The following is a 63,035-nucleotide window of genomic DNA, read 5'->3' as shown; positions in this document are numbered from 1 at the left end:
TTGTGGCCGACTGACGTCATCAAGTCGGTTAGTTTTCGAAGGCTTCGCGGTAATTTGAATTGTTCACCCCACAATGTGCCAAGGTTCGGCGTGCGGGCAGTTCTTCGGAAGGGTCGCATAGTTACACCGTTAAAAATAGATAGTATATTTATTTTTTTTCGTGGGCGTCTCGGTACCCTCAACGTTATCGTTGATTATATTTTGTTTTCTGTATCACTTCACCACTTTCCTCAGCCAGGGGCAACGTACTTTACGGTTGGGGGTGGAGTGGAGGGGAGGGAAAATATCAGTTCCCCAAAGTTGGCAAAAACAAGTTACACGCTGCCGCTGCCGGCAGTTATCTTATCACGGGCGGCCAATAACACACAATACCTGCCCGAGCTGTGGTATCACTGGAAAACGGAAAAGAAGCGATGATGGCCAGAGATTGCCACCCGGGGTAGGCGTGAGACCGCGCGGACGGAAAGCCCACAGGTTACATGGAACTGCTTTCGCCCGAAAAACCAATTTGGTCGCCCGAACTGGATCGAACCGGGTTTGTTGCGTTTTTCGGGCCAACTCACGCGTCAGTCGTGGCGACAACACATGCACACGTCGGGGTTGCTAAAAGATAGCTTGAACCTTATACGGTTTCGAGGTATCACATTTCGGGGGTTGGAATTACCCGGCAGACATAAAATTGTACCTACAGACAAAAAATGTATAGAATATTTCGGCCAGCGTACTCTATAAACAACCCGAACTCTATAAACTATAAACTCTATAAACAACCGGAACATGTCAGTTTTCAAATCTAAAATTGGAAATTTGATTAAAATTACTTCCAAGCACTCAAACTGTTTTGAATGGTGCCTATTCTTGCACACAAATTTTGTTTCAAGCACACAGCTTAGATATGCATAATAATATCTCCACTTTGCTAATTACTATCCATAACTTGAGTATCCATAAAGAAACAAAAACCTACCACCTTCGTAATTTAGGCTACTTTATACAACACTTTATAACTGAAATCTATCGGTCAACCATAAGGTATTCGAACCCATAACCGTTGGCACAATTTTGAATATCTTGCCAACGACGGAGCCAACTACGATCCCAACTGCATCTCGAAAGCAGCAGAAGGACAAGCCAACGGTTAGTCATCGAAATGGTGCTCCGAATGTGAGGAAAACCGTTCAAAATCGATGCAGCATGGCACTTGACCGATCGACCGCCCGACCGGCGGCGATAAAATAATCGTTGCTTCATTTGCGTCAATGCCAATGTGGTCCATGTATCGGCCTCCTCCTTCCCCCGGCTATACCGTTTTGCCACTTTCCGAACGCCACCTTTTTGATGGCCACCTTTTTGATGGCCACCTTTGCGTGTTTCCAAGAAGTCCTACGACCGGTTAGAAACCTACGTTAGAACGCATGGCCAACGATGGCCGTCTTGCCAGACAGCAACAACGGCGCGCGAGAAAGATCGGAATATCGATTACGGGAGGAAAGCGATACCGTCTTTCACACTCCCAGCCCGCGTGTCACAGGACCAACGTTCTCTTTTTCTATACGCTGTGCTGCTTTCTTTTTTTCGCTTTTTTGTTTGTTCTGTCCCGGCACCGTTGGCAGCCAATTACGGTACGGCCAGAATAACAAACTGCGGCAATGACGTCGATGGCGGGTTGGGGTCGGCAGGCCTAGGCGGGTTGGGGGGGAATGTAGTGTACCGACAGATAACGAGAACACAAAAAGATGCCAAAAATAAATCCCTTCTTAATTTGGTCACTTTATCCCACTCACGGTTTTCGGTGGACATGACATTTGGCACGGCACCGGACCGTGCATTGTTGTGTCCCGTTTTTTTTTTCCTACTTTCGACGAGCAGCCAAGGATTGGGAAGGATGGTAGATGACCGAGAGGAAGTACGGCGAGAAGAAACGAGAACAACTCCCACACATGAGCATCGGCACGAACCAGCGTTATTTGTGACGCACCGCGGGATGACAGTTCTCCGGATAGCTTCGCAAAAGGACGAAAAGATGGCAACTGTATGTTCGAACTGTACCATAAATTACACCGTTACGCACGCACATTCGTACACCCACTCGAACAATTGATCACGCAATCGCTATATTCGGTTTGGTACACCAGATACCAAAAGTCACTGTACGCATCTAAGAAGGCTCCACTACAAGTATTCGGCTGGACACTGCCGTCGTCAAACGCTCCGTCAAGCGAAGCCGGCACTATGGAACGAATGCGGTTGAAATTTCAACACTCAACTCCACGGGGCGATCGTTCGGCGTGGATAGGGTTTTGTTTGCCGGCATCTCTTCGCGTCACACACTTCTCCGCGCAGCGCTCGTACAACAACACAACGACGTACCCCCCGCATCATCACGACGGTATACCACTCGAAGTACACATGATGTACACTGCACCATCATCACATCACAGCAAGCTGTGGTGGTGACTGGGAACCGGTGGAGGGGGGAGAGGGATATTAGCCGGCGCAAGATGGCGCGGGTTGCTGCGCGCGCACGCCACACTTACCGCTTAACCGCGTCGCCTCTCGATTACGTGCGCTTCCATACACCGATTGACGTACGTAAACGGTTTTAGCAGTCGCGGCACACTGCGTCACTGTATCCCCCGCACTACGGGTGTTGCACGCCATTCAAACACACACGCACACACGAGGAGGAGGGGCTACTGGTATGAGGGTGATGATGAGGTGCTTCTGCTGCCCCTCGACGAAACTAAACAAACCCGAAACCGAGATGGATGGAAACCGCGGAACGAGAACAAAAATGAAAAGAATATGGAGAGGTGGAGGGAAAAAAAGCTAAACACGAGAAGCCGGCAGTTGTGGATCCGCCGCTCGCTGCATGCACGTAAACATTCAATGCGCGATGGGAGATTAAATGTCCACCCGCGAAGGGTAGAGGGCGAGATGGGGCCGCTCACTCCACCCCATCGCCATCTTCATCGGGATGGCACGCAAAAAAAAAACGTAAAAAGCAAGATGGGGCAGAGTGTCAAGAAAGGTGTAAAAACGGCTCCGATTTGTAGGAGAAGGTGTTCCTCTATGGATTTTCCAAACAAAAACAAACTAAACCTTCCTTTCACGATTCGCCAGGCGACTTAACGCTGGAATCCAAATAGCAGCCATTATGACCGCAGCTCAATTTTCGATTTTTATACCTCGAAAACGGCAGAATATGTTTTCCAAAACAAAATCAAATCCCAAGTCAGTTTTAATCTAAAAAATATAAAATTATTTTTTAAAGCTAGCTTCAGATATTTGCTGAACTAAAAAGCATTCGAGCAAGATTGCAAAGCAATGTATTATACAGTTGACAAACCACTCCTTGGAGCAGTGCGAATCAATGATATTCTCTCATTAATAAAAATTCATCAAACATCAAAAATGTAAAAATAAACTTCATGTCCCGCTGAATAACGAACTTAACTTAAAGATGGTCCATATTTCGCACCTATCATAAGGTCGGTGTCTTCCCGCTCTATTTTCTCTGCCAAACGCGTCATTGCCTCGTTTTTGCCCCACCGAGGCATAGTGGACTAACCTCCCTTTCGTACAGTGTGGTTACGATTTGTTCAATTCAATTGACATTTCTCAGGTCAAAGTAAACGACGTTATTGTGCGACATGTGAGATGAATCTGGTTGGTTTTTTTATGTAGTGAAGCAAACGAGCTACGGAGCACGTGATCATCGCCACTTGCTATGCAGTTGGCTGCGTTGTCTATGGTACATTTTTTACAGATCGATACGTCGACTTTTCACTTAAACACAAACTCGACTTCGCCGGGAACATAATCTCGAAGCCCCGTTGTTGCTTCGAACTTTGTACACCGCACACGGTTGGTGAGGATTCCCGGCACATTTATTGGAGCTCACTTGGTAAGAGTAAGGCACTACGGCTTAAAAGGGGGAGCAAGGAAGGAATCTTCGAACGAATGTGTGTGTGTGTGTGATTGATTTTTTTTTATTTCGGGTTTGTTTTTGCAAGAGGCAACGGGCGTTGAAGAAGTACGAAAAAAAAAACCCCACGAAAAACAAGAAACGAAACTGACAGTGTACGGATGGGGGTAAGCCGAGCACGGGGGACGGCGCCGGAAACCGTTGGTTGGATTTCAAGCCTGGCCGCGATTTGACTCGCACGTCAATGTTTTTGGATCACGGGCCGAACATGTGCCCCACTGGCTGATGATGGGGCCCGAACCCGACAAAGAATAACTATCACCACTGGCGAGGCGGAAGAGAGGGCGAGAAGAGAGGCGGCAGAGGCAGAGAAGGAGCGAGAGAGGGAGGCAGAGATGTGAACGATGAACGTGACGGACATGGGGTGTTCTGTGTGCGCGGTTCCCATTTTTTTTTCATGCGAGACAACACACCGGTAGATTAAGTGCGCGGAGTTCCAGCGGCTTCACACGGGTTTGGTAATAAACATGATTACGTGCAGTAAGCGGCACCGGGGGAAGGAGTTTTACATTTGGCAAATTGCTTTGTGAAAGCAAATCTCCATCTTTTGAATGGCAAATGCAAAAGAAAGGGAATTATTGGAGCATGTTACTTAGAGTACGCTGTTCTGATACAGAAGGAATAGTATATGATGTGTGTTTATTCGCACTCCACTCCTGTTCCGAAGTCTATCCAACTTCCATTAGCACTCACGTGCCCAATTCACCCATCCACGACATTATATAATTTTCGCAAGAGGTTGAGTTGTGAAGGATACCTTCGCACAGTTGTTGGAATCGCGAAACCTACACCACTTCCAAACGTTTGAATCCTTAGATGCTCGGTCCGTGTAAAAAACATAAAAGCCATCGCCTACTAGGCACGCTTCTTCCTTCATCAAATCCCTACCTTAGCGTAATTTCTTAACATCAATCCTTTTTGCACAGCTACAGACTTGTTGAAGGCAAATGAGCAGTAAATAGCCGTGTGTGAATCATCGCGAAAAGCAAAGAGCTCTTCGGCGAGGAGTGAAGCACCAGGCACCTCCATGGGGGTGGTGCGAATGGGGGCGCATGGTACTAACCTTAAACAACTTCGCCAAGCAAGCATTCCAGCATTTCCTTTGGGGGGGTAAGTGGTTTGCCTGCGTAATGCCAAGCACGACGGTGGCACGATGTGAAGGAAACATTCAGGAGCGTGTTGGGAGATGCTGGTGAAGGGGTGTGTGGGGTGGATATTAATGCTGGGGAAAGGTTGCCAACCGTTCTCCCGGTGCTTTTCCCTCTTCACCTACGACAACAACATAACATGGCTTACTTTTCTTTTGCATTCGCCGGGATTTGCTTACCACCGAGTAAGAGTGAAGTATGTTGGTGGGAGGGTCTATGTGTGTGTGTGTGTGTGTGTTTTTGTTTGTACGTGTGTGGGTGGTATGTTCTATTGAAACTGTCAGAAAGGAAAACTCCGGACAGAAGTGAGTCAGATAGGCAAAAAAAAACTTTCGTCCCAGAAAGTGCAAAAAAGGAAACATGCCATGGGAAAAAAAACTATGAAACCTTCGCGGGTGAGTGAGAAAAAGCAACTTTTGCAAACATCACCAGTGAATGAGCGAGAAGCTGGCTGAATCCGAGTGTCAGAGCGAGACAAAAATGTAGGTGCAAAAAAAAGAAAACGATGGGAAAACATTGGGGGTGCGAAGGAAAGAGAAAAGAAGCTTAAAATGGACCGACTTGATACGCCGAACTAGTTGATGTACGCTCGGGGTGGGAGGGCACGGGAACGGAAAGAAAGGAAAATCGATTGCGTTTCGACGAGACGGTCGGTAATTCGTGCCATCGGGGCACCGGAAAAATGAAGCGATCGTCAACCGTGGGTGGGAGGGTGGGTTTTCGGAGACGGGTTCGCCAGGCCAGGCCATCCGGGCAGGGAAAGAAACATTCTACTCCCGAATGATGGAAAGTGATGATTCTGGGAAGTGTTAAGCATGGGGAATGATTTAAGGGAATGATTTTGTGCACGCCCCCGCTGCCAAAAAGAGCCCAGCGCGGAAAATTCCATCCCCATGCTGTGCAGCACAAAGCTCCAAAAGTGATTCTTTGAGGCTGAGGTTTTATAGATTTAGAAGAGAAGTTTGTACGCCATCTTTACCTAAGCTCTCATTCAAATTTGCAAAAATTGTGTTTACTGTGTTCCAATGTTGATCCATATTCATACGATAGTCACTAGCCCACAAAGAAACGGTGCTTTGCCTCATTGCAGACTTACAACAATAGCAAAAAATCTTACGACATAAACCTTCTCGTCACTGCTATTTCGTCTCGACACTTTTGTAAACGTCAACGTCACACTCCAGCTCACATTCCGAAAAATCACTGCCACTCACTGTCATGTCACCGTTTTGCCACGGACAGGTTCTGCCTTCGGACAATGAATGAAGATGATTTACCTTCTTGGTTTGCTGCTATCCAGAACGATCCTTCCTGAAGCTGCACGACGTTATTTCGAGGCGAACTGTGCAGCACGGCCTACTGCTGTTGAACGGAGTGATTGCAGACGTACGCCTATAGCACGTCGTACCAATTCCTCGAACGCCTGTACTCCAATTCCGTACCAAATTTTCACACACAAAATTGGAGAGAAAAACCCAACCACACACGTCACGGGACTGCACAAGTGCAGACCACAATCTGCGGACCAGACACTCCGAACCTCCGAGCTGTCTCGCTGGCGGACGATCCCTGGCCCTGGCACAACACAACACCGTGTAATCCTTGGTATCGTCCTCAGCACTGCACTAAGGGGTAGCTAATTGATGCTGGAGACCCCTGTACTTCACACACAAACACACAACCAAACCCACATACACACAGGCACACGCGAATTCGTTCTCTCTCACTCTGTGCGACACCCCCGTCACGTTAGCGGTGCGCGGTGGGGAGGAAGGCTGCCGGACGAGCTAACCGGTCTCTCTGCCAGCACAACCGATCTCCGCGAGACCCGACGGTCGAATGCTAACTGACACGGGCTGGAACTTGTAGGACTTGATGTGGGGCTGCTTCCCGGCGCCAACGGGACATAATACGGTGGCAGCGGATCTTGCTGGGGAACCCGCACGCGAGCGCGATTGTGTCTCTTCTGCTGCTGCTGCTGCTGCTGCTTGGCCGTCTGGTCACCGGAGTAGACAACAAAACGGTGTGCGGGTGTGTACTACACTACCGTATATTTACTACATCTACCGTACATGGAGCTACACGTGAGCGCGATAAAGCGACGGTTGGGTGCGGGGAGCAAGATCTTGAGAGCGCGAGATGCTCCTCGAACTCACATTGAAATCTCTTGCGCGTTCGTAGTAATCCGCCATCACTCTCACACAGCGCGGCTGCAGCTCTCCTTCCGTGTTTTGTTCTCTTTACTCGCATAATCCCCCCATGCTGTTGCTACCTATGCTTTTGGGTGGATTGAATAATTCCGTTACATAATTGGAAGAAATCGAGAAACATTAATTGATAAATAGATAAATAAATAAAATAAAAAAAATAATCATAAAGGGACTTACCATGAATAACAACTAGAACTTATCTTCACTTAGGTCCCTTTCTTAAAACATTTTTGATATGGCGAACAACATTTCTTCGTTCGAAAAAAGAGTTCCCTAATAATGACATTTAAGCGAAAAATTGAATAGCACATTTCCATTTAAACTTTGCTACGCTTAAACTTACATTTCAATATTTCCCTTTTTGGAAATTTTATCTATAACAACTCAAGAAAATATCAAATCACAATGGCTTCCACACACTTTTAAATCCACCCGCCGCCTTCACCGGCATCTGTTGGCATTTACTCGCGGTTAGTACGGGGTCCGCCAGGCGGTTGTTGTTCGGTTCGCTCCGGGGAGATATGTCCTCTTCCGCCCAATCCATCCGCACCCCACCCCAACCCCTACTCTGTCTCCCACAATACAAAATGCTTCTCTTGCTTTCTCCGCTACAGCAAGACCACCAACTAAAAGCGAGCTCTCAAATTTCACCGAACACGATGGAGACGCATGGTTCCTCTCTCTAACCTTGCGCGTCTGCCAGCCCATTGGGGAGGGGCTCGCCTCCACGCGGTCCATATCATCCCCCGCAAAACGGCCGGCGTTGACGTAAAAGGTAGAATTAAATCCCGCTCGTGTAAGAGTGCGAGAGAGAGGGTGGCTTTGATGTTGCAGGAAAGAGAGCCTCAACCAATTCCTAATGACGTCAGAGCAACCCCCGACCATCTCCTTGGATCGACCGGCGGCTGGCTCTTGCGTGCGGCTAAACTAACCAACGCCATCCCGCGAAACCGCGGCTAAGTGGTGGCGGCAAGCTGGTCCACTCCCTGCCTCCCCCCGTCTTGTTTCGGTTCCTTCCGTGCCCAATGCAAACGTTACCGGAGACGCACACACGCCGCACACGCGTTGCAGCATGCGCACTGAGGTCGTCCGAGGAATGCTGCGCCGCTTCTGATGTTGCTACCCTTCTCCGTGATCTCCCTCGAGCGTACGTACTTCGTTGACTCGTTTGCTTACTTAACGCCCCGCCGTGCTGCCCTCCGTCAAGTTCCGTTCCCCGGTGGAGCCGGTGGTTGACGTAAACGCGTCAACGTCGGTGTAAGCGTAAAAACATACAAAGAGAAACAAATTCCGCACCCACCGCGACCTTCCTTCTGATTATACGCCACGACTTGGGGTACCATCGGTCTCGGGGAGGACTTGGGTTGCAACACGGTGACAGTTTACGCTCGGAAGGGCAAACATGATAACAGTGGCTTTTTTAATGCTAATAACACCAACAGCAATAATAAACATTGGGAGACGGGTAGGGTACTCGACGAGGGTCATCACCTCTACCATCACCACCAGGGGATAATGTCTTTATGACTATCGCCATCGGCGCCCATCGGACTGGGTCTATACATGGCAAACGGTCCCCGCTGCTGTATGCGCCTGTGTTTGCATTCCGTTGTTTTAGGCTTTGTCTCGCGTGCAGCGCTCGTTCAGTTCCATGTGGGCTACGAGGTGACCAGTCGCTTCTCGCCAGTAAAAATAAACATTCGGAAGCTAACGCTGTTTAAATATAAATAAGGAAAAGAAAGAAGCATCCACTTTACATCTATATATATATAATGCACCACCGTCACGGCGTGTACTGGGGGGCATCCCAGCCTGTTGAGACACTTCACGGGCGAGTACGATGTGTGACAAGATGAGTAAAAATGGCACGGACATGTCCTGAAAAGGCACGGACGTGTTAGCCACCCCACATCTTTGTGTCGCCTCCAGCGGCTAGTTCTTCTTAGCGGCTCAAATACCCTCTTACTCCACCGCCGTCTGGCACACGATGGGAGAGGAGCAGGAGCAGGAAAAACATCATTAAACAAATATTTTTAGAGTTCATTCAACTGGTGAGAGATGGAAAGCGGAAGTACGATTTTGTAATTTTAGCCCCGGTTGGAGAGCGCGGTGGAAGTTTCTCGTACTGATTCGGTTAACCGCGCGTCTATGAGGCGGAACGTGCCATCCGGACCAATTTAGGCGTACAGTTGGTACGGTTATAGAAATTCTGGCGAAAGATAGTTTTTTTGCCTTGAAAAATTGAACTTTTTTATATTTCTAAAATCCTGGTATGATACGACCCTTTTTGGCCAGCTTTTGTAGCTTCTTGTTTTTCTTCTGAGACGCGCGCTCTTTAATATTGGTCGTTCGTTGCTTCTGTCGCTGGATCTTCTGCTGTTCGACCTTCTCATTACGTTCCTTCCACGCCTCTTTGGACTTTTTAATTTGCTTCTTGCGCAGCTCTACTTTCTTCGCCAGCAGCGCCGGATCGTCGCGCACCTGAGAAGTAAACAAAAATCAACCGTGAATGCAGGTACACATTTGCAAACGAGAACGGGGAAAAGTACCTTCTGTCCTTCAGTTTTAGCCATGGCCTTTTCCCATGCCTGTTTCTTCTTCACTTCGGCGTACTTTTCAATATCGCCGGATTCTTTGAGCTCGGTCAGATGTTTCTTGTTTTGAATAACTTTTTTCAGCAGTTTCTTCTTATCCGTTTCGATACCTGCAATTGGGAAAGTAGGCGTTAATATGAGGCGCATGCAACACGGTTTGTACCATAATCATCTTACCCTTCTTGGGCTTGTCATTCTCGTCGAGCTGGAATTTGGAGAACACTATTTTACCCTCGGGATTGAAGGTTGGGTCTAGTTTTTTCTCCTGCTTCACAACGAGCGGCTTGTGATCCAGCATCTTGGAACGCTGTTCCTCCTTCTTCGCGGTCATCATGCCAATCTTTAGCAGCTTGCGTTTAAGGGTTTGCTCCTTTTTTAGCTTTTTACGTTCCAACTTCCCACTATCGGTGATTTGTTTGCCTTTGCGAGCCAGTGATTTGGCAGTGATCTTGTTCTTCATAACATCTACCCGGGCCGCCAGTTCCTCGGCCGTATTGGCTGGTTTGTTCGCACCAAACTGGAGAGGTTTCACTTCCTTGTCTGTGTCCAACAAAAATTCCTCGAGGTCGCTATCATCTGCAATGCAAACGGGGTGTAATATATACAATTCTGTTGGCCATTCGCACAAACAAGCATGGCCGGCACATGGGTGTAGGTGGCGTGTATGTTTACCTTTCTTAGATTCCGGTATTCGGAATAGCTCCAGATAGAACTCGATGTCATCATTGATTTGCTGCAAATGTGTTTGCAGTTCTGATTCTTCCTTTCTACCCATATTCAGATGATTACGATACGACGAAATTTAACAAAAAACCACTTCAATTTAACACCAATTTCGCGAACCTCATGCCCGCGTGTTGTCAATAAAATTGTTTTGCCTGTTGCGAGCAGTGACAGATGTCATCGATGCCAACCGGCCGCGAAACACTAGCAGCACAAGAGCTGTACAAATGACATTTGAGAGACGACGTAACGAAATAAAATGCCTGTAAAATGTTCTAATAAATCGTTTTGTACGAATTAAAATCCTCAAATTGTATCCATTCTTGTCCAACTGTTAATTCCAGATCATAAATCTTTTCTAATTGTGCTTTGTGTTGACAAGCACGAAGCAGGCTCGCAAAAATGACTTTTCGATCGCCGCGCGAGCATAGAACATGACATTTGTATGATGCTTCAAGCATCGACTGTTTGTCAAAAATCATCCGAGTCATTGCAGTGCTGGTTCCCTTGTCTTCGTAGTGTACATTCAACAAATCCACGAAATTAGTGAAAATGATCGACACTGAGCTGGTAATTCCCGATAAGGTGAGTTGCAAAAGCATCTTAGCTCGCCAATTCCACTGTGTCATTGTTATCTTTGCATCGCTTGTTTGAACAGGACGAATCCGACACCAGAGCAATGAAGGATGCCGCCAACCCCTTGGAAGAGCCTACGGAGGAGGATCTTTACATTAAATATAAGGTAAACAGTGCCTCAATCAATAGTGAGAGAAGTGGTTAATAATTTGCATTTGCTTCTTGTTGAATTCTGTAGAAACTGCAAAAGATGCTCGAATTCCTAGAGGTGCAGGAAGAGTACATCAAGGATGAACAGCGTAACCTGAAGAAAGAGTATCTCCATGCACAAGAGGAAGTGAAACGTATCCAGTCGGTACCGCTCGTCATCGGGCAGTTCCTGGAGGCAGTCGATCAGAACACGGGAATCGTTGGTTCGACCACGGGTTCCAACTACTATGTGCGCATTTTGTCCACCATCGATCGGGAACTGCTGAAGCCTTCGGCTAGTGTGGCCCTGCACAAACACAGTAACGCCCTCGTGGACGTACTTCCGCCCGAGGCGGACAGTTCCATTTCGATGCTGCAGGCGGATGAGAAACCGGACGTACAGTACGCCGACATCGGTGGTATGGATATGCAGAAGCAGGAAATTCGTGAAGCCGTCGAGTTGCCCCTGACGCACTTCGAACTGTACAAGCAGATCGGTATCGATCCACCGCGAGGAGTACTTATGTACGGTCCGCCCGGTTGTGGTAAGACGATGCTGGCAAAAGCAGTGGCCCACCACACGACGGCTGCATTCATTCGGTAAGTTTCGGTGAAAGAGGACACAACAGAAGTATAGTGGATTTTTAATCGATTGATTCCTTTTCAACAGTGTGGTAGGTTCGGAATTCGTACAGAAGTATCTCGGTGAAGGTCCTCGTATGGTGCGCGATGTGTTCCGTCTAGCCAAGGAAAACTCTCCCGCCATCATCTTCATCGACGAAATCGATGCAATCGCTACGAAGCGTTTCGACGCCCAAACAGGCGCCGATCGTGAGGTCCAGCGAATTCTGCTCGAGCTGCTCAACCAGATGGATGGCTTCGATCAGACGACCAACGTGAAGGTTATTATGGCTACCAACCGCGCCGACACGCTCGATCCGGCTCTGCTGCGTCCGGGTCGTTTGGATCGTAAGATCGAGTTCCCGCTGCCCGACCGACGACAGAAACGACTGATCTTCTCGACCATCACGGCCAAGATGAACCTGTCGGATGACGTGGATCTGGAGGATTTCGTCGCCCGACCGGATAAGATCTCCGGTGCCGACATCAACGCCATCTGCCAGGAGGCGGGTATGCATGCGGTGCGAGAAAATAGGTGCGTATCTCCTTCGATCCGAAGATAGGAAGGGTTTACGAGATCCACGAATTCGTTTCATTTACCTTACCTTCTTTTACCCCTACAACAGATACATTGTGCTGGCGAAAGACTTCGAGAAAGGATACAAGAACAACATCAAAAAGGATGAAACTGAGCATGAGTTCTACAAATAAGTTAAAAAGGTCGCTGTGCCGCTGAAATCGTGTCCCCTTTTGGGAATAGACGATTCTCACCTCGTTCGGTTCGTATCCAGCTCGTTTAAATAAAGTACTATTATATCTTCGACTGTAATACTTCCATTTGTTTAATGTTCTGGAAAGAACAGAAAATAGAGGAATATCGGACGCATATCGTTGACGTTAATACATTTATTCAAGGATGTATACATGATTTTCTTGTTAAACATTGACTTGACCACGAGAACTTTCCTTCGCCTAAGCTCCCACTAACGTCGTGAGTGCGCACACCGACAAACGCATAAACTCTGTGCAACTCACTCTGAAACCCAGTAGCAGGACTAGTCGGGGTCTGTGTCGAAAACCAGACGAGCCCTTGTAACAGTTAACAGCGTATCTTAACTATATGCTTTGGCCTTTAACTTTTCCCCTCCTCTTTTTAGTCGTTTAATATTTGTGGCATTTTATTGAATGTAAGTTATCTTTATATCAATGGCGTTGTTGAGAAGACACATTTATAGACGCATAGATTGGGAAAAAGAATTTAAACAGCTTTAGTATCGGCTCACAGGCGAGTCCAGTACATCGATGGCCGAATGCGCATATAGTCGGGCAAGTTCTCGACCGGCCCAACGGCAGCAACGGCCGGACAACGATCATAGATGTATTTCATCGCAACGTCGCGAACATTCTCGGCTGAGACGCTATCGATTCTTCGCTCCAGCTCATGCAGCGGAACTCGCCGGTTGTAGCAGAGCATTTGCCGACCAATGTCCTCACAGATCGGCGTGGTTCCGTCCAGCTGTAGAAGCATGTTCGTTTTGAGCTGGTTTTTGGCGCGCTCCACCTCACTCTCGGTAACCATCGTGCAGAGGCGCATCCATTCCTTTTGTACGTTGAATAGCATGTCCTCGCACATCAGTGGATCGCATACGAAGTAGATTCCCCACAGGCCGGTGTCTTTGTAGCAGGTGTTGAACGACTGGTAGCTGTGGCAGAGACCATCTGTGGCGGAAGCTACGGCAAGCTTCGATGCACTATTGTGACCGCTTGCCTGAGAACGATCCCAGGTGCCGATCAGCGTGTTCGCCACCATCAGTGGAACATTGTCCTGATCGGTCCAACCGCATCCCTCGACGGCGATGGCAACGTGCGCCTGGGGTAACGAGTCATCCCGTACCCGAACCTCGGAGCCAGTGAAACGGCACGCTTCCGGCAGAGGACCGTTGCCGTCGACGGCTGGGCTCACCTCAGTAAACCACCGATCGGCAAGCTGGACGAGTTCGTCGTGACGCACACCACCCGACGCGGCCAACACGATACGTGGAGCCTTGTAGTACCTACGGATGTAGTTCTGCAGGTCCACCCTTCCAATCGACTGAATGTTCTTCGTCGGACCGAGAATGGTGTTGCCGAGTGGAGTACCCTGGTAGGCGGTAGCATGCAGATGATCGAACACCACCTCCTGGAGGTTACTCTCCACCTCCTGCATCTCGCGCAAAATCACCTCCCGCTCGCGCTCAATTTCAGCCAAGCCCAGCATTGGGTGCTGGACGATATCCGACAGCAGCTCGACCGCGTTCGGAACGTCCTTCGAAAGGCACTTGGCGTAGAACACAGTCTGTTCGCGAGACGTGTAACCGTTCAGATGAGCGCCCATGTTTTCCACTTCGAGCTCAATGTCGGTTTGGGATCGCTTGGCCGTACCCTTGAAGGCCATGTGCTCAAGAAAGTGTGCGACTCCGTTGTTAGCGTCGTTCTCGGCACGTGACCCAGCATCGATCCACAAACCGACGGTGGCCGTCGTCGAGCCGCAGTCTTCACTGGCAATCCGCAGTCCGTTCTCGAGGGTCGTCACTTCCGTCGGGGGAGCGTTTACCAGGGCCCGACGAAACTGGGCTCCGGGCGACACTTTGTTGCGACTGATCGACTGCTGATGGCTGTGGCGGACACACGCCCTCAAACAAACTGGGAACTTTCGCAAATATGCCATCGGAATCGCTCGAACCTTCAAAATCTGTAGATGATGCAATATGTTACTCCAAACTTGCCAACGGATGTCAAACCGAAAGTAGTAGATTGCCACAACCTACTACGACTACAACTGTCAGCAATTGTTAACTTTTTTAAATCACAAACAAAGTATACAACGATGAAAAAATCCGGCAGTTCAAAGGGAGGTCTCCTCAACAACGCCACACACTTTTGCACCGCATACTTCGTAATGCACATCAAGCACGCCAAAACAGTTGATGGAAACCGGTATTTTTTAACAATACAGTGCGTATGCGCAATAGAGGTAAATAATTATCTATACATTGTGTAAATTTACTGTTTGTAAATGTTAAATCGGTTATATAGCGTTATTTGTCCTCTCATACATGTTTCCTCAGTTTAATTTGGTTATAAAGTTTACTTGTTCTTTGCTCACAAATCTGCTAATTTATATGTTTTTATTTCAAAGTTTGTTGTAAAAGCTGCTCGTTAAACATCTATTCTTTGACCCGTCACGTTCTTATTGCGTTTGTGAAAAATGCTTTTCAACCCAGTCCGGTTTATTCTGCCCCTACGTTTCGCTTTTGTTCTCTATTTTCTGGTGTTTCTTTTCCAAATTGCTTATGCTTCAGCACGTTTCAACAATAACATTTCCTTTCGCGTCATTGCTACATCGTTTCGTTAAGATTTGTTCTTTCCTAAAAGCGGTTTTGTTTTATGTTTTACATACTTTGCTTTCCTTTTTTTAATTGAAGGTAATGGCGTTACGAAAGGATCCGCTTGTGTTCACGAAATCGCTTGTGTTTCTAACTAATAGTCACTTAAGTTGTGACCCGTATCTGACGGAGGCGCTTTATACGTCTTGTTTGTTTGTTTGTTTGTTTGTAATTTTGTTTGTTAGTTTGTTAGTTCGTTAGTTAGTTTGTTTATTTGTTTGTTTCTTTTTTGTTCCAGAGTGTCCTTCTGTCCGGTGCAGGTTAGCGGACAATTCAAATATCGTAATCACTTATTGTCTGTGCGTGGGTTAGTGTTGCCCAAAGCGGAGCTCGGATGCCGTCGCATACTTCCCGCTGGCGCTGCACCTTCGGTGGTTTCTTTCTCGTTCCGGACGCGGCCTTTGTTGAGCTGCTCCTGCTGGTACCCCTTCTGGCTCCCGGCTGCCTTCCCGTCTCGTCCAAGCTGACGCCGTAGCTGCTGTTCGAGGCGCTGGTGCTGGCGGTAGTGGCGGTGGTGGTCCCGACGGTGACGCCACTACTGGCACTGGAGTCTCGCGAACGCGATTGGCTCCTATCCACCCGCTCCAGCCGACTCAGGTTGGTCTCGCTGTGCGACACGGCCAGACGCTTGTGTTTGGTGTTGCGGAACCGCTTTCGCTTTCCGCGCACCAGATCCAGCACCGTATCATCCCGGTCCTTGCCGAACGCACCGTAGGCGGGCGTGGCGATCGTACCGGTGATGGTGTTGGTGCGCGCTGGTGCCAGCAGTCCGGCCAACTCCGGGCTGGGTGCCCGGGATTGGACCGGACTCTCCGACTGCTAGCAATGCTCGTTGTCCGTATCCGGCGGTGAGTCGCTCAGTAACATGTGGGCTGCTGGTGAGTCAAGCTACGGATGAAATGTGGATGGTACGGATAGTTAACAATACTATAAGTAGCGTTCGGCTTGACGAGAATTGAACCGAGGTTATGGGTTATTTACTCTATTTACATAAAATGGTTCGTTTCGTTACTTGATAAACTTTTTTAAATATTGCTACTCAACGCGTGAAAAATGGTAGCTGTAAAAACAGGGGTTTCTTGAGATCAAGCTCGTTTTTATCAGATTAAATAACTTTTTACAACGTTTAAAAGGAGACCTCTTTTTCGGTATCTCGATTTTTTGTTAAGTTTTTTACATTTTTCTTTAAAATATCTTCATCATAAATGCTTCATATATTTGTAAACAAATCGTTAATGATGTAGAAGAGCCTCTAAGCCAGGGGTCGGCAAAGTGCGGCCCGCGGGCCAAATCCGGCCCGCCAAATAATTTTATCCGGCCCGTAAGAATATTTAAGTGCTTCATACTAAAAACCCATCCCAATTTTTATCGGATTTGTTCACGACGTCAGGTTTAATTTCTTCCCAAAAATGAAGATGATAATTGTTTAACGAGGTGTTCCTGTTACATGTTTATCGATAACATTTTAAATGTTATATCTTTTACCACTTTTTATGCAACTTTGCTATTTAGAAAGTTCCACTCTCCATTACAAAGGGTATTACTTTGAAACATTGAAGCATCGTTTAAAGTATCCGGCCCGCGCCTTCGGTTTCTCTTTAATCATCTGGCCCTTTTTGAAAAACGTGTGCCGATCCCTGCTCTAAGCTATTAATTTTCGCAAAAATAAAAAGGCTTGATATATTTCTTTTCGACGATAATATTGTCTATGCCAATCCTGTCCGAAAGGAAAGTTATTTACGTGTTTGTTTGAACTTAGCTTATCTGGATACATCTTCTTACCTGGCTGCTGCAGTGCGTATCACTCTTCTCTTCGTAAACCGTGTCGAGATCGAGGGAAGGATATCCGCGGCTCAAACTGTCCCCAGACTGAAGCAATATTGAGCGTTGATTGTTGACTAGCCAAAGAAAGGGAGGAACAAGAAAAGAAACACAAATCCAGTTGAATAACACAAAGAGAAACTAATCTCAGGAAGGCAGTTTTCCTTTCACTGATAAGCTTTTTGAACGTTGTGCGGACATTCCGCAGCATAATGCAGGACACGAGCCGTGTTTTCATTATGGGAAACTCAGGACCGGATGCGTACGAGAAAGACGGACCCACCAATCCACTCCCCCGATTTCCCGGGTTTCATTGAAACAGATTGAATAAGCATTCATCCACCACCGTTCACCCTTTTGCGATGAACAGCATGCTGCCTACAGATATAAAATCACACAAACAGACAGATTTGTGCGAACACAGTAGCAAGGGTTTGGGATGGGGATGCTTGAGAAAATTATACCCTGTGTGTAGCTTTGTAACTTTAAAAGGACAACTACGATTCTGAACAGCGTTCCCATGAAAAGCCCTTTAACATTGAGATGAAACGAGAAACTGTCAGACCATTTTCACCACAAAACTTTTACTTGATCCTCATCAGAAGGAGCACTTTGGGAGGGATAAATTAAGTTTGGCTTAGGAAATGAAGTGCTTCTTGTGGTCTTTACGTCGCCCAAGAAGTTTCGAGTTGGGGCAGTACTATACTTTTCCTAAGTCACTTGAAACGGTACGAAAGATTTGCCTTGAAGAATAAAAAAACCGGTTTCAATCTATCCGAAATCTTTTCCATTCTTCACCGGAACCTTTAATCTTTCCATCCAGTTGGCGTTCGCTTTTGGGACACAAAGGCCGGAGTAACTTTCCCAGCGATAACGATTTCCCTGCGGCATTTGTATGCGGTTTCGGCCGAAGGTTCTTCATTTCATGCTCGACAGGTTCGCATTAACATTAACGATTCAAAATCCAATCGAAATGAAGAGCAACAGGGAACCCCTGCTCCCCCCTCCCTCGCCCCCCCTACTTCCTCTACCATTCGTCTCTCCCGGTATCCTTCGCCTCGGAAGTCTGTCCCTGCTGTATGCATAAATTCAGCATAAATGATTATGATTAAAGTAGGAACGAATATTAACAGAATGCTTTCCCCTTCGCAATCCATACCGTAACGTGTGCGGACACATTTCTTCCTTTTCCAGTACCCCACAATTTTCAGAACTTTATCCGTCACTGAGTGCGATATTTTCAGTTCCATTGACCGGGAGGATGCTTTCGGCCGCGAATGCGATGAAACCTGTTATTCCATTCCCACCCTTTTGTCTTGCCATGGTATAAAGTGAGTTTTAAAAGGATGATCATTGCAGGCAAGATCATTGTGTACATTCACGATTCTTCAATTGTGATCTTCTGAAGCACTTCAATGTTTGATGGAAACGAGCATTGTGCGTTTAGAAGCAGAAAGGTTGCAGAAAAAAATCGACGGACATAATCATCTAACCATAATCTTCTTAACGAGTCAAAATCACATCGAAAGCCACACGAAACCCTTGAAGGTAGAGCATTGTTTTCAAATGGATTGTTCCGTCAATTGTACTGAGTCAATTTTTTTTCTATTGATCGTTGAAAGATTTGTGATTTTCTGATAAAATAAAAATACTGTTTCATTTATTTAATCAATTTTTCAATTTGTTGTACTATATTGAAATAAAAAATTACGCTTATTCAATGGAGATAACTAAAAAAATAGTTTATAACTTCAATTAATACTTCTTTGCAAACTATCTTTCTGCTAAAATGTTTTACTTTCGTTTGACATTTTAAACATCCAACACGTTAATTTCTCTATTTCTATTTCCACATCACGTGCCTTTAAGGGTTCAGGCGGCAAGGCATCAGTTGTCCGTAGGCCCGAGGATAAGAAAGATAGAAAATGAATGGTCTTTTAGGATGGTAATCGCCAAAAGTCTCAATTCTCGTCGCAACTAGGCCTTTCCGTTTGGTTTTCCAAATCGAATGGAACGATAAAGGAAAAGAAAAGAACGCTCAAACGAACGAACTCTAGCTGCGCATTACCAAAAGGCACAATTCTGGCGAAACGCCCGCCACAACAGGAGTGTCGGTGAACTTTTGCCACCCTCTAGGATGTTCGTCTCAATCCGTGGTAGGAAGAGAATCGAAAAAGAAAGAAACGCCCCAGCATCCAAACACCATCTAATGGGAGTAATTGCCACTTCGTTAACGTAGATCTTCCAGAAAAAGACAAGAGCAAAAAGGGATGGGATGGGGGGGTTGTAGGGAGGGAGGAGAGGGATGAAAGGAACAGCTAAAAAAGTACACGAATAAACAGAAAAGGCGGTTGCATACCACGCCTTCCTGATTTAGGCTTCGTTAGGCCGAACCACATCAAACGGCGCCATACGACAATCCTGGCAGAGTACGTGCCGCCTGCCAAGAAGTGTGAATCAATTATTTATTTACTCATTTATTTATGTATTTACGCATTCATTACCGCAAGGCTGGGTTGGATCTTGGCGCGTCGTTTCGCTCCGCAGAACTTTTGCCAATGTGGAGCAAGAAAAAATCGCTAAGCAACTGGCAACAGCTTCCTTTCTTCTTCGTAGGTAAAGCTGCTCGCGACCGGATGCAGCCATCGCAGGGAAAATGGGAAATTCATACCGAGCTGTCGGGGCTTAGAATTTGTGTACAAACCACAGAAGCTTTTCTTTAACGTGCGTCTGCGTGTTTGTCGGTTTCCGCGCCGAGCCGCGGTATGTGGAAACCACAAAAGGGCCACAACAATCAGGCGTGTGTTTTCTTAACGAGGAAAATATACATTACTGACGCTGGTAGCAGCCTCCTGCTACATGAACCATTCTGTTTTTGCCCAGAATAATTGTCGTTGATGTTAAGAAAATAATTCCTATTATTTTTCAACCAACGGGAAAAAACACCAATCTCCATCTTGCTTCATTAAAATCTCTTTAAAGAATTAAAGCTATTTTGGCGAAACATTTCTACAATTTCCTCTTCTTACAAACCAGTATAAACACAATAAAACTAAAGAAAACCAACGTATTTGTTTCATCCTTAAAATCGTGCGGCAATAATATAAGTTTGTCGCAAACAGACACGTAGACTCCCAACTCCCCACCAAGTTAAAATAAAGTGCACGCTTTATGACCTTTAACACTGTCTGCCTTATTTCATGGCTGTCAGTGAAAGTCTAACTGTAACGAGAGGGTGGTGAGTTACGTGGCCTAAATAAAAGTGGCTTGAAAGTTTCCAAAACATGACCAAATATGTTACTAAGAATAACTGATAAACTGATTTAGATAACTAATAAAATAAAATAAAATGAAAGATTATAAATATAAGCAATTATATAAACTTTTAAGGCATCGCCATATGACAAGCTGAAAAATATCGTTATACAATACATTTTGCAGAACTTTTGCGTCTAACTACAAAACAATAAAAATGTGTGTTAAACAAGAGACCAAATGCTTTGGGGAAAAACAAAACGAATGCAATGTCTTGAAGAACCATTCAACGAATCGTGCGATTTTAATCCGATAATGCGCTTCTGGTGTTGGACGTGGTGGCATGCCGCTTCGAGCAAGCGATTAGATTAACTTTTGCCAGAACACGCTGCGTGCCGGTATTTGCAAGGATTTCCTCCACGGGCCTGGCGTGCACTGTTTGTGGGTGTTGGGGGCGTCGAGGTTGTCCTTAATCTTGTTTGTATCCATCTTCCGCCACGCGTTGCTAAGCGAACGCAGGAAGTCGAGCACTAGCGTGTTCAACACGAGTGTTTGCATACATTTAGGCGCGTTCGCAATGCTCTCAGCTTCAATTAGCTTTGTAGTGGCTTCGCAAGCGAAAAGCTTCACATTCATTTCCGTTGTTTATTTATCAGTGCTCCCCGCGGGGGAGCTGGTAACTTAATTTCATCTTATGTTACTGGCCGTCTGATAAACGACATTCCACACCGCATCATGAACGGTTGGTCCTGGTGGTCGTATTACGTTGTCGGCATGATCAGCGCTTGCTCGGTACTATTGTGCGCGATTTATTATTATCGTTATTTACGCACAACTGCACTTACACTACGTCTGTTACATTGCATGTCCTCCCAAACATACACACGCACACATACACACATGGAGGATACGGTACGCACAGATTGCGCTTTTATTTATCAAAATAAAGGATCTTCATTGGAGACGATAAATCTCAATAAATAGGCTCTCGGCTAGGGATACGGAGGACGCGTACGCTTCTTGCCGGGTACAGCGCCGGAAGCGTATGAATTATCTACCATTAAAAGTGATTCATGGCCGCGAGTAGCGTTCACACCACGATCCACCTACTAACGACCTATTAGCCTTGCTTACATCCTTTTCGGCGTCGGGCCAATTCCAGCCATGCTTTAAGGTCGTGTACTGTTTTCTCGAAATATCACAAATACATCACCGACCACTTGGTTTTGCAGGCTTTCGCTTTGAGCGCTTTCGGGCGGATGCCAGCGCTATTGGTAACAGTTAAACTTTCCACTCAACCGTCACAACTTTCCTCTAATCGTACTAAATCGAGAGACAACGGTCGCCGATAAGCCGACACGCCATTGACATTGACAACGAGACCCTTTTATCGACACCCTTACAGCGTCCCTTTTTTTTTTGGGTTCACGACCTTTCTGCACACCAGACCAAGATCTCCGAAGGGAGCGCCGTGTCGTTCCGTTTGCTTAACGTAAGTAATTGATTCAATTTTTGAACAATAAAAAAGAACAACTTTGACGCTGTCCAACTTTGGGCAGTGAAATTTATTTCATTATACCAGCCGGACTATGTGGCAAGGCCACAGATAACCTAACTCTCGGGTAAGTTTTCGTCTGTCGAAACTTGGATATTCAAGGCTGGTGGTGGTGGTGACGTTGGTTGGTACTACAGCCCGCTGAAAGTTGGAGAGCATAGTTTGCACATTCTTTACCATACCCCTCCCGCAGAGGTCTGCCTTCTTGTCCTGGCTACCAAGTTTTATGATACTGTATGGGCCACCCATTTTGCCCCCACCAGTCCTACCTCCACGACGAGCGAGTCATCATTTCCCGTTCGTGCATCTGCGTGTCGGTGCATCGGCAATTTGGCCTTCCGTAGGAAGTTATACGGCGGCAACATTTTGCCGGAAGAATTCGCTTAGCAGCTAGCAAGTCCGGGGCATGTTTGCGCTGGAATGGGATAAGTTTCGCTGGCAGAGCAAACTACTGACATACCGAACTAAACCCCTCTTCCCGTTCCGGCTTTCCGGCTCGGGAAATTTTCCTCCCTACCCTTTATCGACCACCATAGAAATAATCCCTCGTTGAACCTTCACCATCACGGGACCGGAAAAGGAGTAAAGCCAAGGGCAAGGACGCAAGCAGACACAAAAACACTCGTACGGATACAGGAACCGTTACGTCGTCGCCGTCGTTACGACATCGATGACCAACATTGAACCACCGTTTTCGAGTCGTTTTTATTAACTTCCCCAAAGAGTTGCCATCAAAGATGCAATCATGTTGAATGAATTTAGCCTTTATTTGGTGGTTACGATTCTCTCTTTTCGCTATAAATTTAGTTTTGCATAGATAAATATATTTGTTGGAATTGTTTTAGTTGAACATCATAGCGCTATTAGACTGGATTTGCAAATAATTCTACCCTTCAAAATTGTAGTGTAATTGAAAGTTTCAGTGTTCGATTGTTTGTTCGAAAGGTTATGTCTACTTCAATCTTAAGAAAACTAACTAAACATATAAATCTAAAAATTAATAAGTAATCGAATGGTTATAAACTACAAGTAAAAAGAAAACTTTATTTATTACAAAAATTAATGTCTGCTTTTTTGTGCACATGATAAATGCAAATTGACGTCTCAATCTGAACCTTGTAAATTATCACTGTCAAGTTCAATGCGAGTGTGAATGAACATCGTTTGAGAAGATTAGAAAGTGCCAATAATATTATTGCTAATTTTAAATAATTTGAAAAATTATCGTAACCTTAAAGAATGAGTTTTAAAGATTGTGTTTGTAGTGCATTATTTGTGCATCTTTTGTAGTTTTTTTAAACATAGTTTACGTGCCCATATCAGGACTGTTTCCGTTCAATAGGCAAATATGTTCAAACAAAATAATTTCGCCACTTTGTTGCGGGCAAATATTGGCCACCGTTCAATCATTATTGCTTTACGTCCCCCCTGTCTTTTCTCTTTCTCTTTCGTCCTTCACCCCCATGCTAGTGGCGGATACTTACGATGGTGGGAGTTGAAGCGTACGAGCGTGATGGTGTTCGCCTGCAGGTCGAAGTTACGCCGCCGGTCACGTTCGCGGGCTATCTTCGCCCGGCGGCGCAGGCAGCAGATGACCAGCAGGGCGAAGATGGGAAAGCCGACGATGCAGGACAGTATCGGTACGACGATCGTTTCCGGCGACACTGTTTGGAACGAGGGAATGGTGCGTCAAGTGCACTGATGGTGGTGGTGATGGAGGTGGTGCCCGCAGAACAAATAAACTCACCTGTTGGATAGATCAATATGTCTACCTTCCGGGCCGGTGGGTCGGTCGGCGCCCGTGCGGTGGTCACCAATGCCAGCGGTGGCGTACTGTTACCGTGGGCGGCCATTGAAGCGGCAACGTACGGGTGGCTCGGAGCGCTGACGGTGGAAACTGGACTGTCGGCGTAGGCTACACTCGGGACGACGGAATTGGCGATGTCTTCATATCGACCGGCTAATTTCGCTGACCGTGGCGGACCCGGTGGGTGGACGATCGAATCATCTCTGCCGTTGCGATGGTCGGTCTTGAAGTGGCTACGCTGGAATCGTTCGACCGTCGCACCATCGAACGGTAATAGCATGGTAAGCGAGGCGAGTACGGCAGTTTCGGCAGTTCCGGATCACCCACGAGACTGCGGTTTATTGACTTTGGCAACGATATTCATTACCCTTTCCTCCGAACGGGGTAAGAAGGGAAAAATTGGCCACTTCCCGGGGGCGGAAATGTCGAAAACACGCAAAGCAAACAACCGAATCACCGAAGACAAACAGTGCCCTTTTTTCGATTTCGTAAGCCAAACAAAAAGTCTACATTCAGGCGCTGCCTCGGACTCGGACGAATCTCACCACCTCCGCGGGGAAGCGAACGGAATGGATCGATTGGAGATTGGTTTTTGTGGGAGATAATTTTTCCCCGACAAAAAAAAGGACCGACACCGCCTGACACGGCCACAAAACCGTTGCGTTTTTCCGGCGTGGAGCTCAATAAATGAAACGCCACGATTGTTCGTGAACTTCGAACTCGAGCACTTTCCCGATGTCGCCGATGTCGAATCAATCAATTGTTTTATCGTTTCATTTTGGGCTGAACCAAAATGCTGCCACTACCGAGAAGCACCTCGGAAAATCGGAGTCTCTAACGGACTCTTCTCGTTTTCCTTTGGAACACGTACGGCGCCCGTTGAAACACTTCGGTTGATGATTATTTGTTGTTTCGAGGTTTTTCCCTAAACCACCGAATCGAGTGGGCAGGCGGGAATGGGAAACTTTATTTTCTTTCCCGTAACTTAACCACCACGGCACGAACGCACAACCGTATCACTTTTTACGAGCGGCCCCACGAAAGTTGCTGACACGCGCCGAAAAAAAAAATGGGCCCAACCCAACGCTCGATGCTCGTTCTACCAGCTACTGGGCGTCTCCATCACGTCCAGGACGTCCGCCGTTCACTGGGGCACACTTAATGGCACGAGATCACTTCCGTATTCACGGCACACACTCACAACTCGGGAGAGCTGCTAAACAAATGCACCGCACGAAACCACATGTGACCGGTGATTATCACGTCAGGTGCGGAAGCGTTACGCTCCGCGTGGGGAGGAGAGGTAACGGTACGCCCAACGAGGGCCGGTTTGTTTGTTGTTTCGTGCTCCTGTTTGTAACTATCGAGTTGGCGAAAGGTGAAGTGTACTTAAACTTTAGTTCACCCTCAACGCGCCACGGAGAACACGCCTGCTTGGATCAAGCGAACAATCAGAAGTAACTGCGTTACACGACGACGCGAGGATTGCCTCGGAGCCGTCCGTTCAAGTGGTGTCAGCTCAGCTGGTGGTCGGAATGGAAGTGGTGCTGGCGATTGTGCTTGGAATGCCTCCAACCGTCGGCTGGCGAAACGGAATGGAGAAGCCACAACGAAAAAAACAAAATCGATTGTAACACACGCGCGCCCAAGGAAAACGTGAAAATCTGTTCCCGACGTGCGGCGGCGAGCACCGAGAGTGAGTGAGCGAGCGAGCGAGAGCCGGACGGTCACCACATGCTCCGACGCTGGCGGCGGCCCAACAACTACTACCCAACTACTACCGCCACTCGCGCTAATGGTGCACGACCGGGTTTCGGTTACTGAAAGCGCTACTTCGAGCTGGTGGAGGCGCCCGGTGGTCTCGAGAAGGGGGCGAGCAAAGCGAGAGCGACCTATAACTAGCGGAATCGAAAGAGACAAATTCGAGCGAGCGAAAGAGATAGAGGGGAAAAGAGAGAGAGATAGAATGAAAAGATAGGCTGGACGAGTAAGCGAGAAAGGGTGAGGGTTTGTTACATTCCGCATCCGTTTGTAGCGATGCAGAACGAGATTTTCCCACCCGTCACTGCCTTGCGTCACCCCTTCCCTGGCCATTGGTTCCTTTTCTCGCACAAGGAATTTCCTTCGGCGTGTCGCTTGCCACCTTTCCAGTCAGCTTTCGTGGCGTCGGTGCAGTTTCCGTTACAGTCTGTTACAATTTTTGGTCTGTTTTACAATCCAAAAAAAATTTCATTTATTACACATTTTAGGGATAATTTTTAGTGGTTAAATTATAATTCGTAAGAAACAATAATATTGTAGATTGACAGGTTGGTTTTTGTATCAGGTTATTGAAATAATATAAATTTTTTTATCGAAAATCACCACAATACCATTTCAACTATGCAATTATCTAATCATAAAATTTAAAACGTTAGCTTCATACCCTTAGTTAAGATTCAGAACTTCATTTAATGTAGCACATAGATTACAATTCTGCCGAAGAAATAAATTGTGAATAGTAATATACAATACTTGAGGTTCTATTACCATTGAAAAAATTGTTTACCGAAAGTCACTGTTTTAAAACAGCTTTCTAACAGATAACCAATGTTCAATAGATGTATTCATAAGTCATAAGAGAACGAACTTGTTACTATTATTCAAAATTAATATGATTTTATACTTTGAAGAAATAAGTCACTTTGCATCTATTTAGGGCAAACATTGACCATAACAATGTGGTTGTTCAATGAATTCATCGTGCGCAGTTGTAGAACTCCTACTTTTAATTTCGATACCTGCAACAGAGGGAAAAAGAAAAATGATTTTGATTAACGCTCAATCAGCGTTTAAAAATATCATCGTCATCCGAATTTCATTGACTTTCAAAGAACAATCAAACAAACGAATAGCACTGTACATCTGCCGACTGTGTAATCCATCTTTCGGTGCTCACCCTCCCACCCGGCTTGCCACGCCGTTAGACCCCTTCCCAGCATCCGTTCCTCCGGCATTTTCCATCGCCTGTCAGGCTCGTGCCACTGGCCAGCAGTATCATTATTACAAACATCGGTTTTCTGCTGGGATAAATTGGCTTCGGCACAATATCCCGCCCGAACAGATGGAATGCCAGAAACGGGAGGAGGAAAAACGTGAAGGAAGGCCGGGTGAGGGGTGTCCGAGAGTGAGATACGCACACTAGGTGTAAATATGACTCTTTGGTTCGTACTGCTATGCAACCTTCCTCGACCAACCAATCGCGTCATTGGCATTTCAGTTAAGGATTGTGGTTTGAGCTATTTTTTCCTTTTTTTCTTTCTTTCCCCCCACCGTTGTTTTCCTTTTAGTTCATTTTATTTATATCCCACGAGTGTGTCCCAGTGTGTTGCCATCTCACTTTGTTGGTTGGATGGTTCCTTTTTTCGTTTCCCGTTACCCCCCCCTGCGATTTTCCACCATCACACGTTTTAATAAGCACCATCTCTTCTAACTGAACCGAGACAGTGGGTTTACAGGACAGAAAAATACAAAACCAAGCGTCACTACAATGGAGTTTCAAGCAACAAAGAGTGACAAAGACAAAAACAAAGTAACAGAGAGAAAAACGTCAACAGAGGAAAAATGGTTAAATATAGAAAGGGTAGTGGAAGTAAGGCGAAACAATTTGAAACAGGAAAATGGAAAAGGAAAGAGAGAGATTGAAAAAGAAAGAGAGAGAAAAATTAGGGAGTAAAAAGGATGCCATCACTTGAAGCTTGAGACACGATCAGTAACAGGAACCAAATGGTAGAAATATATGAATACAAAAACGAAACGAAGCACAAACAAGGGAAATCGCCTGAAGGCGAACGATGCGAGCCGGAAAACGGAAGGCAGACGAAAAGGCTTGAGGAAAATGGCACGATTCAACACGTTTTAAAGCGCGATGAATGGAGTAGAACGAGGCTTCGTGTTTTCCCGGAGCCCGATGGCATTTCAAAAAACATGGACATGTTTTCACTCAAAATTCATTTCCCTGTTGTAATTGAAAATGCGGAAGCAGTAAATACAGGTGACTGTTGTCAAATGCGAATACAAAGTGCGGGATGTTGTTTCTTTATGAAGAAAACGACAAATAGGAAGTTAAATTAACCTCAGCGCTACGTGCCGGATTTGCTGTTCAGGTTGAGCGTTGGGTTTTCCGCGTCTGGTTCGAGAAACCATGGCAACCTGAGCTTTCGAAGCCAGGAAGGAAAGGTTACTTGAGTGTAAAACATCATCATGGGGAAAAAGGACAACAGAACAGTTGAATAATCGACAGTGGGTTTTCGAGCGGGGGAGTTCTATTCTCAGAGAACGTCCGATTTTCCGGATACTGCTCTTCGATCGCGCCCTCGCAACTGATGCACGAGCAGGAAAGAAAGCTAACTCGTGAGACTAGTTGGAAGTGAACCGCTATATTCTAAGGACTCGTCTTTGTTATGCTGACCGAGTTTCGCACGTGAGCCGGAGCGTGATGCACCGAATGGAGGTTGTTATGGGATTGTTTGGAAAATCCTTCTCAAGTGATCTCTTGGCTCACGTTCTTTTGGACCCATTATATCGATGGGTTGTTTATCAACTAATCCCCCCAGGCTGACCTCATTCGAAAACAAAAACGCTTTCGTTGCTACTGAGAGCTTCCGGTAAAAAAGGAACACGCCTCACCCGTCCCCTTAGGTCACAAAGTGTCTAACAAGTAGGCTAATCAGAAAGTGATACCAGACTAGTAAACTATGGTGAGGGTAGTAGCTCACCCAAGCGACGATACGTCATTGTTTACTCACAAGCGTTCTCACTTGAAGCAACACAACTTGATACTTGCGAACTGACGCAATTGCTTCGGTCGTTTTACCGAGTGACTTGCTTCTTAATTTACTTATTTTTTCGCTACATTGTCACCATCGAATGAAATAAAACGAAACACACAACAAATACAAGAATAGCTAACTGGCCGGCTCTGGCAAGCTCAAGGAGAGGTTTTCGCTTCTGCTACTGGCAATGGCATGGCATAAAACAACTCCATGGGGAACCGGAGCGGGGTTGATAATAGGAAGGAATACGGAAAACGGGAGTGTGATGGAGCATGAAACTGGAAGAGATATGCGGCCAATCGACCGTAAAAAAGGACACAAGAGTAATGTTGACGTTGCGCTCGCCCGGACGGAAAAGACAAGAGGGAACTGCGGGATTATCCTGGCGTTGATGACGTACGGAAAGGATGTCAGAAAACGGAACCAAATAAAAGCAACCAAAGAAGTGTGTCATTCACGATCAGACTGGCAAGGAACAGTGAGGGACGATTTTTGGCAATGCTGTTTATTTTGTCTTACATCTCGTACCGTGACTTAAAAGTTTTAGAAGTTACTCATAAATTGTGTTTACGTTTGGCTACGGTTTGCAGTATATTTTCTGGATGTTTACTACTTTTTTCGACCAGCCTTATAATGATACCAAAACTGAAAATTGCTTTATTATTTTCGTCAAGTGTTCTTATATTTAATTCTGCAGCTGCTTTATGTCATTGCAGAAGAATCAAACTTTAAAAATTTACAAACTTAACATTCTATTTCTTCGTATAGAATATATTTTTGCTTACCTTTCACGAGTTTTTGAAAAGTAAACCATGGCAATATTGTCAAATCCGCTGATACAGTACTTATGGGTCAATCATTCTAAAACATAAACCCAACGAGGCCGTATCATTGGAAAACTGTTCCTGCAGGAAAGCCTCGTTGATTGGTAAACATGCTAGGGAAAATTGAGAGAAAAGGTTATTATCGTACTCCAACCATGCAGGTTGAAATTCAATTTGTGAAAGTTTGTCAACGTTGCCTTTAGTAGAAGCTTTCCGCATTGCAAAACAAAAATAAATAAATAAATAAAAAACAAGTAAATAGAAAACGGCAAGGTATGTTTGAAAGTTTTTTATAAATGTTTTTCCCTCTGATGCGGCGCAGCTTCCCGCAAATGATGTCACGGCGGTGGAAACTGTTCGGGGTGGGGATGATTGTTTGAAAAGTGAACCTTTACTTTTCTGAATAACATTAGCTCGTGATTCGCCACTTCGTAGCAACAATGGCTTCGCAAGGCTCGAGCTCGTCTAAAGGACCTTTTTGACTTTTCTGCACACACATAAATATTACTCCGGCCATTGTATCACTAGCCGCTCCGCTGGGAGAAGGATTGGAAAACGGAAGGAACGATCGTGCGTTGCACAGGTACGAGAAACCAAGCTCATGGCTCCGGTCCTTTTTCTACTTCCCATTCTTGAAAAGTCCTCCGTTTGAGGATATGCTTCTGCGGAGGGCAAACTGGAAACGGGTTTGGATGGCAATTGTTAAAGTTTTCCAGCTGGAAAAAAAGAGTTTTACCCGCTCAATAGACTGCGTCGCTCGTTAAGAGGATCCAGACGTTTCTTCGCGCGAGTTAATGTTGCTTCACCCACCCGATCCGCCATCACATAAAACACCGTTTCTTTTTATTTGTACAGAAACAGATGTTTTTTACCCCCTGCGATGCTTGCTTTTAAAGAAAAGCCCGATGGAAATCAATCCGCGCCAACTTTGATGGGGAGCACAAATCTTGGCTACTTGGAAAATGTTTCTTATGATGGAAAAATGCTTTGTTTCGTAACAACTCCCGCCAGCTGCGAGGAAAAGTTTAATGGTGAAAATTTTTACCATCCTTTCGCGAGTGAAACTAAACGGCATGTTGCCATGGCAACGCTATTTTCATAAAAATTTTCTACATAAAGATAGTTTCACGTGCAATGGTTGGTGAAAGGAAGGGGAAAATGTTGTAAGAAAGAGAAAAACGAACCCACACCATGCGCGGGAAGTGAGTCAGAAAATAAATTCCAGTGAGTTGCCACGAAATAAATTCCATCTCCAAAATTCGGGTTCTTAAATTAATTGAAGATTTCCACCGATGTTGCCGCTCGATTGCTAACACGCTGATCTGGCAGCCTGTTTATTTGTTCACACACTTTTCCCCACCCGGCCGGGACCGGCCGCGTCTTCCCCGACTCGACGATATGTGTGTCAAATATCCAAAAACTCATAACACCCGAGAGCGTAGCCGTTAGCAACTTTTCATCACTCCATTAGCGTCGCCGTCATCACGCCATCAAACGTCATTGCAGTCAACTGGCCGGATTTTAATATCGCTCCCAAGTGGTAACGCTTCGCGCGTTGTTTCCTCCATCTTCCACGTTCTTTCACTCCACGTTGTTTTTTCCACGTTCGATCGGGAAAGTCACAGCTTGTACGTTTGACGTCTATTTACCTTTCACCGTGGGGCTACTTTTCGTGCAAAACGCGAAAACGTACGTCAACCTGGGAAAACACACTGCTGCACCGGGCTTTGATGTTTGATGCGGAATTTCTTGGAAGGAAGAAAAAAATCAACCAGCGCTACCGAAAGTGGGTTCTAATTAATTAAGAACTTTATTCAACTAACTTGCAATCGCCGTTACCCTTCTGGGCGGTTTTCGACCACAAAGGCTGAGGCTCCAATAAATTATGTTAAATTTGAGGCAAATGCCGTTTTGTTCCTGTTGTTTCGAGCCTGGTTGGGTCTCCGAAAATTTCTCTTCCCTCGCAGACCTTTGCACAGCTATTTGAAAGAGGTTTACACTCATTTATTTGATTTGTTTGTTTTTTTTCCTCTTCAACCCGCTTTTCCACTGTTGCGTGAACACCCCAACACAACGGGTTCCGGGTTCTAACCTTCAAATTTATCGCTAAGTACGCTACATTCGACTGGCGCCCACCTATTGTTTGGTGTTTGGCCTAGTGTGAAGATAAAAGACGGGTCGCACAACGCCGGAGATCTCGGCGATTCATTCTTTTCACCCTACGTCGGCTTCGACCGAAATCCGAGCGAATTAGGGCGCTCCGATGTAGGTCACACACTCACACCGCATCACACATAAGCGCAATCCGCCGACAGGCGCCAGATTCATGGAAAACGGAACGTCCAAACACCTGTCCCGGGTCCAATCTAAAACCGGATCACCTTGGCCAGTTAACAATAGCTAAGGGTCTGCTGGGGGAGGGTGGGTGTTGATACAGGGAACTGGAAGAATCTCGCCCGGCATAGATTTTCTCATCAGTTGACATGTTTCTTGAAGACCAACCATTCTCCAACACATGCTGGCCCACATCCTCATTCTCGAGTTTATAGTTTTAAGGCGGCTTACAAAATGGAACGACCAAACATCCGAACAGAGTCAACCGACTGCTGCCTGGCAAGAAACCAGTATCTTGCTCGGCCCGGTCGTTGCGTCAGTGTAAAACCACACGGTACACATGCTGGTCCTTGCCCCATGGGGATGGATGTCCTTGCAAGTAGTTGGGGAAGGGTTTGAGACCAGCACAACTTCCAAGCAATATGTACGTGCAATATGCAACGGTGAGAATGCTGCTTGGTGGTGGCAGATGTCAAACGAAATTTTCGGATAGTTTCTCGAAGGACGCTGGCGCCTGAATGCCGCAACCAAGCCGGCTCGGTTGTGGCCTTCAGGACACGATGCACTGTTTGGACTCCTTGGCTTTGGTCATGACAGTTTCGGGAAGGAGCAGCACTAACTACAAACTGCACCAGATTCAATTAATGGTTTGTTTTACCAAATCTATGGTGTACAAGTCGGGGTACATGGTTAAGGGAGCAAAGATAAAAAAAACATAAATTAATTAGTAAACACTCCCAACACGTGTTGTCAAATGATTAGATAAATATTTCGTAAACTTAATTAAAGTTTATAGCAAATTATTTTTAATACAACTCATTCCTCAAAACTCGTCATAACATCAATCAACGAACTTGTCTCAAAACTTTTCTTTTATTTTTGATGATGGAAAATCCCAAGATTCCAACTGGTATTTTATGAACATGTTATCAACCCGACCATTCTTCTTCAAGCTTAGCTTTTATTTTATCCCAAATAAATTTACCGTACAGTGCACAATATAAGAATTGCTGACTTCTTTGATAATTTATTCTAGTTTATTTCAATATCCACTTGTTTTGATTTAAACTATTCCAACTAGTTGTTAATGAACGCTCTAGGGGCTTACTAGACTTGTTCCCTTTATGTACGCGGATAGTTTGTTCTCTTTTACAGGAGAGGGTATACTGGAACCACATTCCTTGAATAAATTCTGCTCATTTCTAAAAATACTTCACAATTTACAAAATTACAGTATACTTGCATATTTTTTTCAAATCTGGCTGACGCATTTTGCTTTTTAACACTAGAACTACCGGACCAGTCATTTTGACTGGTCAGGTACATTTTTAATCTCATTTATTTCTTAAGGCTGAACAATTCTATCAAATGTTGCATAATGCATAACTTTCACACATCCAATGGAATGTTAATTTTTATGTATTCAAAAATAAACTTTTCTTTTTAATATTGAAAATAATTTGCGCTAAAGTTTCAAGAATAAAAACCGCGGTAGTTCTAGTGTTAAATAAATAGTTGTGCTCTGAGATAGATCTTAATACTGACTCTTTAGATTTATTTAGATTATACTCTGACGGCAACTCCAATTTAAATCATAAATTTTCCTCTCTATTTTACATAATCATAAACAGACGGTTAAAGCATAAAAGAACCTGGTCACTCTATATTGCAATACATACCGCCCTTTACTAAACAAACACCCATTCGATCATGGGTTTAATTTAGATATCCAAAAAATGTTCCGATCCAATCATTTCGCCACGTGGGGTAGACAACTCAAACTATTTTCGCAAGTGTCAATTATCTCGCTACATTTCCTCTGTCGATAAGCTTAAACATAATGGCCAACAGAGCAGCAACAGTCGATGCTATCGTTATTTCCACCCACGAACGAAAAAAAAAGAATTCTTTTGCATACCAAAATGAATATTTATAACCGCCACGGGGAAGGTTCGAACATTACGTCCCCACCGCATAAAGCCAATCGTATCATCATTTCCGCTCGGCGAGTTAAATGACCTCCTCGCGATGCGATGGAGTATTGATTTTGCGTTGCACTATGAATTATGCAACTGCATAAACAACCTCACCATCCACTTCAGCTCGGACCATCGGCTGCCAAGTCGGATTAAGCCGCCGGCGGGTAGTTCCGGTCTCTGACCAGCATCGCGCGGTCATTGCTGAGCATTTCATCAGTTTTCCAATTATTCTGTTATCAACACTGATTTGTGCTCGGTGACATTTACGAGACGAGGTTTCCCCACGTGCTTCAATCGGAAGTGCGTTTGGGCCCGTCGGCATGTGGCAGGCAATTTAATGTCAATCAATGGCGCTTAATTTAAACCCATCAACATAATCGACGGTGTCGAGTCGGGGCGGGTGGAGAGGGAGGGAGGGCAACGTAGGCAGTCGCAATTCTGGCGTCACGTTTTGAGCAAATGTTTGCATTCGATTGACTTATCGATTGAAGTCAGGCCAATGTTTGTAGTATCGGTTCCCGTGTGCAGATGTTTGTTTTAAAATGCTTTTTTCGCTTTTATTTTTAACTCTTACGAGTCAGATCTTCGGTAGAACACGATGGTACCCGGTGTGTTTGTGATGTTCCTCCGGTCTGGGCGTATTGGCACGCGTGGCACTGTTGCGTGTAACGGGTGGCACAAGCACCGTCTTTCACGCAAATAAAAGCACGCACGGCAATAAAGCTGATTCACGACAGCCTTGGGAATCACACGCCACGACGGAAGCGGAAACGCATACCCCCGGCGCGGGGAATTAATTCACGGACCGAAAACAAAGTACAAACAAAAACGAAAGGAAATTCCGGCCGACGGCACAATTCAGTGATCATAACGCGCTTCGGGCGTGTTTTTCCAATCGGCTTCGGGCCGTTTGCGTGACATTTCCGTAGCTTCCCTAATTTTATTCCCTTCGTGAAATTCAGCATTTTTTTTCTTCTCTTTTTCTACCCGGATAAAAATTTGGCCGCCTTTTGCTGTAAAGCCAAATCACACCGCAGGGATCGGAAAAAAGTTTCACAAGAACAAGAAAACCCGTTGGTGGAGACATGCAAGGCTTTCTTCAAGATTATGGTAGCAAACATGACCCTTTTCAGCGCAATATACATTTTGGTAGTGGTTTTTTGTTTTCCACTGAAAGCAATTTTCCTTTCCTGAGACTTCTCGGTTGCATGTTTCTTGTTGCGTTGGACTCAAACAACACTACGACCGATCGAAGCAATCCACCAAATGAAAATTTTACTTACTTGAACGGCAAAAGTAATATGGAAAGAGTTATTTCAGATCGTTTGATTGAAGGGGCAAAGTAATTATCAACAGTTAGTTAATTTATTATACGTATTAATTATTTTAACGAAGTTATTATTTCAAAGTTTTATAAAATTGTCAAACAATTTTATGATCATTATTAAATAAGCATATTCTATTTTCCCGATTGAAAACTCTAGATTTTTATAGGCTTTTAAGAAATTCATATATCCGTACGAGCTCTGTTGCTGATTAAATTAATTTATAGAAATTAACAATTTAAGAGAAACAAATGGGGTTCAAAACATAAGGTAGATGAGCAAATTTGAAATTGTGGAATTATAAACATTTACTTTTATGTCAAGAAGATGACTTAATATAATATAAATTTATCACGAATGTGTGGGTAACAAAGATAACAGTAGTCAAAGCATCGATTGTGTCTGTTACAATATAAAGAACAATGACTATCTGTTTGAAAAAATAAGTATAAAAGCAAAACTAGGATCATTGTCATAATAATTTGTAGTTAATAAGATACGGTTCTAAAATTCTTGGTTAAACACTACATAAAGTGAATGTACGATAACTTGTTCAATCTTCAAGCTTATTATAAAAAAAAAGTTCTAAATGTTTGACAGGCTACCTTCCAATGATTGGTTTTCGGTGGATTATTCTCGTTTGCTTATCCTCTCCCTTCTCATAAGCAGCGGCTTCCAATTTATTAACACCATAAAGAATAGCTATTTCTTCACCTCATTTCATATTATTACCGATGGCACCCTTAAAGGTGGAATCAGCATCCCACCTGTCGGCCAAAACCTGATCTCATTTACATCCCCCCCACTCCTCCCCGTCCCCCACCGAACATTGGGTGAAGTTTTTTACGATCCCATTCCATTTTATTTTCCCCCCGCGTTGCAGCCCGCGCCTTTTACGGTTCCGGTACGTACGGTGAACACGGTGTGTTGGGTTTATGAACTGTCCCTTCCCTCCCCCGGTGGCGACAATCGGCCAACCCATCCGCTGCCTCGCGTTTGAGTGATGACGATGGGAAATTTAACAACAATTAGACCTACTTCGAGAGGGGGTTACTTCGAGGGAGGATGGTTGGTCAAATTTGTCGCGAAAATTATAAGCAATGAAAATCGAATTGCTCCCAATGGGCAACGTAGGAGTGGAGCGGTACGGAAAATTCCAAACATTTTATTGCCTCCGCCCCGCGCTGACCTTTACAAGCTGAGAATGTAGCAGTAAGCAGCTGTTTGAGTTTGTTTTTTTTTTCTTCACGACCCAGTTACAAGAAAATAACGTCTAACGCCCTCACGGCAGGATCGACGTTCTCCGCGCGCCATCGTTCGGTAGTCGAAAAGGTTAACTCCTTTTTAATGACGGTCTGACGTTTTATGTTTTTTTTTTGTTCACTTTCCTGTGCACTTTTTCCCCCTGCCCTTGGTTGTTCCATTTCGAAAGCGCTCCAGCTGAACGTAAACCATTTAATTCGTTCCCATCTGATCGGCGGCGTTGACGGGCCTTCGTTGCGCTTCAGCAGCACGAAACGCGCGCCTCCGTATGGCTCCATCTGGCGACGTTCTCACGAACGAAAACCGTAAACCCGTAAGGAAGTTGGGCAAACTCCACGGGGGTTTCCGTTTGATTGTTTTTTCGCTTTCGCTTTTACAAAGGATTTTGGCGCCTCTGTCGTTCCCTGCTCTAATGTCCCCACGACCTTGCCTAACGATATTCTAAGATGTGCCATATTTTGCCACCAGTTTAATGGTGCCGAATGTGGAGGAATTTACATGCTGACGTGCCGGCACCCACGAGGGAGCGTGCCCCGAAGCGCGGGCTTTATTGCTTGACGTTCTTCCACGCCGGCTGCTCTTGGACGCTTACCAGCTGCTTGCAATCAATTTCGGTCGAACAGGCCCACCCCCTCGGTGAGGTCCCTCACCCAGCGGCAATCTATCGGCAAAGGGCACGCGAACACATCGGTACACCGTCATCGGGTTTTGGTTCATCCTTAATTCTCAATCCGTCCCGAACTGGTTTTCCTGGAATTCGGAATGGATTCAACACGAACACGGCTGTCAAAGGCCTGCGCCTGCGCCATCTTGGATGAACGTTCACCTTTCGTCTGCCGAAACGAAATACGAATGCGCCCGACCGATCGTCTAGGGAGGATGAAAGCTCCATGTTCAGGAAAAGCTCGCACCATCCCGAGAGGTCTGGCCGGTCCGGTAACATCTATGTACACAGTAGCACCGTAGCGGGCCAAGGATCCAGATCGGGCCGTAGCGCTGGATCACCGTTCGACGTCGGTTTGGTGTTGTCACCGGTAACCGTGTTAGATTGTGCTCGACACCGAGCTCAACAAGGCGCTCGCCATCACAAGAGGGTGAACCGCGCCTTTTGGACGGTGGCTTGGTGGGCTCGCAAAAGAACAGCGTTCTGCCGTCCTCCAGCACAAACAAATTCTCCCACCGGGAGGGACGCGCGTGTGACCGCCATGCCGTTGGCTGTTTGAGTGCGTGTGTTTGTGAGTGCGACGAGTGTAGAAAAGCAGATGAGTGTTTGTTTGGATAAGGACGAGCGGATCCTTCCGGTACGGCAGGCGTTGGGATCCTTTTAATTGATTCTCGGCCAAGATTCCAGCCCAGCCTCCGCACCTCCGTAGCCTCGTGGATCGTTTGTGTTTGCACTTGCTTCCTTCTCCCGTCGGGGCGGGTACTACATATATCCATAGTGCGTATCTTCCACGAAAGGTTTCTTCTGGTGGAGACAGAATGAATTAATAATTTTTCCTAGGCACAAGTGGATTAACTCGTGGCACAAGAATTCCCGGAACGTGTCAATCAATATTATTCCCCCGGGTACCAGGGGGGGGTGGGCAGGATAAGCCTTGATATACATTATTAAAGCGCATTCCGAACGCCAAGGCACGCCGGGTGTTAACACACGCGTGGAAATTAAATTCGTCTCACCCGCCGGAAGTTAACGCTGGGAATTGTGGAGATTGGTTACGGAACTCAACGAAATCGAGTATCGGTTGGAAAGTGGTTCGCATGCCAGGTTGATGTTCCTGCCGATCGGCCGTCCGACGAAGACAAGTTGGGAAAACTTTTCCCTGGCACGTCACGTTCGATTTCGGATTCACCCGCACCGAGGGACGACCTGTGCACATTGATTTGAATCGATAGTCCTCAACTCCCAACTTTGCGCGGGCATTGTTCCCAGCTGCAGCAAGTTTGTGGAACGGCGAAGGATTTGCGTACCGGGAATCCAATTACTAAACTTCCCCCAAAACTTGGATTGCGGGCGTCCGCCGTGTTGCTGGCGCGTTGAGAGTTCTCGAACCCTCGGTGCTCATCTCGGTTGGGGATGCTATGTAAATGTGCTGCCGCAGTCCCCGCCGCTCAGCCTCCGATCACCCTCGAGTTCAGTCAATCAGAGTCCACCCGGCGAGCGGAACTGGTCTTCCCAGCTCGCCAGTAGTGGACCCAACCGCCGGTGCCACCGACCGCACGCCCCTCCGACCAACAAACTGTCCAACTCCGGCACCATTTCAAAGGGATTTGCCGCAAATGAAAATACCAAGAGAGCCACCATAATCATCTACCCCACCGGTAAGTCCCGCACCGGGCACCCCAAACCTTTGGCGAAGCGCCAGATGGCGTGCCGGTTCGTGCGCTGTTCCAAAAATGTCTGACCATCGCGTTTGCACGCAATTCTAACATTCCCGCGGACACTACGGACCGCGCTCTGCCCTTCCCTTCCCCCCTTCGCTGTAGTATCCCCCGAGACGGTCATCATTCCGATCGTGTCCTGCATCATCGGGTTCCCCATCCTCGCCCTGCTGGTGATATGCTGCCTGCGGCGGCGGGCCAAGCTGGCCAGGGAGCGCGACCGGCGGCGCAACATCGACCTACAGGATCACGCAGTCAGTCTGGTGCGAATTAATGCCATACATAGGTTCAGTGAGTTGACACGTAGATATAAGCAAACCCTGCGGCTACATTAGCGATTGTATATATGTAGTTTAACTCTTCTGGGAAGTAAAACCAATTGCATGCAATTAGCCAGGAGAGCGTTTGGAAATTCGGTGGTCTTCTATCCTTGACTCCTCATCACACACGTATGCTATCTCTATGGTCATAAACCGGTTCTATTTCATCGTTATGTTATAGTCATATGGCATCTTCCCATCAACTGTCCTATAGCCTGGTCCAAGAGTTGGCCTATGGTTTATGGTTTATCGTTAGATCTTTATACATGAATGGTTTGTTTACTGTTCTTTTTTCATTGAAATTGATTTGTTAATTCATGCGATACTTTTCTTCAATTCCTAGCAAGTTTTTTTTAACTGCTTCAATATCTTAAACGAAATTTATTCCATTTATTGATTTACATACTTCTGTTGGCAATAGTAAGAAAAAAGAAATTTCGGTCGCTTGTAGATCACGCTGAAAATTTAGTATTCTATATTTTATGTACAAATGAAGTGTTGCTTCATCTAGTTTTAAACAAGTTTAACACGTTGCGTACCAAGCGTTTTAGCACACTTTTTAGTACAATTTTCTAAAATAAAATTTGTTCATAACATTTATTAAACCGACGGTTTTTGAAGGCCAAGCAAAAACTTAGCTTCCCAAAATATTTATATAAAATATTACAATAATTTTTATGCTGCATTTTCATTTATTCATGGGTCAAAAACTTTTTAGAACTAAAACTGCTGTCACCCATAATTGGGTGACGCGGTACTGAATGTGTTAACAAACAATTTGTTTGGCAGATGTTTGAAAACCCATTTCATTTGACCTATAAAGAGCTCCCATAAAGTAGTTTCACTTAAACTTTAGCTGTGTGTACAGGATGTTAATGTTTTAAGTCGTATTTTATGCGTTTTCACCTGAATCGGTCAAGATTAAAATTAATGGCGGATTACTGGCAAACATGTGACCAACAGATCATAATATTTAATTTGTTGCGGTTATTGATTTAACTTGTATTCTTCAGCAATTAAATTTAATTGCTTACTTGCTGTTTTTATTGACGTGCGTTATTGTCTATTTGCGAATTTTGGCATCAGGAACACTTGTTTCACTACAGAAGCAAGTGAACCTTACTAATATAATATGTATTTTGTAGTGCTTCGGAACTTGATTGTGGCATTAAATAAATAAAATTTTATTTAAAAAGAATTCGAAAAAAAGGCACAATGAAAAAAGTTGTTGAATTACGTGATGTTGTACGAATAGAACGAACCACTCCACTAGTTAGCACACAACACGGTGAACATGCAAACAGTTTGTTTTTATTATCTTCACGAGCTGTCGGCACTGTCGGTTGAACTAAAGGAAAATCATTCAAAACGCCTCAATCCGCATCTCACTCGAAACTTTCCAGCATCCTTCGCTCCAGCTCCGCTGTTGCCTAATTTGTTGCAAAAGCGTTTGCTAGTTTCCACGATCCCAACCAATCCCTCCGGGGCGGGGGCCATGGCGTTCGACTTCATTACGGGACCCGGGTGTCATAACCTTCTGCGGTTGGCGGTCCACGGCAACAAAACCCGAGCCTGCAGCGTGTTGATTGTAGTGTCCTTTTTTTTAATAAAGGATAATATTCCACTCCTTTCACTAGGCCATCGGGCTGGTCGGTCGTTTTTCCGCCAGGCCAGTAAACTGGAGCTTGCTAACGTTTTTTTTGTGTGTGTGTATGTTCGTCCTTGTTTCTGAGGCGTCGCGTAATTTGATACCGAGCGTGCCCATGATGGTTGACTTGGCCCGGGCGCTGTGAGTTATTTATGCTGTAATAGGATTCTCGCAAAGGGTTAGCAAAAGTTCGTATTAAAACAAAATAAGGATTAATTGGAGCAAGGGACACCTTGTGACGTAGGCGAAAAGTTAGTTACAGTGCGGTTGGTTCGTGTTGCTACTGCTGGTGCCGTCCTTCGGGCTTCCATGTCGGAAAACCGTTGTAATCCGCAATAAATTTCCCAGCCTGCAGCGTAATCGGAGTGCAGTGTTGTGGATGGAACGTACATTTATCGGTAGCCCTTTTCCAGCCCTACCCTAAGCCACAAGAAACCGGCCAGCGCGTAGTGCGGGAAACCTTCGATGTTGTTTTCGCCCGTTTTTCTGCCCATCCCTTGGAATCTCAGTTGGCGTGAGAGCTTTTTTTTGCTAGCTTTCCGTTTCTATTGCCCATATTATTTTAAGCCTTTAAAACACGCCCCAAAAAGGCGCTGCCAAGCTTTCCTCAAAGCTATGTGCCTTCCTTTTTTCCGGTATTTTTAGTACGTTCACCTTCACCATTCCATCCATAATTACCGGCCGGTGAACGATGGGTTGATTTTCTGACCTTTCTGGGCGACCCAACCCTTGGCGTGCAAGGTGCCGCTCCTTCGTACGGTTCGCTCCTTTCGCCAGCCATCCAAGTAAACTCCTTTTTTGCATGTCATCAGAACCGACCGAAAGAAGCGTTCGGCTCCGGTCAGGATTATTGATTCGTTTTGGCGTGCTTTTAATTGTTCCTTCCCGTCAACCCCGAGCGTCCTTTTTTGTTGCCACATCAGACACGTTTCGATTCAATTTCACCCCAAACGGGCTGCTTACATTTTCCCCCCCAAAAAACACCCGCTTTCCGGTGGCGCGGTTTGGCACCTGAAGAGTGAACTGAATTTTCCCAACTGATTAGATTGATTTCATTCCGAGAAGGGCGTGTTATGGTAAAACTTGTTTAAACGGCAGCCTAAGCCGAAGGCTATATTTAAAGGCGTTTGATGTGTTTTTTTTAATATTTTTATTTCGTATTTAAGTATGTTTACTTTGGGCTATTAGTTTTTCACCCTCGGGGTGTTTTTCAAGCTCCCCTTCCCACTCCCGCTGAAACGCAAACAAGCTTTCGTGTTTGATGTTACAGTTTTGCGAATCGTATCGATTTCAGGGAACATTCAGACCCGCATCTAGGGTTTGTAGGTTTCAGATTCCGATTGAAAGTGTGATTTTTTACCTCTTTCATTGGGGAGGGCAACATGTTATAAAGAAAAATCCCATTTGCTTTCGGATGGACCATCCATACGGTCAGCGACAAGCGCAAAAAAATCAATTTCGATTTCATTAAATATTCAAAGGGTGAACCTTCTTTTTCATTACTCGTTACCTTTTCCGTGTTTCGTTGCTTCGTCTTCAATGTAAAGCGTTTACATAAGTTTGACGATGTTAAAATATCATTCTTACAATTGTTAGATAGACAATTTTGGCCAAACAATTACATCATTTCGTAACCATCTGCTTCGGTTTGTAGTTGCACCAGCATATGTTTCCATTTCATTAGCGGCACCATTCTCTTCTATTTCCACCGCTCGAATTCAACAACGACTTTGTTTGAAGTGTAAAGCACTGGGGACATTAGGTAACGTGAAGCAGTATACCTTCCGTTAAGTGTAAAACTTTTATTTCTCATTCAATCCATTCAAGGCAAATATTCCATATCTTCACAGATCGGTTCTCTGCCTTCTTTTTTACTAGCCTTTAAAATGATTAAAAAAATAAAAAAAAACCCACTTAACATTATTAACAAGAAGATTGTTAAGAGCTGGTTTCACCACGCATAATTTAAAACTGTGGGACAAAATGGCTCAAATAGTGGGGTAGAACGCACCCGGGTAATAATTAACACATAAACATGAACATAAACGCGAGATCATGAAAAGTAGTTAAATGTTCTTCCAACTTCAAATAAACATTTGTTTTTTTTTTAATTTTGTGATAGCTTCAAGTGTAGGGAAATCTTACATGATTTCATGTATAATTTGCTTTATCTGCTTTTCTCCATTAATTATTATTGCAGAGCCGTGAAAGTCATATAGGATATATTAGACATGCCTATCAACATATTCTACTGCTTCATTTTCTTTAATTCAGCTAAAAAATATTGCCAGTACATTTTACCTCAGGCGAGGCATCTTGCCACACTTTCTTTTACTACTATAAGCTCCCTTGTTTGCTTATAAGCACTAAAAGAATTCACATTCATTCAGAATCGCGTATCTTGGAAACATGTAATAAACCCTTCATAGCCTTCACAGTCAAGCCAATCCTCAGGCGAACGCTTCAATCACGTTTTCTACGCTGAGAGCCTCCCTCATACCATCGTTGTAAGCTTAGATCCAACTAATGCAATTTCCATCGGTTTGTTTTCGGTTCTGTTTTCTCCGATCTTTGCGTTCGACGCGTTTTGTTTTTTCCGCTTGAATGTTCCCGCCCCAAAACATCAACAGATTACAATGCCTCGCGAGCTGTCAGTCTGTGTTCTGAGAGAAGTATAAGCCACAGCATTCCTTCGCTCGAGCTGGACACGATCCTCGAGGAGACGCTGTGCTCGGTGGACGTGTGAAGGGCCTTGCATCCATCCCGTCCCATCCTCGACCGTGTTCATCGATGGACCAATTTCTTTCGGAGTTACAAACGTGTGGCCGCACGGTGTATCCCTTCCGGTAGGTTTTCATTAGCCGAGCTGAGCAGATCGCGGGACACACAGCATTTGATTTTCCCGTTTGTTTCCATTCCCGTTGCAGCCACCATTCAGCCCATCCTTTTGCACCGCAGATGAGTCCATGATCAACTAGAAATAGCGACACCCGAACTCACCCGAACGGCAAACGAATGAACGTGTGTGTTTTCCAACGCAAAATCGAATTAAACCTCAGAAAAACACCACCATCCACGGTTTCGACTCGAACAGAAGCACAAGTGATCCTTTTCAATCCAAGCAACACTTTCAATGGTTCCGCAAAAACATTTAGTGCAACACCTCATCCTCCGCCCATCCCGTCGTACCATCGAAACCAACAATATACCGAGTCGTGGCCCTTCAACAGACACACACACACACCTATTGATCCTAGCTTTAACTAAGGGAACGATGGGAAAACTCTTCTCCCTTCGTTCCCCGAAATACCCCCCGAAACGCCGCTGTGAGTAGCTAAACCATAACCAAACCTCGAACGTGTTTTTAACGTACGCTTTAGGATACCGAACACTATCGCACAACCCGTCGTGAGCACTCGTCCTTCTCGCCCGCGTGGAATGGTACTGGTAGTCCAAACCAAGCAAATCGTTAGAAATAAAATTAAAACGGACACTTCCGCATGTGCGTAGAATGTAGGATTTAATCGAAAAGCTAGTTACTCGTCCATCAAAAGGTAGCGAATGGAGGAAGAACCATCATGACTACAGTATTTGTGCATATCAACGGAAAGCTTTCACCATCTCGGAGCGGTTTGGATGGTTTTTTGGTTTGAAAGTTTTGAAAATATCCATTTACACAACCCCCCCCCCCCCCCCCCCCCCCCCTTTCCCTTTTTAGCGTCATTTTGCGAAACATTGAAGAGCTTTCCCAGTCCGAAACAGGTGCTCCCCAAAATAAAAAAATAATAACCCCCGCCTAACGAAGAACAATCGAGAACAAATGAAAAATGATACAATATAGAAATCTGTAATGTTAAGGCTCTAGTTACCCCGTGTATTAACCGCTGTTGTGTGGCGTGCGTTTGGTAAAAGCAAAAACTAGTAATGGTCGTTTTAAAAACGGAAAACCCCAATGATATTCTTTCGGTCACTTTTAGTCATCATATACACGATTGTCACTCTTGGATACTATACAAAACCATACACACACATACTAGTCATTAGCAAGTGTTACACCGTAGATGATCGTGGCTTCTCTTGCTGAATGTAGTACTAGCATAGGTGTAATTGTACTGAACGAAAGAAAAACAATCATTATGGAACATTTCTCGATCCGCTCCAACGATCCTTCCCTTTTGACGAAAACGGCGCCAGATGAAAGCAAACATATCGTGTCCCGGATTATTGTTTTCTACCGAACACAAATCGTCGTCCAGTGTGTGGATGGCGTGTGTTAGAACCACACCGTATGGATGGCGAGTGCTTATGAAGCTGAAGGGTGTTTTATAGATCGAAAACACTGTATCCCACCACCTCACCAGTAGAAACTGCAATCCATCTCCAATACAAAGAACCACCCTTCCGAAAAAAAAAATGTGAACGAAGCAAAAGACAAATAAAGGTATGTGATTTGTGTAAAACTAGATAATTGATTGTTTGTGTTCGGAAATGAAATATACATGCTTTAAAAGCTACCGGTGAATATTATTTTTCATTCGGCGAAAAAGTACCACCACAAACAGCAAGTTTCGGTAACATTATGTTCAATTTATTTGACAATTTAATCCAACTTACAAAAAGATGGTAACATTACACACTTAATGGCTATGTGAAAAACAAATCAAACGATTAGAAAAATAAAAGGAGATTACTGGTAGATCATGCACCAAATCCGCTTCCGAACAGGGAAGACACTCATCTGTAACCTTAGTTGGCTTACATTTTCACGTTAATAAAGAATTCATGTTGTTCGCTCCGTTGTCTAACCGTTTCCGCTTCATTCGCCGCCCAATGCTTCGTCCCGAGCAGATGTTTGCCTCAGCATTCCAATCCAAAGCGTTCATTTAAACAAGATGTACGCGCATTTTCCAACCAAAAACATTGGCGAAGAGTCGAAAAACAAAAAAAAAACAGGGAGAAAAGAAAAAAAACCGGCACAATCGTTGTCGATATCGCGAACGGCGCGGGAAGGAAATGGTATAAGTAAACAAATGATTTTAAAGATGAAGGAATCGAAAACAAACGGGGGAGCAAAATGAAAAAAAAACAGAAGTAGAAACATTTTCCATGATCAGTCTTTGACACGCGCCTTGCCGATTCGGGCAGAACGAACACCGGATGAAAATGATGTTGATGAAGATGATGACGATGGTGATGTTGATGTGAACCCGGCGTCGATAATAGGCGGTCCTGCCGACGGACGGCCACGGTAGCGAATTTCCCATTACCTGCTCACTTTCACGTCCATCCATTTTCCACCTGAGGCACCCTTGGCCGACGTTCGTGGTCGTGTGGATCGCGTTCGCTTTCCGTGTCATCCTGGTTCCGGGCTGTGGCCGTGAAAGTATGCGGCCCAGCTGCGTTCCCGCCGGTTTCGGTCGATTTTGGTTTCGCGTCCCGGAGTGTTTCAGCCGCCGTCCACATCCTCCTCCCCACCCGCCGCCCTATCGGGCGTCGCTCTGGGACTGGGGCTTCTGGAAAAACAGCTTCAGCAGCTTAATGACCGGCGCCTCGAACATTAGTGACATTCCGAACGCGATCAAAAACGAGATGACCGCATTGCCGAAGAACGCCGTGATCTGGAAAAAGGGAAAACCCGCGGGGTGAGGTGAAGGAGGCAGAAAAAATGCGTTCACCGAAGAAAGATTAACGGTGGACCACGAAAACAATGGCATAAAAATTCAATCAATTTTCCGGAGTCTTAGGAAGGAAAACAATTGGTGGTGATATTTCTGTTTCGGATGAATGTTTTCTTCCCTTCAATTTTGTGTGTTTGTGTCTGTTTTTTTTTTCCTCCAAGCGATTGATTCAGGCTTATACTTACGATTATGACGTGCTGCAGGTGCATCGGAGCCTCGAGCTGGAACGAGGTGGCCATCATAACGACCGGATGGATCAGGTAGGTGCAGTACGCTAGCCGGCTCAGCGGGAAAAAGCCCCGGTACGAGAGCAGCCCGTTGACGAATCTCGAGTAGCCCCAGCAGCAGGACAGCGTTATCCACATCAGTGCAAGGCCCCACGCTGGTGTGTGAGTTTGGTCGGTTCGTTTTTCCCGTGCGATGATGGATTTTTCCGAGAAAAATGGATCGAAATCGATTGTGATTCGGTGTGCCGTATTTTCTTTCGTTCGGTTCGGTTTTCTTTTTGCACGCGCAAAAAGCCCCAATGGTTAAAATATTCCGTTATCGATTTCCCACCAGGATAAACATCAGACAACATGCGTACGGCGTTTTTCTAGCAGGCTGTGCTTGGAAGCATTTCGAACGATGCTGGGTAAAGCGTACGAAATATATCCGAGAATTGCAATGACCGACCAAAATAACTTTCAAATTGTACAAATAAACCTGTGATAAAAACGTTTCAATCTCAGCCTAGACATTTTGTAATTAATGTAATGAAAAACGAATGAAATAGTTATTCCTTCTATAGAAATAGTTGGTAAGCTTCTATAATTTAACAATCATAAAAAAATATGAATTTAGTGATTTAAAACGTTCGGTCCGGGTGGACCAAATTATTAATAGTCAGAACAACAATGCAGAAATATTTTGTGCTATTCAAACAGATGCACTTTTAAGTAAGATATTTTTGCAAATTTCGTATGTAAAAATAATTTCAATCGGTTTATTTTTTTTATATTTACTTAGTAATAATAATAATAATAATATCTTACAAATAACGCTCGAAAGTCATTAATGTGTTTTCCACGAAAAATATAATAAATACAAATTCATTGGTTCAATATGAAATGGTAAATCAGTCATGCAAAATTAATGAGCTTGCACATGAATTCATGAGGTGACAAATGAAACAGCGTATTTCTGACACTCAGAACATTTCTCACAATTTCATCCCCTCAATTTCGTTCCACTCGTTGGCAGTTGAAAATGTAATAAAAAATTGTTTCCAGCGAAACAGACGAATTTCCCTACCCGTTCAATCAACGGCGTCGGATGAACCGAGCGCGACCGTGATCACTTCAAACACGAGCGAAACAATCGAAAATTTTTGAGGGCAACGAAAAATTAATCTATCTCTTTGTGTTTCTTATCAAACTAGCAATAACTTGTGGAGATGGAAGGGGAGGGGGAAAACCGAAACACCTTAATTAACCAATTCCGAGGCACAAAAGTTCCACCATTTCCAACGGAAAACTAAACCCGCCAACACTGGGTCACGTTCAATTACGACGATGTCAATGGAAAAAGGAAAAGTTGATGAAGCAAGCAATCCCGCGGCCCGGGGGTTTACCATTGGGATGTGATTTTTCCATGACCGGATCGGATGTTTTCCGCATTTCAGAGACGAAGTGACCGGGCATTACCATTCGTATATTTTTTGCTTTTTGTTTGTTTGTCGTCTCGAAAGCTTTTTTCCGACTTACAGTTCGAGAGTGTGATGTCGTTTGTCGGTAAAAAAAGGAAAGAAGCGAAAAAACTTGTGACACAAATTCAGGTAGCTCTGTCGGGAAAACCTTTGCTGAAGCTCGAGTTTCTATTGGTTTCCTGGACGGAATCATGAGTGGGTGTGTATGTGTGTGTGTGTGCGTGACCATTTCGATTGCATGGTGGCAACGACAGTGGAAAGGAAAGCCGGAAAATTGTCTCGTGCTGAAGTTGAGCATCGGTCGGAAAAGTTTGCTGGTCCGAAAATGTGCTGCTTTCATTGATCGAGAAGTGCGGTACGAGAATCAAAGCCTTAGAAATAGAAAATGGTATCCACTGGGAACGAGAGATGTGTGTATGGTTTCGCTACAGGAATTCATTTGCAGGAATATGAAAACTTTATGAATTTCGTCAACAACAAAGCAGCAGGGTTCACGGTTTCAACTTCACAACGACCTTTTCAATCTTTTAATAAAAGTATGTTGTTGCGAATCCATCCTTCGGAAACGCTCCAGTGTCACATTTTCTCCTTTTCTCTACCTCTCATAGCCATCAAGGATATTAATAATAAAAATGGTGCTTTGTAGTTGCTACACCATGGAGGAAAAAATAAAAATGACCATCGGGCAAACTTGTTCAGAAAATCTAGAGCAGACTTATCCACTCGGGAGTCGGGAAAAGATACAAAAAGTAACTCACTCGAAGTATGAAGTTTTTTTTTTTACCGCATACACATATCTTTTTCAAACTGTCGAGAATGAAAGTCACCCCCCGTCCAACCCCAACGCACCACACCATCCGGCCACACTCTACCACCCTCGAGACGTCGTGAGATCGAAAGAAAAAGATCCCAACCGTGCAGTCCAACGAATTTTGACGAATCAAATCGAGCGGAAACGGAACGAAGATTCACTTTTTTCTATCACGTGTCTCTCGATGGTTCCTCCTTCCGCCCAGTTGCCCCTCTTCGAACGTCCCACCCCTTCCCGAACATTGGCACTTTTCCAACCTCATCATCTTAATTCGTCGGTTCCCGAGGTGTACAATTTTGAGCAGCACTTCAATTAGTTTTTCGTTGCTGCCCCGAAGGCCAGCCAGTAATGTCAGCTCTGCTGGCTCGCGCTTGCGGTGGCACGGGAAGTGGTGAGAATAGTGAGCATTTAAATCCCTAACACCTCGCCGGAAACCGAGGTGGGGCAAAGTGAATCGAACAAAATAATAGAAGAAAAAACCACCAAATTCCCAAATTGGAAACTCTTCCCTTTGGCAACGCAAGGCGGAAAAAAGAAAGAAAAAGTTCAAATGAAGTTACAGAGGAAATTCAAAATCGACTCCTCGACGACTCCTAATATGAACGAAGCGAGAGAAAAAAAACCCTCTTCCCGGGACCGAACCATCAAACGAAACGGATAAAAGGTCCACTCGGTCCGGATGCACTTCGGCGAAGTTGGAAGCTTTTCCATTTCTTTCCTCGTGCTAGTCCACTCTCTCTCTCCACATCTCCTTCTCTTCTACCCTGTCATGCTTTTCTGTATGCTGATCCCGAAATAGTGTCAACAGGTCCCGCTCGTGTCCGCCGTCTTGAAGTTTGGAAGACGAGAAAACTAAAGGAATGTTGGCTTCTAACGTCTTTTCGGAAGTGATATTAGTTTCTCCCTCTCGATCGTTGGCTAAAGCTTTCTTGCCTCGTTTTCCTTTCGGAGACGCTACCGGACAGAGAGTAATTTCTAATTTTTGTTCAGACACTTTTACCTTCCCCCCACCTCCTCCTTCTACTCCTCCCTCAGAGAAGACAAACGCACGTTTGAAGTGCAAATTATCATCATTTGTATCGCCACTCAAGTTCACCTGAACCGTCGGATTGTCTACCGGGCGTCTCTGTTCTCTTGGACGATGCGATGAGTGGCTACACGAGGTACGGTTTCGCGTTCCCTTCCCCTCTCCCTCCCCCCAAACCCACCTCGCCGTTAAAACCACTGGATAACCTCCCCCTCCCCCTTCTCGTTACCAATCCATGGAACGTGCAGCAGCCATAATCCAGCAGCCCGCTCCGGCACCCATTATTCGTGGGACGAAATTTGCATCCGAATGGAAACGGTAAACGCTGGGAGTGATTCGTTAGAACGCGCCGTGGAAAGTGCGCCCAGGCGATCCCGCTTTCACTCGCACTCCGAGGCTGTCCGGGGGTGGTTTGTATGCTCAATAAACTTTGGCGTATCTTTCGCCGTGCGGGGGGAAGCTGTTATTCTTGTCACGTGGCCAGAGGAACCGAAGAATCTCTTGTCAATTGCCATAACTTTCTCCTCGCCCGGGAACGTTTGCGACCCGGCAGCGAGTGTTGTTCCTGATTAGGGCAGGGCAAAACTTTGTGGAATGTTGATCTACAATGTTTAATCCACGCGGTTCTACAATGTACCAGGGGGTGGTCGGAACTTGGTACCACCTCGAGAACATTAAATTCAATTACAAGAACCGTTCTTTACGAGTGCGCTTGGGTGTAAGCGATTTTTGGCTAGATTAACACCTGCCTCCAAGCAGAGATAATCTTTTTCGCACGACACGTTCGGGACATCAAGAGACGACCAACTAATCGTCCATCATGTTTTACCCAAAAGGAGCTCCAACTACGTTCTACGAGATGGTGGAGGTGCAACGCTCATGTAATCCCCCGTGACATCCAACGGCTCCAGTGAAACTCGTCCGAACGACGCTGCGTTGACGCTGCGAGCAATAAATCTCACCGTAAAATATCGTTTCATCCCACCTGATGAAATGAATAATTTAAAATACAAGCTTTACGCCGCTGGCGGTGGCGTGTAAACGAACATAGGACGAAAAATAACCCATCATCACGACTCAACCCCATTACGAAGCTCCCCGTACGTGGGGGCAATTAATTCGGGGTGGAGTCTTTAATGTTAATTTCACACAGCATAAACATGGGCGTTAAAAATAGCCATGTAAATCATGGATGGTTTGTTTGATAGATCAATATTTGTGAACAAACCTACAGAGTGATTAATTTATGAGGCTTTTTTTCAGAAAAAAAAGCCTCGAACAAACAAAGTTTATTTGAAGTACAAACTGCACTCTATTATCGTAATTAGTCATGTGAGTTTATCAGAATCAAAATTGAATGCACCACCATTAAGCCTTACAACCATTAAGCTTTATAACCATTCAACCAATGGTCAAATAACGTTGGTGTCCATCAATCAAGAGCTTAGGGATGTTTCAGTTAAATGACAAAATATACCATCAATTACATTAATTTGTTTATGATCAAATGATTCGATTGAAACGTAAATATCCATGTTGATTTGCAAACATTTTTGCATACACTTTACTTTACAACTCTATTCGGCATTTTTATCATCAAGCACACCCTTGAACGCGAATGAATATCTGAGGTTTATTTATAGAGATTTTAAAAAGTTTTAAACAGGAAGTTTGAAGGATTTGGAAAGTGCTGACACCAACGGAGCAGCTAATAAAAAAAAGATTCTCAAGTCTCGCTATATCTAGAATTTTGATGTATAATTAGCCATAAATAGATGCAATCTTTGTCGTGTACCAACTCAAAGCACAATAAACTCTTCAAGGCCAAACGTTGAAGAAACAAAAAGGCGGTTGAAAATCCAATAAAATCGGGATAAAGGGATTGTCCCAACCGACCGATCTTAGCACAACAATCCGGTGGAGAAATTCCTACCGATTCAGTCCATCACGCTCCGTACTTACCCGTGTGTCCGACGCTGACGTACCAGGCCGTCCAGTGCACACTCAGCTCACCGTTCCAAACGCCGAAAATCAGTGCAATCATCGTACCGGTTGACAGCGTCCACAGCAGCAGCCGGACGGGCGGAACAATCCTCGGACCCGTCGGCCGACGGTACAGGATATATCCCGTTATCATGCCTGAAAAGATTTTTGACAGTTTTTGTTTCCGTTGTTTTGGTTTTGAACTGCAACCGTCCTCCGAACGTCCTCGGTGCGCGGCCTCTGGCAGAAGCGGGTCAAACCCAAACTCACCGACAATGTACGGTCCGATGCGCTGCCACGGTTTGTCGTACAGGATGTCAAACGACTCGAACGGTTCGGCGACCTTGTGGGTGTAGCGGTAGTGCAGCGAGAAGTAGATCGACAGCAGCCACGAGCCGCCGAGGCACAGGAAGAGCAGCCCCACCGCCAGCCGGAAATTTCTACCGAGAAATGGCGGACCCCGAAAGGGAGAGAAAGCGGACGGTAAACAAAACAATCGAAATCCAGCTGAAAAGGTGCTTGAAGTAAGTGGAGCAGCAAGTATCGCGAGGCACGCCTGTCCCGTGCGATGAAGAGCTGTCCGAGCTGGAGGCAGTGGCAGATCGGCCCAAAAATAGACACATCATGCCTCTTGACGGTACCTAACCTAAAAAATAAACTCCCCAACAAACCCCAACCTGAACCCCGGGAAGCTGAAAGTAGGAGCCGCGGTCCTTACCGGGAGGAAATCATCAGCAGCACGATGGCGATGACGTAGAACTGCATATCGTTCGCCAGGTACCAGGACCAGATCATGCACATCTCGGTGAACGGGTACCAGTTGTTGACGTACAGAACGTTCCGCCACCAGAACCGATCGCACGTAATGTGATCGATAATGCCGGGCGTGAACACGGACCGATCGTACGTCCACCTAGGATTTGGGGGGAGAAATGACGGAGAGAGATTATAACGGAGACGGAGACCTTCCGCGAGGGACTTGGGATTGTCTTTAGACTCAAATCCAAACCCGTCGAATGCGGACACTCGGTACGGTGTTCCGGACAGAGTTGTTTAGCATTTCTCTTTTGGATCGGGGATTTAGGTATCCCCACGGTAGGATTAAGACATTTCGAAATGAATAATATCGTTGCGAACGTGAAGGAAAGGTGTCCAGAAATAGACCAAAATTACGGCTGAAGGTTGAACGGGTCAGAAATAGGACCGAAAGGCCCGAAACCTACTTCAGGATGAGCTCGTTCGACACTATCGTGAACAAGTAGACCGGAGTCAGCCGCAGGTAACGGTACAAGATCGAAAGGCCAACCTTGCGCGAGGCTGCCCCGAGGCTCCCCGTAGCACCTGTTGCCGCACGCTGCGTTGTAGCGTTAGGGTTGGCCGCCTCGTTCGGCAGGTCGTGCCCACCGTCCGGTGGCGTTTTGGAGACCGGTTGGCCCCCTTTGGCGACCGACTTCAGGTAGAGATACACGATCAGCAGCCCACTGATGAAGAAGAATGTGTCGACCGAGAAGCTCGCATTACCGACGAGCTGATACAGGAACGACCTTTCGGCTATCTTGCGCCCAAACTGTAATTATCAAAGACGCACCATCAATGCACTGCCATCTATGGCGAGGAGAGCTGAGGAATGTCTTACTTACCCGATTTTCCGACACGGCAAACAGCTGCAGGTAGGTGTGCACCAGCACGGTCCACAGTAGCGAGTAGAGCCGCAGTCCATGGACGCAAGTCAGCGAGTCCTGGAGACAGAGAGGCAACGAAATGGGGTCAACACGGGAGCCCGTTTCGAAACTAAACCACATCAAATCGCACCCAATCTATTATTAAACCGGACCGATGGAAACTCCTAAAATGGTCTTATCAAATCGTCCCCGGGATCAAACGAAAACCTACCCGTCGAGGTAGTCGTTGTGCAGTCGAGCGATGACTTTCCGTTTGGAAAGATGTAATTTGTGAAGGAAACCTTATCACAGCCAGTCCATCGGCTGGACGTGCACGGGCGGGATGGTAATAATCTAGAGAAAATCGACCAAAGCGCATGGTTCGGGAGAAGGGAGGGGAAAAAACCCCCGCAGAACCATGATGGAACAACGGACTCCATTTGTACCAGGAGGAAGTCGCATGCCATTAGTCACCGATGGCCACCAAAGACAGTGCTTTGATGTTGGACTCGTTTTCCGATTGAGTTGGGGCGGAAAATTAATGGTACAACTTTACTCAAACATCGGCAAATGGAACTTTCTTCGTTCGGGAGTTGTGCTTCGACAGTATGATTGAAATATTCCACCAACCCGGAAGGTGGACCGACGGAAATCTGTGTTGGAACAAACCCTACTGGCCTGAGGAAGACGTTCCGTGTCGGGTGGTCTTCCATCAAACAAATAAATAAACCATCCGAAGCACCCCCAAGTCGGACATTAACCGCAGAAGTTCGGTTGCAAAGTCCATTACAATAAAATTACCCGCCCTATGGTGTGCGTGGAAAGGCCAGACGCCAATCCACGAGAGGTGTCAGCATCGATTCCACTGCCATTCGGTGCCTAAAAGCCTGTCCATTTCGATCGGCACCGTTCCGTTTACGATCGATTGCAGCGGAGAGAAGATTTCATTTGCCGGGCTTTGCACCTCATACTCATCGGTGATACGTACCTCGCCGGCCTGTTCTACCGACAGGATCGAAGCCGCATTCGGTCCGACGTCGAAGCATCCCAGGATGTCCTTCATGGTGACTGAAAGAAGACCATGAATTATTGGAAACGTGAGGCACGCGATGAATGGGGTGTTTGGAGGATGAGCATGGGAAGAAACCTTCCGGTGTCCCGGTGTGTTTTTCGGTGCAAAGTAACGTCATTTTACGGCAACCTTTCTCTTCGGGAGCAGGTGCACAGTGGTGTTCATGTGGTTAGCATGGTTAGCGCAGGCAAATTAAAAAATTGTTAGTGTTTCGTTTCATAATACGTTGTCTCTTTTCGGTTTATGAAATATGTCATTGTTTTCGTTGCATATTAAACTACAATAGTATGTTAGTTTCCCTGTGTTAAAATCACAGATACTTGATCGAAACTCGCCATGGTGTTAGCCAAAAATGAACCTAGTCCGAATACAACAAAACAGCGCAGCCATACTACATGTATTTTTGGAAGACATTTTTAAACACCGAAAGCCATGGAAAATATTCAGTAACTCAAAAATCTTGTGCCACAAATACTGCCATATCTCATGGCAATGGCATGGACTTTCAAAGTAACAAGCATTTTGTATTCATGGAAAATGCATTTGCAGAGCAGCAATTCATCGAATTTAAAATTGTTGGAAAATGCCGGCAACATATATTTGACACAGAATTGATGTAAGTATAATTGGATACGATTTAAAAAAAAAATCTGACAGATGGGATAAATAATGTATTACTGCGAATAAAAACATGTTGAAATTCATTTTACATTCACATTCAAGAAATAAAAACCAGCTAAAGACGAGAACACCATAGGAAATTCTGCGACCAACACTCCTGATAACACCACTGTACATCCAATCACCGGATCGATTGGTCTCCAGTTGAAGTAACAGCACTTACATCGTGTCCCTTTGCGGTCCTTGTACAGCCCTCCTGCAGTCTGCTGGCCAGGCATCTGCTGCTGCTGCTGCTGCTGTTGCCCATTCCCCGACACGTTGTTATTACTTTCCACGTTGATTTTGTGCATCTCGAGCGCATCGCCAGCCCGGTCCAGCTTGAGGTGATGTCCATCGGCCACCTTCCAGCCGGCGCCCTTCTTCCCACCCGTCCGGCTCAGCTGCCGTTCCGCGGCCTTCCGCTCGCCAAGCTGCGAGCCGGCACCGCAGGAGGCGTACGCTATGAGCGTACACAGCACCGCCACGACCGTGCTGAAAATAGCCAACTTAATTATTAATGAAATTTATTACGCCTTTCGCACGGCACCAGGGCAGTGCCTTGGCCGGGCGCCGTTCCGTGGCGGACGCTCGCGAAGATTAAACCGCCCATTGTAGTCGTGGGGTCGAAGGGCAAAAAGCAAAACACTTACACCAAGCCGAACACTTTCGGATCTGCCCAAGGATTATAGCTTCCGGGGACGGGACGCACGTGCAGCACGGTCAGGCCGCCGGCCGTCGGAGGACTGAATCCTCCACCAGGCAACAACGCCGGCGCCACCACGACCGGTTCCGTGCCGTTGTTGAGCAGGTTCAAAATGGGATCGCTTCGCAGCAGCTCCGTGACGTCCTCGACCGAGCAGGACTTTGGCAGGCACTGGCCGAGCAGGATCGAGCTGGACTGGAGAGGAGAAAGAAAGCCATGTATTAATGGACATTACACACCGGCCATAATGGATTTCGACGTACCTGGGCCGAGAGGAGCCGTTCGAGCTGAACCGACACCTTGGCGACGAAGAAGCGCATCTCGAGCTGACGAGCTCCGGCCGGCATCGGGGTGTGCCGGAGGACGCGGTTCACCTCGTCGCAAAACGTCAACGAGCCCATCCAGAACTCGTTGCCGAAGAAGTACTGACTTCCGTAGCGTCCACTGGAGTCGCTGGCTGCGGAATAAGGAAGAAATGCCGTTAGAACAGTGAGCTGAATTAAGCTGACGGTAGTATCCGAAAGTATCGGGAAGGATCCTTTGAAAATATTTGAAGTAAAAACCCAGAGAAAAAGTTAGAACACGAGTTTGTGAGATAGTTCTATTTGTACTATTTGTAGAATAATCTATTTTTACTGCTCCATCATATTGATTAATCTAGAAAAGGATGATATGCTCACAGGCCTTCGAGAAAAATGGAAGCAATCAATCTATTTTTAGATTGCAAATTTGAAAAAGAAAATCCTCCCCGACGGGGAATCGAACCCCGGTCTCCCGCGTGACAGGCGGGGATACTGACCACTATACTATCGAGGACTACATTTATAACTAGATTATAAAGAATCAAAGTACATTTTTACAACCGCTTTGATGGATACAAAACAGAACAAAAATACACTGCATCTGAAATACTGCAAACAAGATCAAAGCATATGACATTGAAGTGCAAAGTAACTGGCTTCCGACGAACTAATGCTAAGCCACTCGTAATAGCACCTCTGACGTGACAATTATTTCATCATTTTTCAATTTACACTCAATTTCATTATCATGTTATCATTATCATCATGTACGGCGTAAAAACAAACCCTTACATGTACGCTCCACCCGGGAGCCCTCGTCGTTAGTCGTGCATTAAAACAACCGTTCAACACCGTGAGCTCAAATTTTCCAGCACGTGTACCACATTTTTTATGTGCCATCCACATTTTTTTATTTTATAGCTCCTTCCACACACCGAGGAGCATGATGTCCGCAAGGGTCGGCAAGCGACCGTACAGCGTGTTCTATTAACCGCCGGCTTGGCAGCAAAGGGCGTCATGCACGGATCCCTCATAACCAACATAACTGTAGTCATGGTCCTCATCGTGTTAAAATAGAAGAAATAAAAAAGGCCGGCTACGTTCAGATTTGAACCGGAGCAAATGAAGCCGAAAGCATAAGCCCCAATCGGACCGCACAAGAACCGATGGAGAAAGAGATGGCCTGGAGAGCAAGGCAAAGCAAAAACAACTCGTTGGCTCGTGGAAAAACAAAGTGCGTACAAATGAAGCGCCACCAGTGCGTAACTGTGCACCGACGATTACCGCTATTAGACTAGACGAGGGGAAAATGCACTAGGAAAAAACGAACAACATTCTCCACTGAGTTTGAGCTGCTGAAACGTGCATTACCGCAGCCTCGACACTTGACACGCACGTACGCACGCACGCACGCATGGTGGCATAAAAGGCAACATCGAAGCACTAAGTTGAGAAGGATGTTCTAACCAACCCGTCAGAACAACTGGGCTCACTAGAAAAAAAAACCCGAAATCCCGGTGCCCAATTTGCCGCACATGAAAGTTGCACAATCAATCGCGCTCTAATTGGCAACGGCAATGGCTTTGTGTGCGCGGATGAAATCATCGTCGCTTCGTCATTAGATTCGCCAGAATCTGTCGGTATTGGCGGAACACGCGGTTGGCCCGTTAGCCGGTAACGTCGGTAAGTTCAAATCAACTCAAATGAACAAAAAGATTATGACAAGCTGAAACAAAAACTAAATTTCTCATTTGCATCGATGAAATGTAGCAAAAAACAATCCGGAAGCAAAGAAATACAAATCTGCAAACATACATCCAGCGTAAGTCGAATGGAGCAGAAGTACTCTTGGCCGGCTTCTGGGAAATGTGGGTTATAATTAAACTCATTACTGGAAAAAGTGACGCATCGTATAACCCACCTACATTTTTGAAAGGTATGAAAAAAAAGTTTTGACTCAATCAATCTATCCAATGAATATGAAGGAGAGGATGCGGAACAAACACCAACAATGTGACTTTGATGAATATCTCGAAGCCACCATATGGATATAGCCACCATAATGGATAATCAATGTTTTAATTGCCATCTAATGTCACAATTTCAATCCGGTATCCGGTAAAAGTGAAAAAGAGTAGACCAATTATAACAATTCATTAGTTCGTAACAATTTATTAATTGCGCCTTAGTTCTACTTTCCAATATGAGATTAAATTGAATAGAACACAAAAACAATGTGATTTCATAGTAATTAGTAAGGTATATTCGTTGAAAAAGGCGTAATTCAAATGTACTGTGGTTTGTGATGGATAAAGTCATACTTGGAAAAGCCACTTAGGGCATTAATCGAGAATTGAGTATGGTTCCCTGGGTGAATTATCAGATTGATAAGATAAAACAGATAAATATGAATAGAATGTTAAATTACAAGGATTTCGAGATAGAAGAACAAGCAACCTTAAAATGTCAAGTAAAAGACTTTCATTTCGAAATTTAATATTAAAAAACTGTTGAACTTGAGTTTATTAGTTTTTCTCTTAATACAAAAAAGAGGTAGGATCTTGCTCAGTTGATGCGATGGACTGTGTTAATTATTACAGCCTACAGGTTATACCTTACCGATTTTATCCCTTTGCCATCGTTCTGCTGTAATAACGCTTTAGGTAGGCTCATTATGCCCTGATTGCTCCTAACTAGAATCATATTTTGCTTGCCGTTCGTAAAGCGACTCGTAACAAAAATACAGTTTTTCTATAGAATTGTATTCTTTACCCATCTTCAATCTTCACAACGAAGTGAATAGGAAAACAAGCTAAGAATTAATTCATGGGAACTTTCATCGACCATACCGAAGATGATTACCTCCCAGGGCAATGAATATCCCTATCCATTGTTAACGCTTCATCGATCATTTTGTGAGTTGCTTTTCCTTTTTAGCCTTCCAGCAACGTGAGGCGCTGTTTTGTCGTGCGAAAAACCGGACCGAGACATAAGAGCTAGAAGAGAACCGTTCGCAAAACGACCTTGATTGACACGCGACGAGGTTGGGAAACGGGAGTAAGGTGAAATTCATAATAACTCATTCCATAATTATCCCTCGTTAGTTCGTTCTTGTTCATCCTGCCGACGTTCCCGCCTGACGCGATACGCGAGCTCCACCACGGTGCACCTGTTTGATGGATCGGTGGCCATTTTGGTTGGTGGTTCAAAATAAATGCCCTTGCTATGGATAGCTCAATAATGGCCGCACAATGCGAGCTCGCGAGGCAGCCAATCCAAGGACCTGTGGAAATGGCATGAGGAGCACGAGGTGGGGAGATCGGGTTGCAATTTCAATTGACTGCACTTTTGCAATGTCCTCCACCTCATCCCCCTCTTTGCACGTGCCCGCACCGCAACACCTTGATCAGTGCAATCAATCATAGGGTTGTGGGCCCTTTCGCACACCTTTTCACCAGGTCCGTCGACGCAGTTGGCCGTCCGGGGGAGGGGGGTTGGCTAAACATAATAAATTGACCACATAATGGTGTGGGCTCCCTTCACCACTCCGGGCATGCCGTCCGAAGGCGCCATTTCACCATTGCCTGGGTTCATATGTGCGTGGGTACTCTAGCCTCGCACTGATAGTAGGGTTATGAAACGTGCGCAAGGGCAAAAGGTCCAGCACTGGAATGACCAAAGATGGAAGGGTAGAACCTGCCCGGTCAGGCCAATTAGATGGATTTACCAATTTTCACGGCACTCAATCGGTTGATTTCAATGTGGTCAATGATCAATCGGACTTACTCCATCATGCCAGTTGGTGATAGTACCAGACCCCTTGCAATGGAAATTACAGAAAGCAGATCATTGCCTTGCCGTCCCCGATGGTTGCGTAATGGCCTACCTTTCAATGCCCAGGCTCGCTGGTGGCGTAAATCTCGCAGATAGAGACCAAGGTGACCCGCACACTGCTCCCCGATGCGCGCCTTCAGCTCGAGGATGTTCCAGTTGCCGTGATCGAAGAGGTTGGTGAACAGCTGGAACGGGGTTTCGTGACCACCGCCCGGCAGCTCGTAGAATGTCCGACCAAGCGCGTGTCCCTCAACGTACGCCACCGACGCACTGCTACCCTCAGCCGCCAGCTCCAACGGTGCCGATCTCGCACGGTTTCCGGCCCGCGTCCAGGCCGGTTTTCGGTCCGCGTCCGGGACGGCCGTTTCCGGGTAGGACTTTTTCGCCTTCCGTTTCGGCACCCGGAACACATTGTCGGTGTACTTGTAGACGGGTGGACCGGCACTGCGCACCGAGCTCGTCTCGTAGCTGGGCAACACCAGCTCCCCCGTGTGGCCCGTCTCCGTCCCGACCCCGTCCTTCCCTGCCGTTCCCTCGGTGGGACTCAAAGTCCGGTCCGGCAGCACAGCATCAGTACCCTCGACGATCGTCGTATCGTCATCGCGCCTTGCTGCACTTTTATGATCTCCTGCTGCAGCGAACTCAACAACCGATTGCGTGTCGGGTGTTACGTAAGCCGTCGGTCTGTCACCGCTCCGGCCAGGAGTGGAGTGGAGTTTTGTTTGCCAATCCGGAAACGGCAAACCGGCAACGGGCTCCGTTCGCTGGCCGTACGTCGACGACGATGGCAACGTCAGGAGCAGCACGAAACCGAACCACTTGGGAAAGCTTCTACCCGCTTTCCGTCCGCCTGCCTGCCGGTCACGTAACCGTGCGATGGTCGGGCTGGCAAACATTGCACCGGAGAGGTTGTACGGAAATTCGCGACGAACTGACTAGGACTGTGAAGACTACGCACGGGAGTACTAGCGATAGTCTACGAGTTGCAAACCGGTTTGCAAACAGACACGATTTATTTGGAACTACTGAAACATGTTGGAGGCACACGCAGTGGTCGTTCGATATTTCTCACTGCGATCACTTGAGAACCACTTATAGACACACAGATTTCAAGCGATCACGAATAGTTTTACAAGACTAACAACACTCAACTAACATAGCACAGCTTTTTACAAAGATATCTGTTCCACTACAAGAACCTTAACCTAGCAAGGGGGATCACTACAAGTGAGCAGATTTAAGAACCACTGGAAGCCTTCTCTTCACCGTAAAAACTTTCCCACTTAGGTAGTACTAGGGCCGTTCTGGAAGTAGCTGGCGATCCTGATCGCCACGGATCTGCACACTGCACAGAATCGACGCGCTTTGCCGTTCACCATTTGGCCTCCGAAGCTGGGCCGGGTCTAGCGGGGTGTCCTGTTCGAGTGAAAGTGATTCCAAGACTGCATCGGCCCGGTGCAACCGTGGCGAGATCAACCCTCCCCTCCCCTCTGCGGCACTGGTCAACCAGAGCCAGCGTCGGGAACGTCGATGGTGGTGGTCGATGGCTAATGTCTAATGCCATTTTCTGCCGCAACTCCACGCGGTTGCACTCTGCAGGCTCCAGCCAGGTGGAAGGGAGTTTGTTGTTTACCCTGCCAGCCTGCACTTGGCGGCTTACGTGTAGGCACATACTGTTTTTGCTGCCACCACTTTTCGCGATGTTTTTCCTTTCATTCCTTTTTTCCAATGCACTGGGTAGTAGTTTCTTGCCCAGGGTAGGGTCTACCGGGTCAGGCGGTGGCCAGTGCACAACGGCGTGCCTGCGTGTTGCAGGAACGTTTCGTGCCACGGTGCAACTGCACGAATGCATGCTTACGCCTTTCCCTCTCTTTCTCGATGATGATCTAACGCCACTCTGCTGGCTTCTGGCGAGGGCTTAGTGGTACTGCGTGGGTCGTGCCTTTTTCTTGAGCTTCTTGAAGTGAGCGCATAAATGCAGATGCAGCGATGCTTTTGATATTGTAACACGTGTTATTTTCTGCCGCACACAGCGCTGGAGTTTATAATTATCGGGCTCGTGCGAAACGTTGTGACATGTATTTATGAAGTCACTTTATTTATGCGCCGGGAGATGAAAAAACCAAACTGTTTGGGAATGACACATCCGCCTCTGTGTGGAGGAAATATGTTGGAACTAAGCAGGTGGTGTAACGTAATGAGCTTATGTACTCATTTGCATACAGAGTTCGTTCATATAAAAGGACAATTTCACAATCCCCAAACGACAGCAATAAAAACGGAATATGTTTTCGTTTTCCTGGCTCCCATTTTGAAATTTAAAAAATCCTAAGTAACTCAAGAATTTTTATCAAAAACGATTTAAACATCTGCAACCACCGTCAGAAATACTTAGCGGATCCAAACCTAATGTCCTAATAAATATTAACTAAGTTTAACATTATATCCTGAGATAATCCAGGAAATAAGATCCAGATCCAGATAATATCCAGATTTATTCAGTGTGGCAAAGTTCCACCTTAATCCACTCAAAACTGTACGTATTCTGTATCCCCAACGCACACATGATTAATCATCGGTTTTTCATTATGAAATGTATGAGGTGAAATTCTTTCTAAGAAAACAAATTTTTGTTTGGAGTTGGAAGCGCATTCTTCCAGATTTTTGTCCAAATTCCAAAGTTTGTCTTAACTCCAAATAAAAATTGGCCATTTAGAATGAATTTTACCTCATATATTTGTATGTAAAAAATGTATTTACGCTAACTATTTCGAGAAATCTAGTTAAATATGCTTCCACCTACAAATAAAAAAGGT

General features: G+C 45.6%; 6 protein-coding genes and 1 non-coding gene across 7 annotated transcripts; 2 read left to right on the top strand and 5 right to left on the bottom strand.

Annotated features, from left to right (window-relative positions):
• Positions 1–9,554: 9,554 nt before the first annotated feature.
• LOC131272508 (surfeit locus protein 6 homolog) lies at positions 9,555–10,806 on the bottom strand. Its single transcript, XM_058274261.1, has 4 exons — positions 10,613–10,806; positions 10,118–10,516; positions 9,896–10,050; positions 9,555–9,827 (listed from the first exon to the last, which is right to left on the bottom strand). The coding sequence occupies exons 1-4, from the start codon at positions 10,713–10,715 to the stop codon at positions 9,606–9,608; spliced, it is 879 nt and encodes a 292-aa protein (XP_058130244.1). The 5' UTR covers positions 10,716–10,806; the 3' UTR covers positions 9,555–9,605.
• Positions 10,807–11,109: 303 nt separating this feature from the next.
• Positions 11,110–12,878, top strand: LOC131272506 (26S proteasome regulatory subunit 6B). Its single transcript, XM_058274259.1, has 5 exons — positions 11,110–11,248; positions 11,322–11,405; positions 11,478–12,028; positions 12,099–12,584; positions 12,676–12,878. The coding sequence occupies exons 1-5, from the start codon at positions 11,216–11,218 to the stop codon at positions 12,758–12,760; spliced, it is 1,239 nt and encodes a 412-aa protein (XP_058130242.1). The 5' UTR covers positions 11,110–11,215; the 3' UTR covers positions 12,761–12,878.
• Positions 12,879–12,950: 72 nt separating this feature from the next.
• Positions 12,951–14,756, bottom strand: LOC131258563 (mitochondrial-processing peptidase subunit beta-like). Its single transcript, XM_058259915.1, has one exon. It carries the CDS (start codon positions 14,754–14,756, stop codon positions 13,329–13,331), a length of 1,428 nt encoding a protein of 475 aa, XP_058115898.1. The 3' UTR covers positions 12,951–13,328.
• Positions 14,757–16,293: 1,537 nt separating this feature from the next.
• LOC131258556 (uncharacterized) lies at positions 16,294–24,192 on the bottom strand. Its single transcript, XM_058259903.1, has 4 exons — positions 23,853–24,192; positions 23,590–23,769; positions 17,257–17,372; positions 16,294–16,362 (listed from the first exon to the last, which is right to left on the bottom strand). Exons 1-4 carry the CDS (start codon positions 24,190–24,192, stop codon positions 16,294–16,296), a joined length of 705 nt encoding a protein of 234 aa, XP_058115886.1.
• A 13,149-nt stretch (positions 24,193–37,341) lies between these two features.
• LOC131258549 (uncharacterized) lies at positions 37,342–43,527 on the top strand. The gene is made up of 4 exons (XM_058259891.1): positions 37,342–37,485; positions 38,554–38,773; positions 38,939–39,096; positions 43,432–43,527. Exons 1-4 carry the CDS (start codon positions 37,342–37,344, stop codon positions 43,477–43,479), a joined length of 570 nt encoding a protein of 189 aa, XP_058115874.1. The 3' UTR covers positions 43,480–43,527.
• A 2,757-nt stretch (positions 43,528–46,284) lies between these two features.
• On the bottom strand, positions 46,285–61,115 carry LOC131258540 (O-acyltransferase like protein). Its single transcript, XM_058259878.1, has 12 exons — positions 60,272–61,115; positions 56,347–56,540; positions 56,031–56,278; positions 55,565–55,872; positions 54,637–54,716; positions 53,628–53,726; positions 53,211–53,554; positions 52,706–52,900; positions 52,258–52,427; positions 51,967–52,143; positions 46,665–46,861; positions 46,285–46,419 (listed from the first exon to the last, which is right to left on the bottom strand). The coding sequence occupies exons 1-12, from the start codon at positions 61,113–61,115 to the stop codon at positions 46,285–46,287; spliced, it is 2,991 nt and encodes a 996-aa protein (XP_058115861.1).
• Trnad-guc (transfer RNA aspartic acid (anticodon GUC)) lies at positions 56,828–56,899 on the bottom strand. The gene has a single exon. It is a non-coding gene; the product is annotated as a tRNA-Asp (tRNA).
• Positions 61,116–63,035: the final 1,920 nt, after the last annotated feature.

Source organism: Anopheles coustani, chromosome 3 (assembly GCF_943734705.1).
Source record: "Anopheles coustani chromosome 3, idAnoCousDA_361_x.2, whole genome shotgun sequence".
Taxonomy (NCBI): Eukaryota; Metazoa; Arthropoda; class Insecta; order Diptera; family Culicidae; genus Anopheles; species Anopheles coustani.
The sequence above is the reverse complement of the archived record's forward strand: the minus strand, read 5'-3'. Positions and strand labels throughout refer to the sequence as shown.

Coding starts and splice junctions, on each gene's coding strand:
- LOC131272508 (XM_058274261.1), bottom strand. CDS start 10,715: ATGGGTAGAAAGGAAGAATCAGAACTGCAAACACATTTGCAGCAAATC. Junction 10,517..10,612: donor AATACCGGAATCTAAGAAAG/GTAAACATACAC, acceptor TTTGCATTGCAG/ATGATAGCGACCTCGAGGAA. Junction 9,828..9,895: donor CTAAAACTGAAGGACAGAAG/GTACTTTTCCCC, acceptor TTTACTTCTCAG/GTGCGCGACGATCCGGCGCT.
- LOC131272506 (XM_058274259.1), top strand. CDS start 11,216: ATGATCGACACTGAGCTGGTAATTCCCGATAAG. Junction 11,406..11,477: donor ATCTTTACATTAAATATAAG/GTAAACAGTGCC, acceptor TGAATTCTGTAG/AAACTGCAAAAGATGCTCGA. Junction 12,029..12,098: donor ACGACGGCTGCATTCATTCG/GTAAGTTTCGGT, acceptor CCTTTTCAACAG/TGTGGTAGGTTCGGAATTCG.
- LOC131258563 (XM_058259915.1), bottom strand. CDS start 14,756: ATGGCATATTTGCGAAAGTTCCCAGTTTGTTTGAGGGCGTGTGTCCGC.
- LOC131258556 (XM_058259903.1), bottom strand. CDS start 24,192: ATGCTATTACCGTTCGATGGTGCGACGGTCGAACGATTCCAGCGTAGC. Junction 23,770..23,852: donor CATATTGATCTATCCAACAG/GTGAGTTTATTT, acceptor CGTTCCAAACAG/TGTCGCCGGAAACGATCGTC. Junction 16,363..17,256: donor ATACGCACTGCAGCAGCCAG/GTAAGAAGATGT, acceptor TTTCATCCGTAG/CTTGACTCACCAGCAGCCCA.
- LOC131258549 (XM_058259891.1), top strand. CDS start 37,342: ATGTTCAGGAAAAGCTCGCACCATCCCGAGAGGTCTGGCCGGTCCGGT. Junction 37,486..38,553: donor TCGGTTTGGTGTTGTCACCG/GTAACCGTGTTA, acceptor GTGCTGCCGCAG/TCCCCGCCGCTCAGCCTCCG. Junction 38,774..38,938: donor CATAATCATCTACCCCACCG/GTAAGTCCCGCA, acceptor CCTTCGCTGTAG/TATCCCCCGAGACGGTCATC.
- LOC131258540 (XM_058259878.1), bottom strand. CDS start 61,115: ATGTTTGCCAGCCCGACCATCGCACGGTTACGTGACCGGCAGGCAGGC. Junction 56,279..56,346: donor AACGGCTCCTCTCGGCCCAG/GTACGTCGAAAT, acceptor TCTCCTCTCCAG/TCCAGCTCGATCCTGCTCGG. Junction 46,862..51,966: donor CGTCAGCGTCGGACACACGG/GTAAGTACGGAG, acceptor CTCACACACCAG/CGTGGGGCCTTGCACTGATG.